Here is a 71,465-nt window from a genome sequence, read left to right on the forward strand (position 1 = left end):
AGGCTCCTATCATATGGAGGGCCAGAGATTTCCCCATTTTTGCTCTTTGACTCTTCCTTCCTCAGTTCTTGACACAGATGTAGAGAATTGGCCCTCTCTGTTGGGATTTTCCTCCTGTAATTTTTACTACTGGCCATGCTGATTAGGGCTGGCTGGAATAATGGGTAATATGAGAGTAGTACTGCCTAAAGTAGGATTACTCACCAACAGAATATTTAGCCTTTGCAAGATGATGATAAGCAACAACCAATCCCATACCCCTCTTTCACACACCCACAGCATCTATTAGAGAAATAAAATACCGGTAGGCCCAGACCTTGAAAAACATATGAAGTAGCTTTACTTATGTATAATAAAAGTTTCATAATATCTCATTCTGAAAGTCTCTATAATATATGCTCTTCAAACATGGAGTGGGGAAGAGAGTGAACTATATGCTACAAAATGGAGGAGGAATAAACTCTGACTGATAGAGAAAAAGAGCATGTGGCTAAGAATACGTAATGGGAAACTGCATGAATATTTGCTATGTAAACGTGCTACCTCTAACAGTGAGTTGGTTTCCAACATATAGAGAACCACAGATTTCCTACCTCTGCCAGGTGATGCCATCTGTATTTTCCTAGAAAGACATATACTGTACTCACCAGCTGCTAAAGATCTTCCTTGAACAATCTCTAGTTGTGTCGTATCTGTAACCAAGCTACCTTTTTCTTAAGCTTCTTCTTCATGAAAACCCTCTCGTCCATTTCAGATGAGGCCTCTCAGGCACACACATCCTGACCCAAGATAGCACAGGAATTAATAACTGACAAGGGAGCTTCCAATGGGCTGCTTGCAAGTGGAGAATAAGTTTGATTGGGCCTGCATGCCTGAGATGTTTCCACTGTACTTTTCAGCTCAATGTATATCACAAACAAAGGAACTGGGGCATCAGCCTGACTCCTGGTAAAGCTGATTTGGAGACTTCAGGACCAAAAAAATAACATTCCTAAGCTATGGTTGAGAGTAATATTGGCATACAAGGTGATTCAAAAATAATGGTGCAAAGTAAAGCTGTTTCTTATTCAATTTTGCACTATTCTTTTTGAATGACCTTGTATATTGGAGAAATTCAGAAAGCTTTGCTGCACTTCAAGCTAGGCCCAGATCCCTCCAAAAGTAAGCTTCATTTTCTAATGCAATTTACATCCCCCCTTCCTCAGTTGGCATGGAAGAGTCTAGATTAATCCTCTGTCATCACCATTTTGGAGCTACTTTTTAAGTGTTCAGTTTCTCTCTTCTACTCCCACTTTCCCCTTTTATCCTTGGCTTACCTCAGATGCTTCAAATTGAGTTCAAACTGCAAAAGTAGTTTGATCTCAATCAATTAAGCAGGGGAGAAAACAGGAATGGGCAAACTGTTGCAGCCTCTCCTATCTAATGTATTCTTACTCATTAATAACTTTTCCAGTGTTGACCACATTTTCTATTCCTTAGAAAAACAAATACAATTCTCTTTAAAATTTCCAAGATGAGCATATCTATCTGGAACTGTAAAAAAAACTTTTTTCTTGAGACAAAAGAAAAAATATCTATCTTGAGACAAAAGTATACAGATAGTGAAATGCTGGAAACTTGATATATATCCATACATCCTTGACTTTATAAATCTTTTATAAATCAGCTTTGACCTCCCCTCTCAGCTTCTTTCTATCTCTTACCTCTATCAGGTTCTCCTTCATCATCTCCACTGTTTTTCCTATTGTCCATGATTTTTCCACTTGCTAATCCTGGTCTAGTAATGGGAGGATGGCCACTTCTTCTTGTCTCACTGTCCCCACCCACCCAGCTTACGTTATGTCACTCTTCTTTCTCTGCCCCCTTTTGTCTTTTTCATCATTTTCTCTATTTTATCTTTTCCCTCTATCATGTGCTTTCTCCACTCTTCTATGTATTCTGTGGTCTTGTGTGATTCCTTCTCTATCTCCATGTATCTGTGTTCCTTCACTCCTTCTGTCTCCCCAGGCCCAGGGGCATCATTAGGGGCATTGGACTGCACCAGGTGACACCTCAGCGGGAGGTGAACACTTGGTGGCAGTGGCATCATTAGGGGAGTGTGAGGGGTATGGACCACACCAGGTGACACCCTAAGATGGGGTGACACCACTGTTCCTCAAACATCTGCCTTTGAGCAGAAATGGGCTGTGGCATTTGCCTGTGTCTGTTTAAAACATGGAGTGGGGAAGAGATTGTGTGAGTGGAGGCTCATTGGGAGGAGAAAGGAAAGGTACCAGGTTTTTTTAAATTAATTTTCTTTAAAAATATCACATTTTACCAAATTTTCACTTTAATCACATGAAGCTGTGTATACGTAAACGCATTTATTCTCTGTGTATGATACTGTAATTTAAAGGCATAATTTTAATTTTGCTAGTTAAGTCAGTTGTTAAGTCATAACTTTAATGATATATGGGAATTATGATTTATGAGTAACTTAGTACAAAAAAAAATATTAGTAAAGATTCTGTATGGTCTGGTATGGGGGGAGATCAATGGGGGGGTTGCCCCATGAGTTACTGCACTGGGTGACACCAACCCTAGTGACACCACTGCTTGGTGGGGCACTCACTCAGTGTCTGCCCCAAGACACCCACCAGTCACCCCCTCCACCAGCTACGACACCTCTGCCCTCTGTGACTGCTTATAATAATGGGATTCTGATGCCACTCAGCAGCCTCTTCTGGATCTGGCAGGGCTGCTGGCCAAGCCAGAAAAGAAAGATGTTGGTGCTGATGGCTAGGGGCATCACTAGGGGGCTGCAGAGGGTCCAGACAACACCAGGTGACACCCTGAGAGGGAGTGACACCACTGCTCTCCAGACATCTGCCTTTGGGCAGAAATGGACTGTGGCATTCACCTGAGTCCATTTAGAACACTGAAAAGATGGGGTAAGCAGGTCAGTCCTCAATGGGAGAAGAAAGGAGAGGCCACACAGTTTTTGTTTTGTTTTAATTATTATTTTTTTATTTTTTAGAAATTATTTGTAAATGGTCTTTAAAAACATCACCTCTTACTAATTTTTCACTTTAACCACATAAAACAATTTTTGTTAGCTACCTTGAGTCCCTGTACTGGGAAAAAGTTGGGATATAAATAAATTAAATAATACTAATAACGTACATGCAAATACTTTTTAGACTGTGTGTACAATATTGTAATTTAAAGGCATACTTTTATTTTTGCTAGTTGTTTATGTTGCAACTATTGCCATTACATTCAGTGAGAGTAGTACAAAATTAGTACAAGTAACATTAGTGCAAAAAGCATTACTGAGGATTCTGTATGGTGTGGTATGGGAGACGGTCAATGTGGAGGGGTGACACTGTGAGTTACTGCACCAGGTGAGGCCAACCCTAGTGATGCAGTAGCATCAGCTGCCACAGGTTCCTCCCCTTCCTGCCTACATTGCCTCCCTTTGCCGCTGGCCAACAGCCCTGTCAGACCCAGAAGGGATGCTGGGTGGTAGCAGCACCTTCCCCAAATGCCTCTGCCCACCTTGCTCTCCCTTCTCTCCCTCTGGCCTGCATCCTCCTGGAGCAGGGAGCACAGGACAGCAAGATGGAAGGGGGGGGCAAGGAAGGCAGCTGTGGCTGCTGGTGGGGTTGGAGTACTGCTGCTGCCCAGCAGTATTTTCTAGCTCTGGCAGGGATGTTGGCTGGCCTTGGAAAGGGATGCAAATGTGTCAGTGACATCACTAGGGGATGGGGTGGGGGTGCAGACCACACTGGATGACACCCCAGAGGGGGATGTCACCTGGTGGGGTGGTACTGGGCAGGTGAGAAAGGGCACTTTCTTGCTTGTCCAGCAGCTACACTGGATCCTAAACAGGCCTTCTGGAGACCACAGAGCCACCCCTCTCAGTAGAGACAGCTTCTGGAGTGGTGGCTGCCTTTAGGGTCTGGTGCAGCTGAGGAGGGAGGCTGCCTTCATAGTTCAGGGCAGTGATTCCCAACCTGTGCTCTGTAGAGCCCTTAGGGCTCCACAAGTCAAAAAGGTTGAGGACCCCTGGTTCAGGGCAATCAGATATCCCCCTTTTCCAGGACATTTGCCACCACAGTTTTGCATAGCATCACACAATTTTTTAACAGAGGGCCAGTGTGGCATAGTGGTTTGAGCACTGGACTGTGACTCTGGAGAACACATTTTGGATCCCAACTAAGTCATGGAAACACACTGAGTGACCTTGGGCAAGTCACACTCTCTCAGGCTCAGAGGATGGCCATGGCAAAATGCCACTGAAGAGACTTGCCAAGAAAACCCCCATGATAGGTTGCCATAAGTTAGAAACAACTTGACAGCACACAACATACACATTCATCCTGTAAGTAAGATTCTGACTGTTTGGAAGTGAAATCTTGCACTATCATCCTCTTCTCTTTTTCTCAACATTGCAGGATTCGAAGAAGGGTTACCAAGATGCTAACAACATGTACTCGCCCAAAGCTTTTAGCTTTAATGGATGTTAAGGGGTTTGACCCGGAAGATATTACAGTGAAAGTGCAAGATGGGAAGGTTAAAGTTTCGGCAGAACATGAAGAAGAATTTAAGACTTGTCGAGGGAAGGAATACAACTACTCCACTGTCACCAAAGAGATCTGCTTGCCGCCAGGAGTGTCTGAGAAAGAAGTAACTTACACCATTGGGCCCACCAGCCTTGTGAGAATAGAATCACCTGGCTCCGTGCCTCCATGCCTCCTTAGTCTGCTGGAATGATCAGCTCTGGTAGCTGCACAGTCTAAGGGTGCAAAACATCCAGGGATCCTCAGGACTACTACTGCACTTTTTTCCAACAGCCCCACCTCCTTTAGCCATTGTTAGCAACTTTGTTAAACTTCTTCCAACAATGACAGTGCCGCACATCTTCTGGTTTTACTGCAATCTATGTACAGTATTTATTTTTTAGGTTTATTGGTTTATTTAGCTAGTTGTTTTTTTTAAGAGTTTCTTGTTAATATGTCGTTGCAGCTATTTAAAAGAAGAGTGGGGGAGGTTAGGGGGTTGTAATAGCAGCCTTGGGGTGCACCTACACTGTAGAAATTATGCAGTTTGACACCATCTTCAGTGCTGCAGCTCCTCCTATGGAATCTTGGGATTTGTAGTTTTACGAGGCTTCTAGCCTTCTCTGCCAAAGCGTGCTGGTGCCCCACACACAACTACAAATCCCAGGATCCAAGTGCATTTTCTTGGGCCATATGGCGGGGGGGAACCCCCCCACACCATTTTGTGCTTGCCAGGGCGCTTTCAGTGCCTAAAAAAATATAATTGGGGGAAAAAATGGGAATCAGGGGGCATAGGAACAGATTTGCCATGTTTTCACGGACCAATTTTTTTTTTAAAGGATATAACCTGGAAATTTAGCATCTGACCACTTGTTGTTGAAAGTTGTCCCCTAGTTGAGGGGTATTTTAAAGCAAAAGTTTGTATGGGAATTTTGTTTTGGGGGCTGGAGTTGTGGAGTGGGTGCAGCCACCTCTGTGGGCACATGTGCACTGTAGAAATAATGCAGTTTGACACCACTTTAACTGCCAATGCTCCATCCTATAGGATCCTGGGATTTGCAGTGGTGTGAGACACCAGCACTCCATGGCAGGCAAGGCTAAAAACCCTGAAAAACTACAAATCCCAAGATTCCATAGGAAGGAGACACAACATGTATGGCCTGCATCTCCTCACTTCTGTTACCTTGAAGTCTTTAGGTCTCATGTTGGGTAGTGTGTTGTTGGCATTGTTGAAGTAAGAGTCAATTGCCTGTCCATCCATCTCCTCATGGTCAAATGGACAAAAAAAAATCACCTTGTTATCATCATCAGAGAGAAGGAAAAGATAGATATTTTCACCTTTATTCGAGTACTGTGGGACCTCCACAGTGGTTAAATGCATGTACTGTAGCCACTGAGTCACAAACCACAAGGTTGTGAGTTCACAAGGTTGTGAGTTCAATACCAGCCAGGGACCCCAAGTCAACTCAAACTGGCATCTTTCCATAGGTCACTAAAATGAGTACCCAGCTTGTTGAGGGCAATTAGCTTAGACTTTGTAAAGCGCTTAGCAATTGGTAAGTGGTATAGAAATGCACTTGCTATTGCTCCACATTTGCTGGGATCAGGGGTGCAGGACCCCTATTATTATTATTATTATTATTATTATTATTATTATTATTAACCTTTATTTATAAAGTGCTGTAAATTTACACAGCGCTGTACATACAATCTTTTTAATTAGACGGTTCCCTGCCCTCAGGCTTACAATCTAAAAAGACACGACACAAAAGGAGAAGGGAGTGGTGGTGGGGAAGGGGAAGCTCACAAATAAAAACCCACTTGTTTTTAACCTAAGAAAGCACCTCTCTAGGAATCTCTAGATCCTCCAGCAAAACATCTGCTGGAAGTTGACCATAGAATTGCACAGGGGGACCTACAAATGCCTAGAGATTTGTTCTCTCTAGGAATTTCTTGGTCCTCCAGCTTTGGCAGACCTTGGTCACAGAGGTGTGATGGAAGACCTAGCGATTCCTAGAGAGAACAAATTAACCAAATCTGTGAATAATCAAATCTGCAAAAGTCAAAACCACAAATGGGGAGGGGTGACTGTGCATTCATTTAACGTGGTTATAGAAGCACAAGAAAGGTGACTGGCATGCCAGCTGGCCTCTCTGAGCCCATATTTTCTGTTGCAAGATAGTGGCATCCCTTCTGAGCTTAAGATGAATCAGGGAAACTGGCTTTCTTCACCACATTCATACTTACCAGCAACTTTATGAAAACTGGGCTCGCCACTTTACCTCAGCAATACAGAAGGATCCTTCACAGGTAGGGTTGCCATAACTGTCAACCTCCAAACCGGGACAGATGGGGGGAAATGTAGGACAATGTAGGGCAAAATTTAGCCCCAAATGTAGGATATATTTTTAAAATGGAGGACACTCAAAAAAAATTAATGATTTTAAAAAATATTAATACAAATGCATGTTTCTTAGGCATGCTCAAAATGGAGGACATTTTGGCATTATTCCTAGACAGATGGCAGAAATGTACTTCCCTTTCTGGCCAACCCCTCCTCCCCCAAATTCCAAAACACACACAACAGCACAAGTCCAGGCATCCTTAGCATTTGAGCCGAGATAGACAGGAAGCCCCTTGAGCCGGCAAACTACATGTTCCAAGCCTTCTTAGCAATTCCCCCCCCTTCCTCCTTCTCCTTGCCCCACTGCAACCCCCCCCCCAACCCTCACCCCCTCTTTTCCCCCAGGTACAATAGTACAAATCCCCCTTACAGCCAGTTGGGTACTGATTTGTGGGTCAGTCTTTTTCTTTTTCTTTTTGCATGGGGGCAATGCCCTGAGAAGCCCTGGATCCCTGAGAAGAAGAGGAGGGGGGCTTAGAGAGGGGGGGGTAAATAGATAGAGGATTAGATAGAAGGGGGTTAAATAAGGGGGTTAGAGAAAGAGGGGCTAGAGAAGGGGGGCTAGAAGCAGGGTTGCCATTAGTCAGAAAGGAGTTGGGCACACAACAACAACAACAACAATAGCAGCAGCAGCAGCAGCCGAGAAGGAAGGGGGGAAGAGGAGAAAAAGGAAAGGGAAGGAGAAAGAAGAAAAGGAGGAGAAAGAAGAATAGGAAAAAATATAAAAAGAAGAGGAGGAGGAGGAAGAGAGGAAGAAAAAACGGGAAGAAAAAGAAGAAGAGGAGGGGGAAGAGAAAGAAGAGAAGGAGGGGAAGAAAACAAAGAGGAGGAGAAGGAGGAGGAGGGGAAAGAGGAAGAAAAAGAAGAAGAAGAGAAGAAAAATAGGGGAAGAAAAAGGAAAGGAAGAGAAATAGCTTGCCGGCAAAGCTCTTTCCTGCCCTCGGCCCGCGCAAGGGACCAAAGAGGAGACACTCCTCCTCTTGAGGCTGGCTGGCCAATGGGGAGAGTAGAGCTGGAACAGCCCGCCTCCTGCTAGCAGTCACAGGCTCCTGCAGCAGGGGCGGGCCGTCCAGCCATTGGCCAGCCAGCCTGAAGGGCAGGAGCTCCTGCTCAGCCCTGCGCGCGGGGCCAGGGCCAGGGCAAAGCGCAGCAGGCAGCAGAAAGGCTGCAGCAGCAGCCGCAGCAGCAATGGCGGTGGCGGCTGCAGAACGGCTGTGGTTGTGGTGGCGGCGGCAGCGGCAACCAGCTCAACCCGGGGCAAAGAGCAAAACCGGGGCGGGACCGTGCCAAGTGGCCAAAAATCGGGTTTGTCACGCCCCCAGGCGGGTTATGGCAACCCTATTCACAGGCCCAGAAAAATAGATGGGACACAGCTCAGCTGAAATGCAGTCTTTCCAAAGGTAGCATCTGAATTATCATGATGACAAACATACTTTGTCAAAACTGAGGAAATACAGCATCCAAAAGGAAGACAGAAGGGAACGCTGATTTGTAAATGCTAACTTAATGGTATAGAAGCAAATTAGGAAATAATTACTATATATGCATCTGAGGATGTAGACTGAAGTCTACGAAAGGTCATGCTGTCAATTTCTTTCTTTCACTTAGTCTCTAAGGTGCTACAAGAGTGATGGTGAACCTATGGCATGCATACCAGAGGTGGCACTCAGAGCCCTCTCTGTGGGCACATGTGCCATTACCCCAGTGCAAAATTTGCCAGAGTTTGTTACTAGAAAGCCAGAGGGACATGGCACTTTCCAATAAATAAGTGGGTTTTGGGTTGCAGTTTGGGCACTTGGCCTCTAAAAGGTTCACCATCACTGTGCTACATGATCTCTCTCCATATAATTTACATAGAAATGCAATGTATCTCACAATAGTGGATGAGACACATGGGCCAATGACACTTGTTTCCCCCCTGCCCTCACCAGGACCTGTCTACACAGTGCAGGACCAAAACCCCTCAGGGCCCTTGTCTCTCCCTTCTTTAGATACAGTATTTCACTTTTAAATTATTATTATTATTATTATTATTATTATTAAACTTTATTTCTATAGCGCTGTAATTATAAGAGACTTAAATTAAAAGAGACTTAATTTGGACAGCTCTTCCATTGTAACTCTTCAGAGGATTTCAGCCTACAACTTCCCTCAACCCCAGCCGCTGTAGCAAATGAGTTACAGTATTATGGGAGCTGAAGTAAAAATAAAACATCCAGAGGCCACAGTTGCCCATCTCTTAATACAGGATGCCTTGAAACTGAACACTGTCCTCTAAAAGGTATTTAAACAGAAGACTAAAAAGTAGGCTACATGGCCAACTATGATTGCATTCTAGCATTTTGTAATTAGGAATAAGTTTACCATTACAAGGTTGCACATTCATACTGAATAGAACCACGATAAACAATTGAACCACCTCAAACAAACAATAGGAACAATATATAAAATTATAGAGAAGTATAAAACATGTAAATCCATGGACTACAAACTTTGATATCTGATCATAACACAGAGAAAGAGTACATCAATTATGAATTTCTGGAATTTTATTCAAGTCTGCATTTTTGTAGTCACTCATCTGTGTTCATTTGATATCTGCATGAGTTACTGGTATATGCCTGGTTTATACCTGTTTGTAATATTATATGTGTTTCTATCATATGCTTGAAATGGTTCAGTTATTTATGATGGTCCTGTTTGGGATATGTTTTTGTGTTTAATACCCTTCCTGCTTGTATTTCAAAGTACTGTGTGACATCCTCACTGTCTAGCATAGCATTAAAAAGGGGTATGACAGAGGCCCCATTTTACAAGGAAGAACCTCTCCAAGGGACATTCTTCTCCTTAAACAAGCATCTCCCTAATCAGGCTGCATCTACACTGTGGAATTAATGCAGTTTGACACCATTTCAACTGCCATGGCTCAATTATAAGGAAATCTGAGATTTATAGTTTTGTGAACTATTCGGCCTTATCTGTCAGAGAGCTCTGGTGCCACAACAAACTACAGCTCTCAGGATTTCATAGGATGGAGCTATGTAGGTTAAAGTGGTGTCAAACTATAAAGTGGACCCATGTTATACCCTGGGGTTTGGTTCCAAGATCCCCCATGGATAACAAAATCTGTGTATGCTCAAGTCCCATTCAATATTATGACATAGCAAAATGGTGTCCCTTATAAAAAATGGAAAATCAAGGTTTGATATTTGAAATTTATACTTTTGTTTAACATTTTCAAACCGTGGATGCTTGAATCTGTGTATAAGAAATCCGTGTATAAGAAGGGCCAACTGTATTAATTCTGCAGTGTGGGAGCAGCCTCAGTGTTGGTTGATCCTGACACCACTAGGTGGCATATATTTGTATAATATTACATTAAGACCCACAGTAGCTATTTATAACTACTGGCAGGTGAAATTTCACAGGCTGAAATAAACATGGCCTGAATTAACCTTTGCTGCCTTCCCGTATCAGGCTAACATTGGCACTGGATATTGATTTTGCCTAGGTGACCCTCAGATAACTCCTGAAACACAAACCCAGTAAAGATGACTGTGTTCAGTTACTTACTTACCCTTGTACTAGATTTACAACAGGAATAATACAATTGCTTCCATACAGCCAGCCCTCCATATTGTCAAATTTTTTATCCATGGATTAAAGCTTCCATGGTTTGAAAATATTTAAAATATATATAAATTCCAAAAACCTTGTTTTTATCATTTTATATGAGGGATACCATTTTACTATGCCACTGTATTTAATGGGACTTGAGTATCCATGGATTTTGGTATCCACACGGGGTTCAGGAACCAAACTCCAATGGATATCAAGGGCCCACTGTATTAATTTACACATATACACAGACACAAGAGTAACATTTTCTTTTTTCCTATATATATATAAAAATAAGTCTGCCAAGCATAAACGAAACAAGAGTTGCCATATTTCCCTTATTATAAGGCATGTCCTTTATTTCAGGGCCAGAAACTTTCCCCTTATACAACTGGCAGATGAAAGTGCAAAGGCAGGATTAATGCTGAACATATATCTAAAATAATGACCACAGAGGAAATACAGCGCACCCGCGCCATACGCGGGCACGCCATACGCGGCTTGAGCATACGCGCTCAAGCTGCAGGGCGCATGCAGGGCGGAAGGGGTGGCGTGTCCCATTCAATTCAATGGGCGTGCGCACCCGTTGTGCCTGCCACGCCGCCGCGGCCGCCGTGCATGAGCCCCATTGGAAACAATGGGGCTTGAGCATAGGCAGAATTTGCCTTACGCAGAGGGATACGGAACGGATCCCCACGTAAGGCGAGGAAGCACTGTAAATAAATTCAATCTAGACAATGAGGAAATTGAAATAATCAAAGAATTCCCATACCTAGGATCAAACATTGACCAGAGTGGTCAGTGCAGTTGAGAAATAAGAAGACTAGGAATGGGTATGGCAGCTATGTAGAAATTAGAAAAGATACTGAAGAGCAAAGATATACAACTGAATACTAAAGTCAGAATCTTTCAGGCCATTGTATTCTCCATCATCAGGTACAGATGCAAGAGCTGGACAGTAAAGGAAACAGACAGAAAGAAAATCTGTGGTGCTAGAGAAGAGTGCTTAAGATACTGTGGACAGACAAAAAGGCAAATAGATGGGTCCTTGAACAGATCAAACTAGAACTCTCCTTGGAAACCAAAACGATCAAACTGGGGCTGCCGTACTTTGGTCACATAATGGGAAGGCATGGATCACTACAGAAAACAATAATGCTAGGAAAGGTAGAGGGAAAAGAAGGAGGGAAGACCACATGCCAGATTGCTGGACTCAGTAGGGAGGCGGGGGTCACACACATGGGTTTGCAGGGCCTGAGCAGAGCAGTGGAGGATAGGGGAGTCTTGGAAATGTCTCATCCAGAGGGTTTCCATGAGTTGGAGTCGGCTCAAGGGCAGCTAATAATAATAACAACAAACCTTATTAGAGAATTTGAACGCTTTTTCTTTTACATAGACTGGATGAGATGTCAATGATCTTGGGGCATGAGCCCTTCATAAAAACAGAAGTGTGTTGTGACAGATCCCCCTCTCCAGGCTGGTCCTGCAGTTCCAAATCATAGAGCTCCTGTCAGTCACCTTGCTCCTTTTCCCCTCAGTGTAAGTACCCCTCAACTAGGTACCTGGGCTTCAAAGAGCTCCCTATATGGACCAAGGGATGTGTTGTTCAGTGGGTTCACTGTGATAATCGGAGGTGTCTCAAGAAACCAGGATGGATGACTAAGGAACTTTCAACCGAGCTAAGTTTGAAACGGAACATGTATAAGAAATGGAAAAAGGGGGAAATCACAAAAAAGGAATTCAAAGAAATGGCAGGCATTTGTAGGGGTAAAGTCAGGAAAGCTAAAGCGCAGAATGAACTCAGGTTTGCTAGAGAGGTTAAAAAGAATAAAAAGGGATTTTTTGGATATGTCCGCAGCAAAAAGAAGAAGAAGGAAATGGTAGGGCCACTGCGTGGAAAAGATGGCAAAATGCTAACAGGGGACAGAGAAAAGGCAGAATTACTCAACACCTTCTTTGCCTTAGTTTTCTCAGAAAAGGCAAAGGGTGCTCAACCTGAGGATAATGGAACAGAGGACAGAATAGGGGAATTTCAGCACAGAATAAGTAAAGAGATAGTAGAGGAATACCTTGTTAATCTAAATGAATTTAAGTCTCCAGGACCAGACGAACTACATCCAAGGGTACTAAAATAACTGGCAAATGTAATATCGGAGCCATTGGCAATAATCTTTGAGAACTCCTGGAAAACAGGAGAGATCCCAGCAGACTGGCGGAGGGCAAACGTTGTCCCCATCTTCAAAAAGGGGAAAAAAGAGGATCCCAACAATTATCGTCCAGTTAGTCTGACATCTATACCAGGAAAGATTCTGGAGCAGATCATTAAACAGAGAGTCTGTGAACATCTAGAAGGCAATGCCATAATCACAAAAAGTCAATACGGGTTTCAGAGAAACAAGTCATACCAGTCAAATCTGATTTCTTTCTTTGATAAAATTACCAGCTTGGTAGATGAAGGGAATGCTGTGGATATAGTATATCTTGATTTCAGTAAGGCCTTTGACAAGGTTTCCCATGACATTCTTGCAAACAAGCTTGTAAAAGGTGGGCTAGACAAAGGAACTGTTACATGGATCTGTAATTGGTTGACCGGCCGAACCCAAAGGGTGCTCAACAATGGCTCCTTTTCATCCTGGAGAGAAGTGACCAGTGGGGTCCCACAGGGCTCTGTCCTGGGCCCAGTGTTATTCAACATCTTTATCAATGACCTGGATGACAGAATTGGGAGCATACTTATCAAATTTTCAGATGACACCAAATTAGGAGGAGTAGCTAATACTCCAGAGGTCAAGATCAACATTCAAAATGATCTGAATAAACTAGAAAGCTGGGCCAAAGCTAACAAAATGAAATTCAACACAGAGAAATGTAAGGTACTGCACTTAGGGCAGAAAAATGAAATGCACAGATATAGGATGGGGGACACCTGGCTGAATGAAACTACATGTGAAAGGGATCTGGGAGTCCAAGTGGACCACAAGTTGAACATGAGTCAACAGTGCGATGCGGCAGCTAAAAAAGCCAATGCAATTTTAGGCTGCATCAATAAAAGTATAGTGCCTAGATCAAGAGAAGTAATAGTGCCACTGTATTCTGCTCTGGTCAGGCCCACCTGGAATATTGTGTCCAGTTCTGGGCACCACAATTCAAAAAGGACATTGAGAAACTGGAGCGTGTCCAAAGGAGGGTGACTAAAATGGTGAAAGGTCTGGAAACCATGCCCTATGAGGAACGACTCAGGGAGCTGGGGATGTTTAGCCTGGAGAAAAGAAGGTTAAGAGGTGATATGATAGCCCTGTTTAAATATTTGAAAGGATGTCATATTGAGGAGGGAGCAAGCTTGTTTTCTGCTGCTCCAGAGAACAGGACCCAGAACAATGGATGCAAGCTACAAGAAAAGAGATTCCACCTCAACATTAGGAAGAACTTCCTGACAGTGAGGGCTGTTCGACAGTGGAACAAACTCCCCCGGAGTGTAGTGGAGTCTCCTTCCTTGGAGGTCTTTAAGCAGAGGCTAGATCGCCATCTATTGGGGATGCTTTGATCTGGATTTCCTGCATGGCAGGGGGTTGGACTGGATGGCCCTTGCAGTCTCTTCCAACTCTATGATTCTATGATTCTAAGTGTGATCACCTCACTAACAAAACTTAACAGGAACAGCTGGACACAGTTGTAAAAAAGAATAAACAAGTAGAAGTTTATTAATGCACAATTAGATCAAACATTAATTGTTCACAGCTCCTCCAAACCCTATTCAGTTCTTCCCTTTGGCTGACCAGCCAATCTCAATTGCAGCTTGTGTCATCTTTTTCCATCTGCCTTCTGCCAGAGACAAGCCTAAGATTTTTATCTTTTCTCCCCCATTGTGTTCCCTGAGCTGTGATTAATAGGCACCAACCAAGATTACCCAGCTCCTCCTTTCACATGCATGCATCATGTAATCTAAGAATGTGGACAATGTGCTAATTTTACACAGAAATGCATGGCTAGGTTAATTGAAAGCAATACTTTCATTTGGTATTTAAGTAGAACATGAATTTATTAATAGCTACTTCCTCATTGTCAACCCTGCATCTCATGAATTTCAACAGTCCCTTGTTGCTATTTGGAAAACGTGGCAACACTAGCATAAACCCAGTTGCAGCCAAAACTAAATCTTAAGGCCACCATGCATCAAATGTTGCTGATACCAGCCTGAAAGGCAGAGGGAATCAATGTGGAAAAGTATTGTCTTTGTATTAATAAATAAATTACAATACAGTGGTACCTCGGGATACGAAATACCCAGGTTACGAATTTTTCGGGATACGAAAAAATCCCATAGGGATTTATTGTTTCGGGTTACGAAAGTTTTTTCGGGTTACGAAAAAACTCCGGCGCTATTTTAAATGGAGCCGCGCTTTTTCCCCATTAGCGCCTATGGGTTTTCGGCTTACGAAGGCTTTTCGGGTTACGAAAGCGGCCGCGGAACGAATTATTTTCGTAACCCGAGGCACCACTGTATATCCAACAGAAGAGTGCCTGAAGCATACCAGGAGCTCTTACAAATATAGCTCAAAGTGCTTGTGACTGAGGTCATCCAAGGATACACACTCAGCAAGTCTCCAGTTTCATTTATGAATCTGTCGGCTAAGGAATTTCCACCGATTGCCATGCCTTTATTGGGATGGCATTGTGAGCAATTTGATGTGTGGGTGTTTCTCTTATAAATGGTTTGCATAGTTTGGAGACCTGAATAATGTTATCGAGCTGTGTGAAGGTGCCACACAGAGTATCTGACAAACACTTTTCTCTGTTTTCATAAAATCAAATGAATTGAGCAAGGAGGATTAGCCAGGCACTCAACAAGGAAACAAGGAAAACTCATTCTAATATTGGACAAAGTGAGGTAGTTACCTCAGGCAGCAGAAGGTGGGAGACAACAGCAAGATATTGGAGGATATTGCTACATGACACACAACTTGCCCTACACTGTTCCTTCCACTGTGACCAAAGATGGTCTCCTATGAGTAGTATGGAAGTAAGATTCAACAGTCAGTCAAGTCTACTTTTGTACCTTAAATAGGAAGAGATGCCATCTTGCCCTTCAGTTCATACAACAAAATGTTTGAGGCTGGGTATGAATGCAGCTGTAGCTACATACATCTAATCATTCTAATGTCAAAACAGGCCCATGTTTTCATACACTTATTACGCCAGAGATGTTGATTATACATCTTTGGCTCTAAGTGGGCACCTCATACAAAATCAGATTTCCTACTTGCACTAGTGATGTTCTGCTGTTGGTGTAAACCACAGGTGGGAACAGTACAGTCGTCCAGATGTTGCTGGACTGCAACTACTAGAAGAAAAGTGGGGTATAAATTCTGTAAGTAAGTGAGTAGATAAGTAATTAAGTAAGTAAAAACCCCTTGCATTCTTCACCTTTTGATATGCTGCCTAGGCCTGCTAGGAGTTTTAGCCCAAAAATATCTTACAACAACATCTCTGTTGTAAGGTTGCCATGAGCAATAACTGGTACATGGTAATGACATACCAATGTGGATTCATGATCAGAGCCTGGAAAGTTACTTTTGGAAATTAGTTACAATCATAATTCTAAAGCTTTAAGAAGTACTTAGCTGCCTTTACTGCAACAATTTGTAAAAAGTAACACTTCATTTTCCAGTTTCTCAAAAGCATCTGAATTAGTTACTCCTGGTTACATTAAATGGTACACAACACTAGCTTGTGACACAAAACACTCCCTTGTTTCTTTTTGCCTCAGCTTCCCCAACAAAGTGCATAGAAGCAGCCCAAACTGTCATATGAATCATGGTGTGCCTCCATAATTTAGTGAGGTCATGTCCTCATATCTTTAAATGTAACTTAAAAGCTACAATTTTTTAATCAAAAGGTGTGAGATTATTCTCTGATTATCTTTTGGTACGTTACAGGCATAATGTAACGTTATAGTTTTGTTATTAGAAATGCAATTATTTACAAGTAGCTAGCAGGGGTAGGCAACCTTTTTGAGCCAGGGGCCGGGTTGCTGTCCCTCAGACAACTGGGGGGCCAAAGCCGGGGGGGAACTTCCACCCTCCGGGGGTGGGGCCATTTGCCGGGGTGGAGCTTCCACCCTCCAGGGGCGGAGCCGCATGCCGGGGGCGGAGCTTCCACCGAAGCCCTGCGGGGGGGAGGAGGAGGCGTGTGCCCGCCCTCTCCTCCTCGGTCTCTTCCTTCAGCTGAATGGGCTACAAGGGGCCATTTCGGCCGAAGGGGAGGGAGGCCGAAGGGAAGGGCTTGGGCACCTGTCCCAGGCCCTGCCCTTCGGCTCTTCCCTTCGACCGAAAGGGCTCCAAGGGGCCCTTTCGGCCGAAGGGAAGGGCTTGGGCAGGCCGCCTCCATGGGCTCCCCCACGGCCCTTGCGGCCCTAGGCCTCTCTATCCGGAGGGAAGCCTGGAGCCGCATGGGCCGAGAAGGAGCCTGCGGAAGCGGCAGCAGCAGGACCGGGCTGGGGTCGGTCCTGCCACCTCGCCGGGCCGGATCCAGGCCGGGGGTTGCCAACCCCTGAGCTAGTTATTTATACAGTATATACAGTTAGACCTCTGTATCCACAAATTCTTTATCGACGGACTGAACCATCCATGGCTTGAAAATATTCAAAACATAAATATAAATTCCAAAAGCAAACCTTGTTTTTGCCATTTTAGATAGTGACACATAAGTGGCTCACTGTAGTTACTCCCAAGCAATGATGTAGTGGTACATTCTGAAGAGCAGGCTTTATCTTGGACAGTTGCTATAGCAAACCTCCATAGAAAGTCTGAAAATACATATGTCTTGCTGATCTAAAACCATTTCTTGTACTGTTTATCTTTACCAGGAACAAACCTTTTGTAAAGCCTTACACCAATATGGCCCATAACAATGCATGATTGCTGGGGAAATTTATTTTCCCTCCATCTACTTTGGGGATTGCAGCTAAACTCAGGCGGGAAGGGAAGAAGGTATGCACATGTGTGCATACATCCGCTCATAACTCCATAGTCTTTGTTATTTAAAACTTCCTGGGTCTTCTCCCATGAGCCCTGGCTCCATTAGACTCTGTTTCCAAGCTCTGTTCTTGATGTCTATATACTTTCAGGATCAATGCACATAAAGGAATTTAGTAGTCATTCTGGGTGTATCTACACTGTAGAAATAATGCAGTTTAACACCATTTTAAATGCCACAGCTCCATCCATTTGTGAAGCACCACCACTCTTTGACAGAGAAGGCTAAAGACCTTGTAAAACTACAAATCCCAGGATTCCGTAGGATGGAGCTACAGCACTTAATGTGGTGTCAAACTGCACTATTTCTACAGTATAGATCCACCCTCTGTCTCCACAGGAATGCACTATACATCTGAAGTGCAGATTTTACTTAAATTGTTTGTCCTCCTATTATTTGCTAGCTGTTGGAATACAGGAAGATGAACCACTGCAGAAATACAGCTGGAGTTTCCTCTGCTCTATTCTTAGTCCTCACAGCAGCCACCAGACTTCCTGCTCCAACTCCTAGAAAGTAGGATATTCCATACTGAGAAATACTGCCTTCCATTTGGAGATGTAAATCAGGCAGCAGACTCCTCAGATATCTTTTCTTGTCCTTCTCCTCTCAGTTTCCTTTCAGGAAAGCCTATAAATCATATTATTATTATTATTATTATTATTATTATTATTATTAACCTTTATTTATAAAGCGCTGTAAGTTTACATATACATTTATACATATCTAATATATGAATGGGCAAAGATCCAAAAGAATTATGATATGCTCAGGTTTCATAACTGACATTATCACTTGGAACTCTTGTACATTACTGTTCATTTTAGGCATCTTCCTCCCTGCCCAAAGGGGGAGACAGCATCAACCAATGAGTATGGCCAAAAGCACTATTATCAAACTGTTATGGAGGTTTAAAAGTCACATGTGACTATGGAGCTAATCGCACACACTTTTGCCCCCAATCTAGGCATGGGCAGGGGACACGGGTGGCTGAGTAAAAATGCATTTTATTGCATGTCATACTGTCCTCAAAGCATCCCCATGCTATCATCTGGTGCTAAATCATCCCTGATCAGGGCTCAGGCACGTGAATTTTGAAAGATGGAAGGTTTCTGGCTGAGCAAAATCACACAGCTGAGCCTTGACTGGGGACAGCTTAGGGGCAGGTCATGGCATGGAGATGCCTTGAGGACAGTATGACATGCAATAAAATGCATTTTCACTTAGTCACACGTGTCCCCTGCCTGTGCCCAGATCGGGGGCAAATGTGTGCGTGATAAGCTCCAAAGTCCTCACTGGAAAGAAGACATTTCTAGCATAAACTTTCATGGATAGTTGCATCTGATGAAGTTGATGGTGTTCATAAAACCTTATGCTAGAAAAAGAGAGAGAAAACAACCAACTCCAATCAAAACCCTGGAGTCTGCAGAGAAATCCCCACTTAGTAACACTTGTAGAAAGTCTTCCATCCATCTGTGTTTATTTCATCTTTCCAATTAGTCCCAAAGAATCTTGGGAGCTGCAATTTAGTAATGGTGCTGAGGGTTCTTCAGCAATCCTTAGCCCTCCTTATAAAAGGACAGGTCCCAGAGGACTGGGGCTTTGTCCTAAAATTTTCCACAAGGTTCAGAACTTTGGTAGGTACTTCCAAATTGTCTGGCCTCTCTTCCTAAGCCTACACTGCTATCTTTAGACTCAATAAATAGTAGCTTATATTTTAAGTGCAAGCTGCCTTTGAGATCTCACAAATCAACAAGTTGTGTTTGTGCAATGTTTGGAATCAGGCTTTGGCCTTAATGGGCAACTATTCTCTCTGGATATGCAAGGCAAATGTATCTCTCTGAACAAATCTGGCAATATGGTGATTCAATAGGAAGTCAGGGCATTCTGGTCCTTGAGATGTGGGATATGTTATACATACATATATATACATACATACAGTTATAGAAATATCTTAATGTATGTTTAGAAACTGGCCACTCATTTACCCTCTGTAGGCCAAGCTACAGATTGGGTGGGAGATGCCGCGAACTTACTGATATTTTCAAAATTTTGAATCCCATGGCTCTTCAAGATGTTGATCTTTTACTTAAAACCTGCTCCCACTGTTTTGCATTTAACCAGAACAACAACACTGGAAGACATGAGGTTTCAATCCTTTCCTCTAATGCTGTTTTCCTTATGTAAATGCCCACATGCAAGTTGGTTTGCATTTGCTCTAGAGCCAGTGACACCATCTGGTGTCCAGAGGCATTTTTAATGCTTTGTATTGTTTTAACTTGGACTGTTTAAAAATTTTGTTAGTCACCTTGAGGAAGGCACATTATTATTATTATTATTATTATTATTATTATTATTATTATTATTATTAGGCAGCTGCTACTATAGCCCTAGGGCCCTGATAGGGCCAACACCTGGCTGCCCCTTAAAAAATGATGGCCTAGTATATTGAACAAGCCCAAATGGTGGAGTCATCTATCCGTCTATTTAATTCCCACAATGTGCCTGACCCAACAGTGTTCTGTGGCATTGTGTGCAATTATAAGAGTTGTCCAGCACTGCTTGCAGCATTACCATTTCACCCAGAGAAGCCTGCTAGGGCCTAAGTACAAGCCTAGGGCTCATACTTAGAGCACTCCTGCTAAGTCCCATGATAGAAACCCTCATTGCAGTTGGGAAGTGGATGGATGGGAAATATTATAATCAACCACTTAATGTGTACTTTGACCAGCAGACTGTGCAAGATGGCCACCCCTAGCCATTTGTTGTTGTTGTTGTGTACCTTCAAGTCATGTGTGACTTATGGCGAAGTTCTCATGGGTTTTCTTGGCAAGATTTGTCTGTGGAGATTTTAAGAGTTGATTTCCAGAAATATAAATTTTCTGCAGAACTCTTATCTGGGTTACTTTTGATACGTACTAGTTCACTCTGACCTACAAAGATCATAATCACTCTAAAATTTGGAGTCTAAATCCAGGGGCTACAAGATCCCTTTGCATACTAAATCCAGAACAGTCACTGTTAAGATATTTACACTTGTTAATATTGTACATCAATATGTCTGTGCTGGTTAAAATTAGCCCTAAGGACTGACTGACCCATTTGGTTTCTGAACTTGTTTGGCAATGCTCTCATATTTTAGATATTTCAAACATGTAGTACTTGATTTAGAAGCGGGGCAATGGCCTGGTTGTAGAACCTGTGACTTCTGGACTGAATAGTTATCTAATGTTAATTCATGAAGATTAGAAATGCAGAGAGAGCAATGTCTGGCAATGTTACTTTTCTGTATCCTCATTTGACAAGTGCTAATGTTGAAACCATGTCTCAACAGTTCTGTACTGTTATCAGATATTTAACATACCTGACATAACCTTATAATGGAGTTTTCTTGGCCAGATTTGTTCAGATGTGATTTACCATTGCCTTCCTCTGAGGCTGAGAGAGTGTGACTTGCCCAAGGTCACCCAGTGGGTTTCCATGGCTGAGTGCGGATTCGAACCCTGGTTTCCTATCATATGTTCAAATCACTACAACATGCTGACCAAGAGGAAAAATTGAAATTCAGCCAGAACAAATCAAATAAAAAATAGGAGTAGGAGACAAGACAAAAAGGAGACAAGACCAAAGAGAATAACAAAAAGCAAAACAAAACCCTACCAGTTTAATGTGCCCCATATATTGTTAAGAAAGCAAATGGTAAATATTGTTAGTTACAACTAAGATTTTCCATGTTGGGATCCATATTATATACCCAAATACATAGTTCAGGATACAATTTGTCATAGTCAGAGTTCATGAATAAAGTGTTAAAAATATTTACTTAAGGAAGCAAACATGAAGAAATGTTGATGTATAGTACTACCTAATTAGGACAATTGAAATTTTATGTTCATTTCCTTCAGTCAGCTCTTCACTTATTTTAAAGAGTAGTGTTGCACTGGCTTTTAAGGTAATTTTCCTTGCAAACTGTAACAAATAAAGAAAAGAGAATACATTCTTCATATTGAAGAAAATTGATTTTTATTATAAACAAGGTATAAAGTACTTTATAAGAAACATTGTGCAAATTTTTAAAGTAGTCACAAAATAGTTATTACACCACTCTCCAGCAGCTCACCTTTCTCCAATACAGCAGAAGGAAGGGGAAAATGACAGGGAAATCATGGTGTACAGTCATTTAGGGTTGACATTACAACTTTCTTTGTTTCTTACACAACTCCTCTTTTTTATTTTTATTTTAGTACAGTTTAAACTATACCTTCAAAATATAAAGGCCACTTATGCTTCTATTCTAAGCTATCTTTCCAGAGTAATATTTTAGAAAGTAGCATAGCATACAACTCTTGTCTGTCCTTCCCTCCTTCAAAAATAGAAAAGCTGCAAAGTTTCCTTTTACAATTATATTTTAAACAAAGTGCAGTTTCAAGGTTTGAAAATTCAGTGGCATAGAATCTGGAAAGTATAAATGAAACTAGTATAAGCAACTTAAAAGCAGATACAGTGGTACCTCGGGATACGAAATACCCAGGTTACGAAATTTCCGGGATACGAAAAAATCCCATTGGAAATAATTGTTCCGGGTTACGAATGTTTTTTCGGGTTACGAAGAAAATTTTTGGTGCTTTTCGGCGCTTTTTCGCACGAAACGCGGCTTTTCCCCATTAGCGCCTATGGCATTTCGGCTTACGAAGGCTTTTCGGGTTACGAAAGCGGCCGCGGAACGAATTAATTTCGTAACCCGAGGGAGCAGTGTACATCAAAAGATGGTGAAGTACTGTACTGCTAATGATACTAATTTGATGTTTTCAAAACAAATAGTGAAAATACTATCGGACTTCCATGTTACCATAATCCAACCATATATCTTAAATATATGTTTGATAACTGGTCAGAATGCTGTAGTTAACTATACTTGATATATTAAGGTGTGGAGATAAACAGGTCTAATCTCAAGCTTCTAGGTAACTTAATTTCCACTATCAATCACAATTAGATCTCAAAGAGAATAAAACCAAATCTCTCTGCTTCCAAGGAATTTATAGCACTTTTGTATAAACTGAACATTATCCCCGATTCTGTACCAGAAACTGACATTCCTTCCTGATCTTTGTTCACAATCTCTTTAAAAAGATTGTTAAACACCTGCATCCGTCTCCAGTTTATACCTAGCTGATCTATAGTGTGTATGAAGTTTCTACAAGTTTCTTGTGCTAGCATTGACACTTTCATTTCTCCTTCCTCCAAGTACAAGAAAAACCTCCTGTCTCTTAGGTCACTGGTACTCAGAAGACACACAACCAGTTCCTCTGTTTGAGCCTCTATCACAGGCTGACACGAGAACCAGACTTGCAAGCCGTTTGCCATCACTGTTGCTTCTCCAATCACAGTGACAATACTTAGTTAACAGTGTCTTCAGATGGTTTTACCTCACTGTGCAGGTGCAGAACTAGGTGGTACAACAATATCATTTAGCTTGCTCACTTCCATCTGCCAGTTTGGCAACTTCTTGACTGACAAGTGGCGCCGTGCGTGTTTGGTTAAGTGGTCGCTTCTCATGAATCTTCGATTACACATTGGGCAAGCAAATTTTTTCTCCCCGGTGTGTGTTCTACGGTGGCGAGACAGTTCATCAGAACGTGCAAACCTCCTCTCACAGCCTTTCCAATTACAACTGAATGGCTTCTCTCCTAAAATACAAAATGTAGCACAAGTGATTTTTTTTATCAATAGCAGATCAAATAGATTCTTCCTGCAACCATTGACAAATAAATAAAGGAAAAAGAAACCATTATCTGCAATGTTAATGTCATTATGCTGTGTCTATAATTTCACATAGTCCAAGAAGAAATATGGCCATATTTCAGAAGACAGAATTCAAATTATTCTCAGTCTCAAGATCACACTGACTAACTAAATTGCTAGAGAATAAATTGGATTATCTCAGAACAGTGATTAGATGACTGCTTTTAAAATCAGAAAGATTTAATTCACCTCCAATTTTTATGTTATGAAACCAAACAAGTTTATATAAGATAGTAGACTAAAGCAGCTGAGCTTTCCCCATGCAGGAGTGGGTTTGACTAAATGTTATATGTCTTCTTGTGGCAAGTAGCCAGCTCTGAATCTTTACAGGTCCAAATGCATTCTTCCTTTAGTTATCCCTACAGACAAGGAAAGCTGTAATGACTTGGTGTGTTGACATATTAATCATAAGCAGATATGGGCATGCACACATATTTGTGACAAGCCTTTTCAACTTCAAACTGCACATCTTTCCAGTTCCAGTCCTTTCTAGGATGGGTAAGTCAGTTCTACATTAAATCACTCTTCCCTTCTTAGTCTACTACAACTCTTTCTCACACAAGCATACAGGCACAGTCCAAGATGTGACTAAAATATTTTGGTCAAATGTATGTCAGAATAGTTGTAGAAACTTCTTTCTCCATGTATCTAAACTGGGGTGGGTTGGGCCAAGTGGGGAGGGTTCAGTAAATCTTTGGGGCCATTCAGGCTACCTTTTACCCTGGATCAGGAACCAAATTATGCATGTGAAATTCATTTGTGCGGGTCATTTGGAAGCGGAGTAAAAGCTGTATCTTTTTTAAAAAACGGGTCCGGCGAATATGAACTTGTCCCCAATCATGATCGGGGAAAGTTCAGGGGAGGGATTTAGGTCAGAGGGAGGGCAGAGGGTGGAACTGGAGAAAGGGTGCCATGCCAAGAGAATTGGGGTGATGGAGAAGGAAGGAGCCTTGAAAGGATGCTAAGGGAAATCGGGGTAACAGAGCAGGAGCAGGAGGAGAAGGAAAGAGCCTTGGAGAAAGGGTGCCAAGAGAGTCAGGGTGACGGAGAAGGATGAAGCCGGAGGAAAGAAGGGTACCATGGAGGGCAGCATCAGAAGGAGGAGGAGGCAGAGAAGGCAGGAGCCGGGGAAAAGAAGTGGGCCATGGAGGGCAGCATCGGGTGATGAAGGAGGAGAAGGAGAAGGAAGGAGCTGGAGGATGAGTGCCAAGAGCAATCGGGGTGGCAGATGGAGCCAGGAGTGCCAAGGGCAGAATCGGGGTAACAGGGGAGCAGGAGGCAGAGAAGGAAGGAGCCGGAGAAAGGGTCAATTCAGGGTAGGTCAAAGGGAGGGCAGGGAACGGAGCAAGCCTCTGCTCTCGGAGGCAGCTTTCTCTCTCTTTTTTTATTTTTTTATTTTTGACAGACTATGCACATGCTTTTTGCTACAGGTAGATACATATATAGATAGAATGTGTGTCTGCTTGTGTGCTACTTTCTGTTACATTAGCTTGCTCTCAGCACGGCACTTTGCAAGAGGCTTCTTTTCTAAATTATTTTTTATATGCAAATGCTACAATGCGAATGTTACAAATGTTTCTCTTTCAATTTGGCAAATTGAGGCAGAATGCTTTTGCTACTGTATGTGTCTGTAAGGAATTCTGGGGTGGCTGAGGGAAAGTAAAAGATATAGAGATGGCATCCCGAGGTGAGGTATTTATTATTATTTTTATTTTTGTTGTTGTTGTTGTATGTGTATGAGGCATTCTGGGGTTGCAAGGAGGGAGGATGCAGAGATTGCATTAGATTGCATTTTGGGGTTAAAAACGAAGGCAGGGGAAGATCCATAATCTGTAGTGACCCAAATAAACACAATGCACACACACACACCTGAAGGTTTTTAAATTTGACAGCATCTGCGCATACTGGCACCTGTTTTTTAAAAAAAAAGAAGGGGGGAAAGCACACATCTGATTGCTCAATGGCTGCAGGAAACATCACTTTGACGACAGAGGAACTGAATTTGATTGACAGCAAAGGTGACTTCATTTTAAACTGGTCCTGCAAATGTGAACTCTCTGGAAATAGCTGCACTGGCATTTAGGGGTAAATAACCCCGAATAAGGTATTTCAAAGTGGGCACTTGCTTCCGGAGGGATTTGGGAGGAGGGGGCCCAAATCTGCCCAGTTCCATCCAGCGCAAATAGGTGAGTCTGAATGGGGCCTTTATAACTCATCAAGATTATGGGAGCTTCACCAGGCTTTTTGGGTTTTGGCTGATTGTGAGGGAGCCTTGGGGCAAAACTAGCATGTTTGGCAGAGGCTTTGAATTGTTTTCAGCCAAAAAAAAAATTGTTTGAAAAAACATTGGTGCCTGAGGCTTTATGGAGATCAGAGGTTGCAAAATAGGCCTTCACTGAATATATATGGCCTGAGGGCTAAACTTTTCTTGCCCCAATCTAAATATATAATTGTTAGATTCATTAGCTATTTTGCAAGAGCAAAATAATGATTGAAAAACAAATAGATATTAGAATTTCTGCAAGTCAAAAAATGTCACAATCCTATACAGATTTACCTTGGAATAATCCCCTCTGAATTCAATGGGGCTTACTTCTCAGTACACTGGTACCCCGGGATACGAACGCGCCGCGATACGAAATTTCCGGGTTACGAAAAAAAAATATTAATTAATTATTTCCGGGTTACGAAGGTTTACCCGGGTTACGAAAAAATGCTGGCGCTTTTTAAAATGGAGCCGCGGCAGAGCCGCGGCTTTTCCCCATTAGCGCCTATGGGGATTCGGCTAACGAAAAACTTCCGGGTTACGAAAATGGCGCCGGAACGAATTAATTTCGTAACCCGGGGGACGAGTGTAAATATGTACAGGATTTCACTGTTGGTAAATTTTTCCCACACTGATGATATAAGGGATGCTGAAAGAAACAAACATATTAGTTCTGGACTTCCTGAAACATTTTCTACAGTTCTAAATGTAGTTAAGTAAAGGGGAAATCTCACCACATGAATCACAATGCAGGCACACAAACATCCACACCCTCCTGAATTTCAAAATTCTCATACTTAATGATTTCAGAATAATTTACCTGTGTGTGTTCTAACATGAGCTTTCAAGTGGGAACTCTTGAAGTACGTCTTTCCACACCCTGGATAGTTACAAACATGACTCCTTACTCTTAAAGAGTCAACAGATGGAGTGACCTTTGTTGCAGCAGGGATTAAACCTGGAGCAGGAGCAATAGGTGAGAGTCTGGTGCCATTAGGACTGATTACAGGTGCCTTTGGATTCTGAAGAACAGTCTGTGGTACAACAAACATAACAGCTCCTTTGGGAACCTGGGTTCCCATGAACACCATAGGCTGACACAGGTTTGATGTCAATTGACTGCAAGGAGTGTTGGGCACTACTGTTGTCATAACAGAGTTGTTAGCAGAGAGCGGAACCATCTGGCACACCAGTGGCACAGAAGGGACTGTCCCTGAATGCATAGGAGGTGGGGAAACTACCACTGAAGATTGCTGTGCTGACCCAAGGACAGGTACGGAGGTAACAGGTGCAGTCTGTGTGAAAGGCACTGAAGCATTTGCCAACACTGAACATCTTTTCTCTTCCATCCCTGGCACCTTGTGTTCAGAAACTGCAGCACTCAATGATACATTTTCACCAGCTGAATGTAGTTCTGGTTTGGTATTGCCTTGTTGATTGTCTTTGCTCTTGTTATCATCCTGAGAATTCAAAAAACTGGAGCTTCTTGCTGGACAAGTTCTATGATTACAAAGATGAGCATCAGCAGTGTGGCGAATGACACTTGTTGCTTGAGCTTTCACCATTCTTGGTGCTGGAACTTTTTCGGTCTCTTTAAAAGCTGTTGCTGTAAAGGCTTGTGCAGAAGTCTCAGTAGGTGACTTGTTCTGCACAGTAGATGGTGCTGGTGTTGCTGGATGGACTGCCTGAGACATTTCAAGGTCAGAAGGACTGTAGGGTGGAGTCAAACACTAGAAAGAACAAAAGCACAGTGTTTTGAGCAAGCTATTCAGTGGGCCCTTGGTATCTGCTGGGGTTTGATTCCTGGACATCCCATGTATACCAAAATTCATTGATGCTCAAGTCCCATTAAATACAGTGGCACAGTAAAATGGTGCCCCTTATATAAAATGGCAAAATCAACTTTTTGGAATACATAACTATTCAAGCCATGAATGGTTGAATCTATGGATAAAGAATCTGTGACTACAGAGCACTGACTGTACAACATAACTATTTGGACTTCAGACTGCAATCTTGTACGTGCTTATTCAGAGTAAGTGGCCATGAATTTAGTGGGATTTCCTTCTCAACAAACATAGGGCTGAGCTGTAAATCATATACAGAATAAAACTTACAAAGGTTGATATTGTAGGAAAGTCAGCAGGAGGTAGCAGGTTGTCCTCAAGTTCTTCAGATGTATCCGAAGCTGGTGTTATTGGTCTCAGTTCAACATACTTCTTGAAGTCTGACTTCCAGCTACAGCTCATGGACATCAGAGCTTCTACTGCTTCAAAATCACTGTTTTCAGGAGTATTATCCCGAGAACACTTCCTATTACACTGCTTTTTGGTAATCATCTCCATTCCTTCATCCTATAAAAAAGGAGATATTTCTTCAACATAAAGTAACAAATATATTTGAAAAATATTTACACTTATAAAAAAAATTGCAGTGTGATTGGAAAAAAGCAGACCATATGGAGCAACGCCAGTGCTTAAGAGGTTCCCCCTTTTCTCTGTTCCCTTATTCGATAGGATTTTTCCTTGTGTAGGTATCATCAAACAGCATTTGTGCTAAAGATGTACAACAGTAATCTGTCTCACTATGACTATAATCAACGAAACTTGTGGCTAGGTTAATATGCACAGACTGAGGCCTCAAATGTTCATTTTTTATTTCTACTGTGTGATAAACTTGGGAGCAGAGCTTCAAAAAGTTACAGTGGCTGTTCTGCTGGGGGATTTGGGGAGTGATAATAATACAAAATAATAATAATTTTCCCAAGCCCTCCTAGGAACAGGCTGCTGTTTTAAGCATAGATCTTTTTCCTAACTAATTCAGTTACTGAGCTAACATGAGGTTGTAACATTTCTCCTAGATTTTTAATCTACATAACATAGACTGCATCTTCACTGCAGAAACAATGCAGTTTGACATAGTTTTAGCTGCTGAAGCTCAAAGTTAGGGAATTCTGGCATTTGTCGTTTTGTGAGATATTTAGCCTTCTCTGGTGCCACAACAAACTACAAATCCCAGGATTCCATAGCACTGAGCCATGACAGCAAAAAGCTATGTCAAACTGCATTATTTCTGCAATACTGATGCAGCCATAAAAATGAAAATTGGATCCTTATTTTGCATGCTTTCCAGTTTTACTGTCTTGAGTAGCCCCACTAAAAAAAAGGATCCAGGGTCAATTAGTGGGTTTTCACAAGTGTAGGTTTTCCAAACAGAGGTCCACCCCAACCAAGGTTTCCAACTTACAAACTTTAGGTCCCAACCAGATTGCAAAAATAATCCAGTTTGAGACCACTTTAACTGCCCTGGCTCAGTGCTAGGGAATTCTTGGAATTGTAGTTTATTGTGGCACCAGAGCTCTCTGACAGAGAAGGCCAAATGTCTCGTAATACTACAGTTCCCAGAATTCCCTAGCACTGAGCAAGGCAGTTAAAGCTGTCACAAACTGGATTGTTTCTGCAGTCTGTTTTGGACCTTGATCTCTGACAGGGAAGGCTGAATATCTCATAGAATAATAGAGCTGGAAGAAACCGCAAGGGCTATCCAGTCCAACCCCTGCCATGCAGGAACTCTCAGTCAAAGCATCCCCGACAGATGGCCATCCAGCCTCTGCTTAAAGACCTCCAAAACAGGAGACTCCACTACACTCCGAGGAAGGAGTGCGTTCCACTGTCGGACAGCCCTTACTGTCAGGAGGCTCCTCCTAACGTTGAGGAGGAATCTCTTTTTCTGTAGCTTGCATCCATTGTTCCAGGTCCTGTTCTCTGGAGCAGCAGAAAACAAGCTTGCTCCCTCCTCAATATGACATCCTTTCAAATATTTAAACAGGGCGATCATATCACCTCTTAACCTTCTCTTCTCCAGGCTAAACATCCCCAGCTCCCTGAGTCTTTCCTCATAGGGCATGGTTTCCAGACCTTTCACCATTTTAGTTGCCCTCCTTTGGACACACTCCAATTTCTCAATGTCCTTTTTAAATTGTGGTGCCCAGAACTGGACACAATATTCCAGGTGGGGCCTGACCAAAGCAGAAAACAGTGGCACTATTACTTCTCTTGATCTAGACACTATACTTTTATTGATGTAGCCTAAAATTGCATTGGCCTTGTTAGCTGCCACATTACACTGTTGACTCATGTTCAACTTGTGGTCTATTTGGACTCCCAGATCCCTTTCACATGTACTTTCATTCAGCCAGGTGTCACCCATCCTATATCCATGCATTTCATTTTTCCGCCCTAAGTGCAGTACCTTACATTTCTCCCTATTGAAGTTCATTTTGTTAGCTGTGGCCCAGCTTTCTAGTCTATTCAGGTCATTTTGAATGTTGATCCTGTCCTCTGGAGTATTAGCTACTCCTCCTAATTTGGTGTCATCTGCAAATTTAATAAGGATGCCCCCAATTCTGTCATCTAAGTCATTGATAAAGATGTTGAATAGCACTGGGTCCAGGACACAGACCTGTGGGACCCCACTGGTCACTTCTCTCCAGGATGAAACTATAAATCCCACAGCATTGAGCCATGGCAGCTAAAGCAGTATCAATCTGCATTAACTCTGCAGTGCAGATGCTGCTCAATTTGCCTGTACACTTAGGGCAGTCATTCCCAAACTTCGGTCTCCTTAGTGTTATGGACTTCAGCTCTCAGAAGCCCCAGCCAGCCTGACCAGTAGCAGTTTGGAATTCTGGGATCTGAAATCTAAAACATCCAGAGAATTAAAGTTTGGGAACCCCTGACATAGGGCAACCCTATTATTATTATTATTATTATTATTATTATTATTATGGTTTTCTTAGGCACAAGGAATACTCAAAGAGGTGGTTTTGCCAGTCCCTTCCTCTGAAATACACACACAAACACAGTGTTACATTGGTATCCCAATGGGGTTTGGTTCCAGAATCTGTGGATGCTCAAGTCCCATTAAATGCAATCACATGTAAATTGTAAACGTGAATTTTATATTTAATTATCGTTCTATGTATTGTGATATAAATATTGCGTAGATCTCTTAATATGTGTATTTTATGCACCTTAATATATGCATTGTACAGTATGTCATGATTGCGTTTTAACTATGTTGTAACCTGCCTCAGCCGTGAGGAGAGTCGGGTAAGAAATAAAATAATAATAATAATAACAATGTCCCATATATAAAATGGCAAAATCATTTCAGGAGTTCATATTTATTTTGAATACTTTGAATCCATGGATAGTTGAATTCGTGGATAAAGAAGGCTGATTGTATATCATCGTCTCCAGCACCTTGTCTTGGTTGTCGGTCTCCCATCCAAGTACTGCCCAGGGCTGACCCTGCTTAGCATCCAAGATCAGAGGCGGTTCTAGCGCTCCACTCAGAACGGCGGAAAGGGAGGATTCTGTAGGAGGAACTAGGTTGCGAGGGAGAGGCAGCGCGGAAGGCAACCGGCGCTCAGCCAATGGGAGCTTCGCGAAGGAGCGCCTCAGCAACAGCAGCCGGATATTGGCTCCGCGCCCCCTTCACCTCAGAAGCCCTCTGAGGTGACTCACTCCGCGCCTCCTCGCAAACAGCACGCACTGGCTTCCTCCAGCACCGCCCACGCCCCTCGCCCATTGGCCACCAAGGTCAGGCAGGGCGGGAGCTGATTGGCTGAAGCCCGTTGAAAGTAGGTTGAAGAGGGAGGGAGGGGCGAGGGCATGTGAAAGAAGCGTGATCAGCGGCTGCTTCTTGGCGCTGAGGAAACGTGAAACAGAGGACGGCGGCGGAGGCTCCCGCAACCTTTCACCTAGTTTTCCGAAAAAGGCTCGCGCCCTCTCTTCACCCTGCCCCGCCCTCCTCTCACGCCCCGCCCACCTTTTCACTCCCATGCCCGAAGGCCAAGCTGCGCATGCGCGCAGTCAAGGAGTCAACTATGCCATGCAGGGACACAGGCGGCATCCACAAAGGAGAAATAACTCAGCTTGGCATCACTTTAACTCTTTCTGGCTGCAAGGCCATGGAATTCTGGGAGCTGGAGTTTGTTGCGGGGCCCAGAGTGGAGCTTTGCTCCGCTCTAGGAGCACAACAAACTCCAACTTCTAGAATTCCATAGCCTTGCAGCCAGACAAGTTAAAGCAGTGCCAAATTGGGTTACAGTATTTCTCCAGTGTGGATGCAGCCTCTGACTTAACAAGACAACATGGGAAAGGGATCTATGTGTCCCTATAGAGACCACAAGTTGAACGTGAGCCAACAGCGTGATGCAGCAGATAAAAAGGCCATTGCAATTCTAGGCTGCATCTATAGTAGTGTCTAGGTTCCCATGTTCAGGCAGGAAGAGGTGGTTCCTCATAGAATCCTAGAGTTTGGAGAGACACCCAAGGGCCATCCAGTCCAACCCCATTCTGCCATGCAGGAAATCTCAATCAAAGCATCACTGACAGATGGCCATCCAGCCTCTGTTTAAAGACCTCCAAGGAGGGAGAGTCTACCACTCTCCAAGGGAGTGTGTTCCACTGTCAAACAGCCCTAACTGTCAGGAAGTTCCACCTAGTGTTGAGGTGGAATCTCTCTTCCTGGAGCTTGCATCCATTGCTCTGTGTCCTAATCTCTAGAGCAGCAGAAAACAAGCTAGCTCCCTCCTCAATATGACATCCTTTCAAATATTTAAACAGGGCTATCATATCACCTCTTAACCTTCTCTTCTCCAGGCTAAAGATACCCAGCTCCCTAAGTCTCTCCTTATAGGACATGGTTTCTAGACCCTTCACCATTTCAGTCACCCTCTTTTGGACATGCTTCGGCTTCTCCACATCCTTTTTGAATTGTGGTGCCCAGAACTAGACACAGCATTCCAGATGAGACCTGACCAGAGCAGAATAGAGTGGCACTATTACTTCCCTTGATCTAGATACTATACTTCTATTGATGCAGCCTAGAATCACATTGGCCTTTTTAGCTGCTGCACCAGACTGTTCAACTTGCAGTCTACTTGGACTCCTAGATCCCTTTCATATTTACTGTTATCAAGCAAGGTGTCCCCCATCCTATCTCTGTGCATTTCCTCTGCTCTGGCATGTGGGTTAAATCTAGCTGATGGTGTAAACTGGAATAACTGGGAATCTAATAACTAACACATATGCATGTCCATTGATTCAGTTGCCATGCTCTTATTAGAATGGAGACTGCAGTCAAGAAATAAGAAGCAGACTAGGAATAGGAAGGGCAGCCATGAAAGAACTAATCAAGATCCTAAAGAGTAAAGATACACAACTGAGAACTAAAGTCAGAATCGATGTGAAATCGAAGGCTTTCGCAGCCAGCATCCATTGTTTTTTGTGGGTTTTTTGCTTTGCAGCTATTTAATTAGTGATCCGTTTAATTAGTCAGAATCGTCCAAGCCATTGTATTCTCCATCACTATGTGTGGATGTGAGAGCTGGGCAATGAAGGAAGCAGATAGGAAGAAAATAAATTCTTGTGAGGTGGGCTGGAGAAGAGTGCTGAGGATGGATACTGTGGAAGACAAACAAATCGGTCTTGGAACAAATAGCCCAAACTCTCCCTGGAAGCCAAGATGACGAAACTGAAGCCAGATCATGAGAAGGGATGACCCACTGGAAAAGGCAGTAATGCTGGGAAAGGTAGAGGGTAGTAGAAAGAGAGGAAGACCTCATGCCAGATGGATGGACTCAACCCTGAATCTGCAGGACCTGAGCAGAGCAGTGGAGGATAAGGGAGTACTGGAGGTGGCTAACCCCAGGATTGCTGTGAGTTGGGGTCTAGCGTTTGTACTTTGTTGTGGAACCAGAGCTCTCTGACAAAGACAGAAAAATAGCTCACTAAACTACAAATTTCAGAACTCCACAGCATGGAGACGTGGCAGATAAAATGGTGTCAAACTGCATTATTTCTGCAGTGCAGATTAGACCAAGGATTCTGGAGATCAGGGTTCAAATCCCCACTCAGCTATAGGAACCACTGGGCAAATCACACTCTCTCAGCCGCAGAGGGAGGCAAAGGCAAATCCACTCTGTGAACAAGTCTTGCCAAGAAAACCCCCACAATAGGGTTAGCTTTAGCACATGACAAGAGGTTGGCCCTTAATTTAAGAACCTGAGAATGGTGGATGAGACCACAGTCCTATCTAGTCCTTTATTCTTCTCAACGTGTTTCCCAGAGGAGGTCCAGACGCAGGGCAGGAATGCAGCTGCATCCTCCTAATTGGTGCCAAGGCCCAGGCAAACTCTGTACAACCCACTAATGAGTCAAGATGCAGAAACCACAGGACACGCGGCACAAATAACACAGAAAAAAGGATGCTGAAAAGTTAAGTCTCTCTCTCGCCTACAAGCCTCAGTATCCCAGGGGAAAAACGCTGCCTTTGAAGCCCTATGAATGTGTGAAAACTGTGCTCAAGCACAGAAATGGATTTCTCCTCCCAATAATTTTGTGTGACCAAGGCCTCATCTGCACTGTAGAAGTAATGCAGTTTGACACTGCTTTAGCTGCTGTGGTTCAATAATATGGGATTCTGAGATTGGTAGCTTCTTGTGGCACCAGAGCTCGCTCTCTGATAGAGAAAGCTAAATATCTTACAAACGTATAAATCCTAATATTCCCTGGAACTGAGCCATGGCAGAGTGGTGTCAGCCGGCGTTATCTCTGCAGTGCGGATGAGACCAGTCTATGAGGTCTGCTAAAGTGAAGCTAACAATGGCTCTTGGGTGGCATCTTAAAAGTTGACCAGCACTTTATTTGGCCCAAGGTTTATGCAAAATTAAGAGGAGCCAGTGTAGTGTTGTGGTTTGAGAACTGTATTATGATTCAGGAAACTTGAGTTCGAATCCTGACTCAGCCCTATGACTCCATTGGGTTGCCTTGGGCAAGTCTGACTCTCTGCCTCAGAGGAGGGCCATGGCAAAACCCCGGCTCTGAAGAAACATGCCACATGTTAGGTTGGCCTTAGTTGGAAGCAACTTGAAAGCACAAACCAAGGAAGTGTGGTGTCATGCTTTTGAGTGCTGGGATATGACTTTGGAGAGCAGGGCTGGAATGCCTTCTCTGCCATAAGAACTCTCCGCCTCAGAGGATGGCATGGAAACCCCTCTGGAGAAAACTGGGAGGAAAAGAGGGTCGCCAGGAAGGCACACAACAACCACAAACTGCTTCTGGGCCTTTTAAACGGTGTCACAAGAAACCTTTTACATAGATTAGTCTGCCCACCTCCCTTCTCCCGCAACAGAGGGCCTTATGTGTGGGGAATCCCCGCCAAAGGCTCCCTCACAGAACCAGGGGAAACCACAAGCGCCCATTCTGAGGCCGGAGCCCGGGAGGCGCGACGACGACCCTTTAGTCCCAACCCCGACCCCCCGCCATTCAAAAAGGCCTCAGTCGTTCCCTCTAATCCTCTCGGCCTTTCAATGGGAGCCAGGCACCTCAGTTCCCCCAAAACACACAGCAGAAAAATAACCCAGTTTGAGACTGCTTTAACTGCCCTGGCTCCTCGGTGCAAGGGAACCCTGGGAAATGTAGTGCGTTGTGGCACCAGAGCTCTGACGGAGAAGGCTAAATGCCTCACAAAACTACACTTCCCAGAGTTCCCTAGCACTGAGCCAAGGCAGTTAAAGCGGTCTCAAAGTGGACTATTTCTGCAGTGTGGTTTGGGCCAGCGTCAATGTTTAGACCCATGCCACTCTCTCTCGCCCCAACCCCGATGGACCTTCTTCTCCTCGGCAGCCTGGAGCCCTGCCTGCCGGGCTTCCCCTCCTTCTCTTCCCTCCTCTCTCTGCCTCCTCATCCCTGACTCTGAGTCGCAGCCGCCAGCGGGCCTCGCCCACGCTTCCCTTCACTGCTCCCTTCCCGCCTTCCTTGCTCTATATTCCCCAAAGGTCATACCAGAAGCCATGCGGGAAGGTGGGCGGTGGAAAGCCCACCCTATTCCCCCAAAGCCCCCCACATCAGTCCCTCCCTGTTCCGCCAACCCCGCCAGCTGCTTCCCCGCAGGCATCCCGACCGCAAAGGAGGACCAGGCGCCACACACACAAATGGAGGACATGATGACTAAAACCAAAAGCTTAGCAACGCTCATGGAAATGTCCCTTCATCATGCCTCTCAGTCAGGCTCCAAAAGTGGAGGACATGATGACTAAGCCAAAAAGCTTAACAACGCTCATAGAAATGCCCAGTTCACGCCTCTCAGGCTCCAAAAATGGAGGACGTTTTGGAAAATGCCATGCTGAAAAGTAGGGCGCGTCCTGGAAAAGGAGGACCTGTGTGTGAGCCAACACACACACACACATATGGATGAGGGTCTTTTGTGGGGTATCTTGCGAGTTGTCGATGAGTCCCCAAGGGGGGGGGATATTGTGTGTGTGTGTATATGCACACCCATACATACATGTATGGAAGGGGGTCTGGTTGTGAGGTAAACTCTTAAGTTGCGGATGAGTCCCAAAGAGGGAGGAATATGGTGTGTGTGTGTATGTGTGCATATACACACATACATATATACACATACAATATATGTACACACATGCATACATGTGTGTACTGTATAGAAAAGGGTCTTTTGTGGAGTAGCTTTCCAAATTGTCCATGACTCCCAAAGTGCAGGAGATGGGGGAACGTGTGTGTGTGTGTGTGTGTGTGTGTGTGTACAAATGCACACATATACATGGATCGTTTTATTGCATAAAAGCGAGATAAAACCTAGAGTTTGATTTATTTCATTTCACACGGATCTTGTGTGGGGTAACCTTAAGAACTGTGCAGGAGTCCCAAAGGGCTGGGGAGGGGGGAAGGAGCATTAATGTGTGTGTGTGTGTGTTTGTTTTTGTGTACATTCATACACAGAAGAAGGTCTTTTATGGAGCAACCTTCCAAGTTGTTGATGGGGGATATAATGGGGACACACACACCTCAAACCTCCCCCCTGCCCTTTGGGACTCAGAAAGCTAACCCACAAAATATCCTCTTCCCTATTTGCATGCACACACACATGCACTCCTCCCAAATTTTGGAAAGTTACCCCATAGGAGACCCTCTTCCATACCTGTGTATATGTGCACCGCTTTAACTCTTTGTCTGGCTCAAGGCTATGGAATTCTGGGAGTCCCTCTGGGCCCCACAACAAACTCCAACTCCCAGAATTCCATAGCCTTGAGCCAGACAAAGAGTTAAAGCGGTGCCAAACCGGGTTATTTCTCCAGTGTGGATGCAACCACAGTCTCTAGTCCCCTCCCCTACAAAAATTCATCTTGCAAGGAACCCAGGAACCCTCTGCACTGACCGTGAACTGGAAAGGAGGGGCTCCAAAGTTCAGCATGGCCCCTGCAAGCAACGCTCTCCCAGCCTCTGTGGTTGTTGACAAGCGCCTGGCCTTCTCTGCCTCTCTAGTCCCTTCTTTATTTTCCTCTTTCTCTGGCGGGCAGCTGCCCATTCAGCCCAGCGCAAGAGGAGGAGGAGGAGGAGGAGGCGGGCGCAGCCCCAGCCAGTCGCCTGCAAAGGTGTGCGAGGCTTCGGCCAATGGGGAGAGGCTTCCACGCGTGATCAGCGCCTGCCCGGAAGCGTGGAGCGGGAGCCATGGCGGCGTGTTCCCAGGGCAGCCCTTGGGTAAGTCCCTCTCTCTCTCTTTCAGGCTGAGTCAGTGTCACGTCTCTTCCTCCTCCTCCTCCTCCTCAGGGAGAGGCAAAGGAGGAGGAGGAGGAGGAGGAGGAGGGTGGTTTGCAGTAGGGAAAAGGACAGCTAGGCTGCAGAAACAACCCAGTGTCCAGACCTGCCCCCTTCATTTGGCTCAGTGCTGGGACCTGTTTCCCTCTGGGGCAAGCAATCTCCAGCGATTCCCCTATGGGCAAGTGTTCTCCATGGTTCTCTATGGGCAAGTACTGTCCTTTGTTTTAGTACCTACCCTCAATACGAAGTGTAGTTTTGTGAGACGATGATTCTTCTCTGTCAAAGAGCTCACACAACAAACCACAGTTCCCAGGATTCCCTAGCACTGAGCCAGGGCAATTAAAGCAGTCCCAGACTGGATTATTTCTGCAGTGTGTTTAGGGACCCTTTCCCCTTCCCTCTTGCAGGGATTCCCAAACTATAAGTCTTGTAAGTGATGTGGGACTTCAACTCCCAGAAGCCCCAGCCGGCTTGGTCAGCAGAGAGGAATTCTGGGAGCTGAAGTGGAATACATATGGAGGAGCAATCTGTAATGGTTCCCAAAGTTTGCCCCTCAGGTTGTTTTGGACTTCCTTTCCCAGAATTCCTGGCTCATGGCCAAGCTGGCTAGGGCTTCTGGGAGCTGAAGTCCAAAACACCTGGAGGACCAAAGTTTGGAGAATTGCACTTGTAGAGATATCATATATGGATAATCCAATAACATAAAAAACCCCAACATAAACCTTTTTTGGCCAACCCAAAATGTACATATACATGTTAGAAGCTTTCGAAGCTCCACTGGCTTCTTATTAGAAGAGTAAAAACACACCACTGGCTTCTTATTCTTATCATCCAATAACATCCAAAATCCACCAAACATTGATACCTTTATGGGGGACAACCAAAATTCACAATATACTTGTTGCAAGCTTTCAAAGCTCCACTGGCTTTTTCATCAAGCAAGGTGTTAAAAACCATTACCCCCCACCCCAAAATGAAGACATTAGTCATAGGCCTGCATTTTGCTGTTTTTGTTCTTAGTTCTGATGGCATGGAGGGGTATTTCTTGCAGACTGGCATCTCCTCCTCCTGGCCATGTGGCAACTGGGAGATTCTCAAAGTCCAGGAAACTCAACATCCATTTGCAACACAAAAAGATACTTCCTTTGCAATCCAGTATGTCTTCACCCTTTTGAGGCCACAAGGCCCTTTCTACAGTTATTGTTGTTGTGGGCCTTCAAGTCCTTTCTGTCTTATGGCCACCCTAAAGCAAACCTATCATGGGGTTTTCTTGACAAGATTTCTTCAAAGGAGGTTTGCCATGGCCTTCCCCTGAGGCTGAGAGCATATACCTTGCCCAAGGTCAATCCAGTGGGTTTTGTGCTTAAGCTGGGGAACAGACCATGATCTCCAGAGCTGTAGTCCAAGAGTCATACCACTAAGCCACACTGGCTCTCATATATGTATAGTATACAAGTGCTGTGAAAGAGCTAGACTAAGGTTGCATCCACACTGCAGGAATAAACCAGTTTGACAGCACTGGCACAGGGCTGTGGAATTCTGGGAACTGTAGTTAATTGTGACACCAGAGCTCTCTGATAGAGAAAGCGAAGGCGCGTTACAGACCGCCAAAAAGCGGCGGCCTGCACCCACCCCTTTCCCCGCCAGATCGGGGTCTCAGTGGTCAGAGCGGCAGCCGCTGAGGCCCCAATCCGCCGCTTTCCAGGCCGCAGGGAAGCGGCAAAAGGCCCCTTCCCTGAGGCGTGGAAAGGGGTGTCCTTGGGGCTTCAAGCCCCAGGACACCCCGCGGCGGCAGGGAGGAGGAGAAAGGGGCAGCTTGGCCCCTTTCTTCCTTGCGGGTTGTCATGAGTCGAAGTTGACTCGAGCAGTTAACAACAACAACAACAATATACAACTACGCCCATCTTTCTCAGAGGAAATACTATACTTTGTCCCTAGGAAAATAACAACAAAGACTTGTGGCACCTTAACTCATTATAAATTTAAGATAGCATAAGATTTCATACTCTGCAATTAATGTCATAGGCCTGTTACAGACTGCCAAAATAAAGCTGCTTCGGGTCTCTTTGGAGGTATGCTGTTTAAATGATGCATGCATCCTAAGAATCTGGAAGCTGCACCAAAGCTGCACTCCAGTGCTTAGGAATGGAGTGTGGCTTTGGCGCGACCTCCGGACTCTTAGGACCCATGTGCATCATTTAAATAGCATACCTCCAAAGAGACCCGAAGCAGCTTTATTTTGGCAGTCTGTAACAGGCCATAGTCATCCAGATACCACAAGCCACTATTTTCGTTTTGTGATAAGCTCACATTACTATGTCTCTGCTGTCTTGTTAGGTGTGGCAATATTCAATGCTCCTTATTTACTTAAGGAATGTGGCACCAGGATTTTGGAATTTGTAGATATTAGAAGAACGACAGGAACTGAGTTCTAAACCAGCTGCTTCCTGTGGTAGAAGCACTAGCTCTGGTGTAAGAATGCCAACCTTAGGGCGGAGGCTACAGGAAAAGGCCCATTTCAGCTGACCTGGGATGGTCACACTGCCAAGACTGACTGACCTCAAGATGATAGCATCTATAACAAGGAATGCTGTAATGCTTTTAATAGCACATTGGTCTTCTGCTGTGTTTTGTGGATAGAGTTGTGGATTGTTAAATTTGAGATATTGAAATATGGTGGCTGCCTTTCTGTTTCACATGCGTGCACATGTGCCTTCAAGTCACTTGTTGATTTATGGCAACTCCATGAATTTCATAGGGTATTCTGAGGGAAGGAGTTCTCAGAGGGTTTTTTGCCACTTCCTTCCCCCGAAATATAGCCTACAGCACCTGGTATTTGTTGGTTGTCTCCCATCCAAGTACTAACCAGAGCTGATGCTGCTTAGCTTATGAGATTAGACAGGGTGTGATGCCTTCAGAGTATTTAGGCAGTATACACTTCCTGTTATATGTGGTACCTAGAATTATGGACTGAATTTCTGGCTTTAATTGTTAGTCTAAGGCGCTATACAGACCGCCCAAAAAGGGTGGTCTGCCCACGCCTTGTTTTGCGAACAAACCGTGTGGCTCCCTCGTGCAGCAAAAAGAACCTGCAAAAAGTGGGTTCTTTCTGCGGTGCCATAAGGACATCGCAGTGCACCAATGGCACACTCGTGGCGTCCTTATGGGGGAGTGACATGCGGACACTAAGCGTCTGTTGCGTCAAAATGGCAGCGCCTGTGTGTATAGGGCACCGTCATTTTGACATCCTCGTCACGTGCTAGGGGTGAGGCCAGTATGGGTGCTGTGCCCTCCGCCAACCCCTAGCACATGATGGGGGCGCCGCAAAGGCCCATCTGGATTGGGCCTAAATTACTTTTCTTGACTCTTAAGGCTTTGTTTCTCTCTGATTTTAACTCTATCTCCTGTTCTCTGCAAAGTCACAAATAATGAATCTGTCTGAGTTAGAGAGTCCTAGCCCAATACTCAAAGCTCAAAAAAAACACTACATGCTGACTATTAAATCTGTCATATCCTCCTCTATTTTCATGCTTCTACCACCCTCAACTAGATGCTTTGTTGTAAGGTGTAGCCTAAGCCCATTGACAGCTGAATAATTAGGTGCACTAACTCTGTAGATGTTATGGTCAGCATGGCTACCCCTGTATTTGTATACACTGATGTTCCTCAAATACAGATGCAATGTAAGATGTGATAATTTTGCACAAGCATTATTCCTCCAGACACAAATTGTACTCCCTGTGTTGCTCTTGTGTTTACCCCCTCTTTGAATGCAATGTAAATGGATGCGCAAGAAGAACTTACACTGAATGTATATGTGGTGTCTCAGAGATGGTATATATAGGTTAACTACATGTTTAAGTAACATGCTTTTAGCCAATAAATGGGCCCATGTGTAACAACTTGAAGGCACATATACACACAAGCAGTGTTACTTTTGAATGTGGGTGAATTTTGTTAGCATCATAGCACAGCGTAAAACATATTAAGTGGCCTTGTACCAATCAGTCCCTCAGCTGGGAGTGTGACTTATCCAAGGCCATCTAGATAAAGTTAGTCCGAATAAGAATCTTAACCTTTATTTCCCACATTTGATTAGCACCTTTCTTTGCAAGGGCTCTTTATTGAAACTGCCATCTGTATAAAAAGCGACCTCTTATAAATTCATGCCTAGTTTTAATGGGAATTTTTTTTGTAGTATTCAAGTGCTTGCAAAATTGATGAGATATTATCACACCATATGATGATACCTAATCATCTAATGACAATAGATTGGAAATGTATAATTATTAAGTGTGAACAGGGATCATTTCTTGGGCTTTTTATATGTTCTTTTTATATGAAGTTTATATGTTGAGAAGACAGGGAATGTGTTCAGCCTTTTAGATGAACATATGCGAATTTTCATGGTCTTTCTGAATCACATGGTTTTTCTGCATAGGGCTTTATTTTGGACAGTTGCTGCTTTCAAGATTCCATTCATGAGAATTGTCTCTGTCTCCTGAAGATTCTACTAGAAAGTAGGAAATTAGAAGTGGCATTTATGAATTTAACATGCATGTTTTTTAAGCATGTGGATAGTGTTTCCTTGTGGTGTGAGGAGGTGACTATAGAAGGTGGGGAACAGTAGTTGAATCCAATCATCTCCTGTTGTCATTGGGAGATTCCTTATGTATATAAATGGCAGCTACAAAGAATTATTTCTCTCTCAGACTACGGCAGAATAATTATCATTCCCCCCCTTTCCCAATCATCGCTGTTTTCATTTTTAAAATGTGCACATTAAATCTAGAGGCACATTACATCACAGATAATTTGGCCCTCAACTGTATTGTTGCTACAGGATGAACTAGAAGGCTTCTTTTCCCTTGCCCGTGTGCTCTGCAGTATCAGAATTAGCAGCACACTAGAGGGGAGGAAGCAGTATGTGTCTGCATGCAGAACATCTTTCTCTGCCATGTGGATTTTCTAGTTTGCATGGATACTGGAAGAGAAAGGTTCAGTAAAAATTAAATAGGATCCAGAAACAGAAATTTCATTTTAAATCCTTTTCTGTACAGATGTTTGAAACCAGAACAAAAAACATCACATGTGCAATGCCAGTTGAGACCACAGTTACCAAACAGAACAAAACAACAACCCCCCTCCCAATGAAACCCAACCTCCACCTGCTAGTCTTCTCTTCTAAATAGTTTAGGCATGTTGAAAGTGGGTTTTTTTGTGCATTCTCTCTTTCCCTCCTTAGATAGATTTTCATGCATGCAAATTCTGCTGTCTCCCCTCTTGCAAACATCCCATTTTGCTCCTACTGAATCACGAAGCAATAACTTTGCAAACTGGAAAACAAACCATGTGATTCAGATTTCTCCAGGTTTTGGGAAGTATTCACTAACACATTCAAAGATTTTTCTCCTGAACTGTTGTTTCTCCATCTTCCTCTTTCCTCAACTTTCTTTGGAAAGATGGTGAGATAAAGAATTCTTCTTTACCTTTTGCTAGGTTAGGATATAGCTTCTACATATATGTAGATAAAGCCATTAGTAAACTTTTGTTTAAACAGCAAGCTACTTGTGTTTGTTATTTTTGAGTCAGTCTCAGCTTTTAGAGAAGCATAGTTAGACAAGGACACATTTTCTGCTATTCCGTTACTACTCCACTAATTTAAATCTAGAGCCTAACAGGCTTGGCTTTGATATTTTTGATATTTAAATATTTTTGTTTCCTTAACAAAGGCTAAAGCCTTAGGAAACTTGAATTGCCCTACAAGACATACCATCCAACTTTGTGGCCAATCCATGCACTTATTTCAAATGGTGTCCACTCTTACTGGGTCCATCTTGCCCATTTCCCCTCCACCATGACTTTCAATGCTCACCTCTTCCTTTACCATGCCTAAGGTATCTACTTAGTCTCCAAGAAAGAGGAAATGCTTGCATGATTAAAAAAAGAGAACATAAAATGTGCATATGTTAATTTAAATGCATGCCAGCAAATTTAAGAAGCATTACAACAGTCTTATTATAGTGGGGAAGACTGTGACTAGATGACTTCTGGCTATGCCAATTGGTGATAGACAACTTTAAACCCTTGCTCTTCCTTCTTGTAGTTATCTTTAAACAAGACTTGGATGAAATAACATTTTAGACAGGGAACTGTATTCAGTAAAGTAGGACACATGGGCACCATGACTGCCAAATCTCAGCATTCTTCTAATGTACTTTTTTCTGCCCTTACAATATTATTCCTAGCCTGTCTCTTCTTTTCCCCCATCTTGACCCTTCCTCTCTTCAGTCTCTCTGTTTTTCCATTTTGCAGTTTAAAAACCTTGAATTGTACCCCTCTCATGGCATGTGTGTGTGTGTGTGTGTATTTTAGTGACTGATATATCTGTTCACACCCGATGCAGGATAGTTGTGAAGTTTTTGTGCAGTGCCAATGGGCTGCCTGGTGAGAGATGTTATTTGTATCTGTTACCTATTTTGCATGTTGTTGAGGTTTAATGGAGGTTGTTGGAGGTCTTTAAACAGAGGCTTGATGGCCATCTGTCAGGGATGCTTCCTGCATGGTCTCTTCCAGCTCTATGATTCTATAATAATTTGAGGAAGAATCTGTCTGATTTTTTAGCCAGCAGCTTATAGCAAAGTGTCACTTGCTTTTTATCAAATCAGCTGCATTTTCTTATAGCATTTCTTCCTATGTCAGTGCTGCTGTGAGTCAGACAAGTGCAGCTGACCACATTTATTCTACCACTGACTTTTGTCTGCAATTTCTCTAGATTCTTCTCTGAGCAGCATTTGAAAACTAGGCTGACCACAGCAGTCCTATTAAAATAATGAAGATGTGATAAACATGTGGTTGTTGCTTGTTGTGCCACACAAGAAAATCATTCTCAAAACTGTGTGTGTCAGAAAGATTTCATAATTTGAATCTTAACACAGATTAATAGTTGAAATCTGATGCCGTCTGTTTCCCTTGTTAGGCAAATACATTTAGTTCATGGACAAATGTGAACTCAGCGTGCTTTGCCAAAATCATCACATGCCCAGAAATAGGGACTGTTGTGAAAAAGAGAAAATAAATGGAAATATTTACACAGCGTTATGTGGGTGAAAGGCCAAGAGTTCTGTTTACATCCTCTTTGATTCCTATCCAGTGTAACAGTATTATATTTCCTCAGCAGTTCCCTACCTCGTTTTCTAAATGAAAGTGACAGTAGTGGTGCCTTTGTTATGAGGAATTAAGGCTGATTTTCTAAAATGGCAGGAAGTTAATCTATGATTGATCCGTACCTGAACCAAGGGACATGACACCTGAGCAGGATTCTCTTCACTGGAATGTATGGAGGTTATTTTAAAGCAGTGTCAGTTCCTAATCTTTGTTGCCAGCTACTTTGTCTGACCCTGTTCAGCAGAGGATAATCAGTGGCAATTCTTGTATTAGGCTAGTAAATTGGTGTTTAAAGTTAAGGGATTTCTTGGTAGTTTGGGGGCACACTGCTCTGAAAGAAATGTAAAAGGTAGTTTATGTGTAACATTAAGATTCTTTGTATCCACATCCAAATTATGGATGACAAACTCTCCTTTTAGGAATGAGGGAGATCAATTGCTAGCATAATCTTCACAGATTAGCAGAGGTTTTGATACCTTGCTAACATCATTTTCAGTGATACCAAGTAAGATTTAAATTGTATGTGGTTGTCATAGGAAGTCTACTGTTTTTGGTAGGAGCTGAAACATTTAAGGGAGCATTATCTTTCCTTTCCCCATGCACCATAAACTCTTGCTCTGCCAGTTTTCTCTGGTACATTACTTGGTGGTGATCAAAGCACAAAAAAATAAAAATAGGATAAGAAGGAATCTACATATCTAGTCCAATTCTTAGCACTAAGCATGGACCCCCCCCAGTCATTTCCCATGTTCAAGAAAAAATGCTCCATGTCAGAAGTACTTGCAGATGGTTTGGTCAACTGGGCCAAAACATACTTCATGGAAAAGCATACTAGCTTGGTAAAAGATACTCAAAGAATTTACATTTTGAGGGGTAGGCAAGTAACTACTTAACCTTTATAAAGTTATCACAATAGATGGTGATAAAAATTTAAGTCTTAGAGTTCCCCACCTGATGATCCCAGCAAGCAGTGTCACCATCTAAATCAGCAAGGTAGAGCAATATACATAAACTGAAACATACACTACACATACACACACACATAGGGTTGCCATTTCACGGTGGTGGGTGGGACTTTCCCGCCCCCTGGGGGGCGTGCCCGGTCCCACCCCCGCCCCCATTCTCGGGTGGCTGCCCAACTCTGGGCTCCCAGGGCTGCTGCCTGCCTTCTATAGAGTGCTGCCTATGCAGCTTGTCTGGAGCAGCAGCAGCAGGAGGACTGAAACCAGCAGGGGCGGGGTCTGCTGCACTGCCCTGCCTCTATTGGCCAGCCCTCTGCTTCCTTATTTGGGCAACATCCAAGCAGGGAGGAATTTGCATTCAGGCAAGCTGCTTCCCCCGTTTTCTCTTTCCCCTCCTTCTCTTCTTTTTGTTATTCCATTTTTTTCTCCTCCTCCTCTTCCCCTCATCTTCCTCCTCTCCTTTTTCTTCCTTTCTTCCCCCTCCTCATCTTCTTTTTCTCTTTCTTCCTCTCTCTAAGCCCCCCCTCCTCTTCTTCTCAGGGGTCCAGGGCTTCTCAAGGCTTTGCCCCCATTAGAAAAGAAAAAAGGCTTTGGATCTGTCCCATAAATCCCTCCTAAGTTGAGACATACCTGGGAAAAAGAGGGGGTGAGGGGTTTGGGAGGGTTGGAGGGGGCAAGGAAAAGGAGGAAGGGGGGAATTCCTAAGAAGGCTTGGGAGTGAGAAATGTAGTTTGCAGTGGCACAAGGGACTGCCTGTGATCTTGCAAATGCTATGCCTGCTTGGAAGTGGGAAATGTAGTTTTCAGTGGCACAAGGGACTGCCTGTGATCTTGCAAATGCTATGCCTGCTTGGGAGTGGGAAATGTTCTTGTAGAATTGCGGGGGGGGGAGTGTTTGGCCAGAAAGAGAAGTACATTTCAGCCTTCTATCTAGGAATAATGCCAAAATGTCTTCCATTTTGAGCATGCCTAAGAAACATGCATTTATATTAACATTTTTAAAAAATTATCATTTTTTTCATGTGTCCTCCATTTTAAAAAAGTGTCCTACATTTGAAAATGTGGCCCTACATTTGTCCTACATTTGTCCCGGTTTGGAGGTCCTGCCTTATGGCAACCCTACACACACAGTCTAACAAAATGTTCCTTTCCAGGAGATAGGTGGTGTATAAATGAAATAAATAAATTAAATTAAATAGCATGAAAAAATTCCAGCGCGTTGTTTAGATGGCATGGGCCTTGTATACTCAGTCTTCAGAAGCCTGTTGAAAGGCCTTCATCTCTGCAGAACAAGAATAGGGAGAGTGCCAGTCTAAAGTCTCTAGGAGAAGAGTTCCAGAGCCTTGGGGCAGCCACTGAGAAGGCCTTTTCCTGCATTCCCCCCAGATGTACCTGTGAAGGTAGTGGGACAGAGAGAAGGCCTCCCCAGCAGATCTCAAAATGTGAGTAGCTTTGTTAAGGAGAATATGGTCCTTCAGATAACCTGGACCTCTATAGATCAAAATCAGCACTTTGAATTGCACCTGGAAATAATTGGCAACCAGTGAAGGTGTTGCAACATGGGAATGTTGTCTTTTCTGTAGCCACCCCTAGTTAGCAGGCTGGCTGCATTTGTTTCGGCCAGGTGAAGTTTCCAAATACTCTTCAAAGGTAGAATATAGTAATCCAACTAGAATGTAACTACATTATGTGTCATCAGATCTCACTTTTCTAGGAATGGGCACAGCTGGCACACAAGCTTTCACTATCCAAATGCACTCCTGACCACTAAAAGGTGATATGATAGCCCTGTTTAAGTATTTGAAGGGGTGTCATATTGAGGATGGTTGCAAGCTTGTTTTCTGCTGCTCCAGAGAATAGGACCCGGAACAATGGATACAAGCTACAGGAAAAGAGATTCTACCTAAACATTAGGAGGAACTTCCTAACAGTGAGAAACTCTCCAGGAGCCATCAAAAATCCACCCAGATCCATAAGTCTCTTAGAGTGGACTATCTTAATAGGTCCTCCACCTCTGCAGAGGAACTGAGTTCTAAAGCCCACCAAGTAGTAAGGAGACTTGATGGCACAGTGATTAAATGCTGGTACTGCAGCCAAAGTGTTATAGGTTCGATCCTAGAGGAGGGTTCCAAGGTCCACTCAACCTTCCATCCTTTTGTAGGTCAGTAAAATGAGTACCCAGCTTGTTGGGGGCAATTGGCTTACACAGTGTAAACCACTTAAGGAGTGTTCATTCACTGATAAGCGGTATAGAAAGGCACTTGCTATCGCTATTGCTACCTGTTCAAGACAATAAATAGTTCCTCCACCTCCAAATTACCATCACCCTATCCAGTTCAGAAAATAAGGTCCAGAGTGTGTCCAGCAGCATGAGTTGTCCAGATACCACTTGGGACAGGCCCTTGGTTGTCATGGCAGACTTGAAGTCCTGAGCCACTTCCAGCAGGGCAGTCTCAGCATAGATGTTGAAATTTCCAAGCACTATAAGCTGAGGAAACACCAACACCAACCCTAAGACCACCCTGGCTAGCTCAAGAAGGGAGACTGTTAAGCAGCATGGTGGGTGGTAAACCAACAGGATCCAGCCACCCAGCTTCAGATGTGCACACTGGAACCCAAAACCTGACCAGGTGGGTGGAATCTTGCCAGACCGCTGTAACTCCACTTTTCTGCCTCCTAGGTCTTGCCTGCTGCTGCACAGATGACCCAGGTGGATAAAGTTGAGAAAGATTGCCCATCCCAACTCCAGCCTCATCCAACTAGGTCTCTGTGATACATGCCAGGTCACCATACTCTTCCAGGACCAGGTCCTGACTGACAGCAGTTTTACTGTTCATTGACCTAGCATTCACCAGCAACATTTTCAACCCAGGTGGACAGTTTCCAAGGATATCCAGGTTGTTTTGGAAGAGGGTCATAAAATATACTATTATTATTATTAAATATCTTGGAGGTGGAAGTGACCATGTTCTCCTGGAGTTTGTTATACAATGGAAAGGAGACGCCAGGCACAGTCAGACACACATTCTACACTTTAGGAGAGCTGATTACAGTAAACTTAGAGAAATACTGGGGGCGATCCCATCGTCAGGAATACTAAAAGAGAAGGGAGTTCAAGATGGATGGGAGTTTCTCAAAAGAGAGATACTGAAGGCACAATTTTAAACCGTTCCAGTGAGGAAGAAAAATGTGCGGTGTCTCAAGAAACCAGGATGGATGACTAAGGAACTTTCAACGGAGCTAAGTTTTAAATGGAACATATATAAGAAATGGACAAATGGGGAAATAACCAAAGGGGAATTCAAATAGCTAGCCTGTGTAGAGGTAAAGTCAGAAAAGCTAAAGTGCAGAATGAACTCAGGCTTGCTAGAGAGGTTAAGAACAATAAAAAAGGACTTTTTTGGATATGTCCACAGCAAAAGGAAGAAGAAGGAAATGGTAGGGCCACTGCATGGAGAAGATGGCAAAATGCTAACAGGGGACAGAGAAAATCAGAATTACTCAACACCTTCTTTGTCTCAGTCTTCTCAGAAAAGGCAAAGGGTGCTCAACCTGAGGACAATGGAGCAGAGGACAGAACAGGGGGGATTTCAGCACAGACTAAGCAAAGAGATAGTACAGGAATATCTTGTTAATCTAAATAAATGTAAGTCTCCAGGACCAGATGAACTACATCCAAGAGTATTAAACGAACTGGCAAATGTAATTTGGCAATAATCTTTAAGAACTGCTGGCGAACAGAAGTCCCAGCAGACTGGAGGAGGGCAAATGTTGTCCCCCATATTCAAAAAGGGAAAAAAAGAGGATCCCAACCATTATCGACCAGTTAGTCTGACATCAATACCAGGAAAGATTCTAGAGCAGATCATTAAACAGAGTCTGTGAACATCTAGAAGGCAATGCCATAATCACAAAAAGACAACATGGGTTTCAGAGAAACAAAGTCATGCCAGACAAATCTTACCGCTTTCTTTGATAAAATTACCAGCTTGATAGATGAAGGGAATGCTGTGGATTTAATATATCTTGATTTCAGTAAGGCCTTTGACAAGGTTTCCCATGACATTCTTGCAAACAAGCTTGTAAAATGTGGGCTAGACAAAGTAACTGTTACTTGGGCACTTTACAGAGCGCCCAAAAAGGGCGCTCTGCCAGCACCCGTGATTGCTGTGCAAAGGAGCTGCAGCAGACAAACCACGTGGCTCCTTTGTGCAGCAAAAAGAAGCTGCAAAAAGCGGCTTCTTTGTGCGGCGCGAAATGGCATTGTGATGTGCGGATGCTAGGCGTCCACGACGTCAAAATGGTGGTGCCCATGTGTATAGGCCACCGCCATTTTGTACGTACTAGGTAGGTACTAGAGTTAGGGCGTCCGGAAAGGATGCCCTTTTGTAACCCTAGTACGTAATTTACGCGCGTGCAGAACGTGCCCTGGATTTGTAATTGGTTGACTGGCTGAACCCAAAAGGTGCTCAACAATGGCTCCTTTTTGTACTGGAGAGAAGTGACCAGTGAGGTCCCACAGGGCGCTGTCATGGGTCCAGTGCTATTCAACATCTTTATCCAATGACTTGGATGACAGAATTGAGAGCATCCTTATTAAATTTGCAGATGATACCAAATTAGGAGGACTAGCTAATACTCCAGAGGACAGGATCAACATTCAGAATGACCTGAATAGACTAGAAAGCTGGGCCAAAGCTAACAAAATGAAATTCAACATGGAGATATGTAAGGTACTGCACTTAGGGCGGAAAAATGAAATGCACAGATATAGGATGGGTGACACCTGGCTGAACGAGACTACATGTGAAAGGGAGTCCAAATAGACCACAAATTGAACATGAGTCAGCAGTGAGATGCGGCAGCTGACAAGGCCAATGCAATTTTAGGCTGCATCAATAAAAGTATAGTGTTTAGATCAAGAGAAGTAATAGTACCACTCTATTCTGCTTTGATCAAGCCCCACCTAGAATACTGTGTCCAGTTCTGGGCACCACAATTAAAAAAGAACATTGAGAAACTGGAGCGTATCCAAAGGAGGGCGACTAAAATAGTGAAGAGTGTGGAAACCATGCCCTGTGAGGAATGACTTAGGGAGCTGAGTATGTTTAGCCTGGAGAAGAGAAGGTTAAGAGGTGATATGATAGCCCTATTTAAATATTTGAAGGGATGTCATGTTGAGGAGGAAGCAAGCTTGTTTTCTGCTGCTCCAGAGAATAGGACCCGGAACAATGGATGCAAGCTACAAGAAAAGAGATTCCACCTCAACATTAGGAAGAACTTCCTGACAGGACTGTTTGACAGTGGAACAAACTCCCTCGGAGAGTGGAGGAGTCTCCTTCCTTGGAGGTCTTTAAACAGAGTCTGGATGTCCATCTGTCGGGGATGCTTTGATGGAGGGTTCCTGTATGGCAGGGGGTTGAACTGGATGACCCTTGTGGTGTCTTCCAACTCTATGATTCTATGATATGGGTGTGACTAACTATGTGATGTGGGGGGGGGGACTGATTGAATTACTGTTGTCTGAGGTTAAGAAATAATAGTGTAGCAACCCATTTAAAAAGATGGACATTATGAAAGTTTGTATTATGTACACACTATATTGATATATATTGATGTAATGCAATAATGCTGTAATATGGTTGATGTTATAATCAGGTTAAATATTAAATATAATTTTTTAAAAATGATATAATGTTACAGTTCTTCAGCAAAAATTGATAGAAACAGCATGAGGAAAAAAAAAGACTTTCCAAAGGGAAATAGTTTTTAAAAACAAGAAAGAATTCCTAAAGTGGCAGAGCAGGAATGAGAAAGAGTATATTTTTATGTGGTATTATAATCAAAACAATCCAATAGGCCACCTAAAAGTTATAACAAATGTACATGTTATAGGCAAAAAATAAAAATTAAGTATCAGATTAAACTCCTTCTCTTCCTCAAATTTTTCTGTTCTGGGGGGAAAGAGAAAGGTGAGGAGAATGTTCAACTTCTGTCTGAAGGAGGAGGGAGAGAGTTGGGATGCTTACTGGATTGTGGCCTGGGGGGCATCCAGAGCCGCCACTGCTTCTTCTTTCCCCATCTGTCCTGTCACTGCCCCAGTTATCAGGAAGAGATGTTGCTGCCGCCTCAACACATTCTTTCACACATCCTTGGTACCTCTCTTGGTGTGTGAGTGACTTTCTGTCACACACTAATTCTCACACACACCTAGTAATGCTCTTTTTCCGATTCTCTTCCTCAGACCTCACATCGTAAATTGACCACTCTACTGGATGCTCCTTTGGACTGATGTCTTGGCTTACTTGCTGTACCCTTCTGGCTTGGACTACTTGACCCTGAGAACTGTAACTGGCTGGAAAGCATCTGTACATGTCTAGGTCTGTTACTGCCACGTCTCTAATGGACTTTGCTTAGTACTTTGCCTCTGGCTGGCCTCCAAGACAGGACAGTATTCCTGCATAGTAGGGGGTTGTACTAGATGGCCTACTACTATTACTACTGCTGCTGCTACTATTACTACTACTATTAGTACTAAAAAATGCTGGCTTAGTGTGCTGTGCTAAAGTGTCCTAGCTTTGATGGTCAGATAACACTTTTAGGTTACTTATACACCAAGTTGCATTTTCCTCTCTCTCTACATCCCAAGTGATGTGATGTATGAATGCTTTGTTTTCGTAAGCAAAAGCCATTAAGAACTGACCTTTATTGCCAACATAAAACCTTGGAATCAGTTGAGGAACAATTTGCACTACCCTGACATGGTATGATTGCTTGTTAGCCTTCTAGTGTGTTCTACTAGCATGTTCAAGGCAAATCAGAACTGAATTATGTTAGCTTTTAATCTTTTTGGCCTACCTCCCCCCATTGCTTCCTCTGATCATCATGTCCATACATCATTCCCCACTTCCTTGCTTGTTGTACCCTCCCCATTGTATGATGTCTTTTAATCAGGGTAAAAGTCAGGGTCCATTCCATTAACATTTTATGAGATTAATTTAGATAGTTTGAAAATGAAAAGAGGGCAACACAACAATACTTTGTCTTGCTACTTAAAGCTGCTACTATCTAACTTGGGAGGTGTTTCTGTCTGTGTATTTATTTTTGTTTGGAGTAATAGAGATTGGGTGGTTTGGAAGAAGTATTGCAAGGAATTTAAATATTACATCAAAAACAGTACCAGCTTCATGGCAAAGTAATCACCCAAAAAGCAAAAAAACAAAAAACAAAAACAAAAACAAAACAAACAAACAAACAAAAAAACCCAAAAAACCGGTTGGCCATCGGAGAAAATCCAAAATGAATGTAATATCTTCATTACAGCAACTTGAAGGTCACAAAAAATACAAGTTTTCAGGATCTCCAGATGTCCTTATCAGGAAAGAAGAAAGGACTGGGGAGCGCATAGGAGTGTATCTGTGTGTCTGTGCAGGCAAGGAAAACTGTCATGACATCTGCATAGTCAGAGTCTACCACATGATGTGGTAGCTTCAGGATGCAGTTGGGACTGCCAGGAACAAGAAAGAAATGATTGATTTCCTCATTTTTTAAAAAAAATATATAAAACACAACGGTTATTTAGAACTGTCTCTATCATTGAGTGAAACACACAGGATCCTTGATCAGAGGGAAATAGAAGTCTTTATATAAATAAAACTGGATATAATAATAATGACAATAATAATTTGTTTTATTTATATACCACTATTCCAAAGATCATAGTGGTGAACAGCAAGTAAGCTAATTTGCCCCCAACAGTCTGGGTACTCATTTTAGCGACCTCGGAAGGATGCAAGCCTGAGTCGAGCTTGCATCCTTCTGAGGTCTTGCGTTAATTTTAGATATTGTACTAGATTACAAAAAAGAAGCCAGTAAAAAGCTGACTTGGGTAGCCTTGTCTAACTAACAGTGCAAGAAGAACCATAGCAATGTTTTAGATTACTTACCTACTCCTAGCAACTTATGTAAGTACCTCAATGAATACCTACCAGCCTATCAGGACTCACTTTCTGTACTTGTTTGGTATGTGTAATATACATTTTCTCACTGTGTTAGTTTACTGTTGTTGTGTGCCTTCAAGTTATTATGTGTCTTCCAAGTCAAACCTATGGTGACCCTAAGGCAAAACTATTAACAAGTTTTTCTTGGTAAGAATTGTTAAGAGTAGGTTTGCCTTTGCCTTCCTCAGAGGTTGAGAGAATGTAATTTGCCCAAGGTCACCCAGTGAGTTTCCATGGCTGAATGGGGATTCAAACCCTGGTTTCCAGAGTTGTAGTTTAACACTCAAACCACTATACTGGCTCTCCTGTGTACTGTATACTCCTACATACTGACACAACATTTGATAGCTAGAAAACTGGCAAAGTGCCATTACTTAGCCTGTGTCCCTGAATGCTCTCGCTCAAATTGCCATCATTATGGATCATGTGAGGCATAAATGGGGCACAGGTGTTTCTGCCTTTAGAACTTAGCACAGCGCCCTTCAATTTGTTGAAATTTTGTTCAACTTAGATATTTTTACTGGAGAAGTGATGCTTGTAAAAGTATTAGAAGACAAACTTTAATATTAATATTTTATTTTTTTAATGAAACAGGATACAGTGAGTTCCTGTGCTCATGCATTTTGCTAAGGGCCTGAACAGACAGGCCAAAATAAAGCTGCTTTGGGTCACTTTGGAGGTATGTTGTTTAAATGCTGCATGCGGCCTAAGAGGCCAGAAGCTGCACCAAAGCCATGCTTTGGCACAACCTCTGGCATCTTAAGATGCATGTGTCATTGAAACAGCATACCTCCAAAGTGAACTGAAGCAGCTTTTTTTTGGCATGTTTGTTTGGGCCCTTAGTAATAATAATAATAAATAATATTTTTTTATTCTATCCTGCTTTTTGTTACCACAATCAAAGCGGCATACAACCTTTAAAAATTATACACCCCAAGTCCCCCCAAAAAAAGATTAAACAATTCTATCCATTAAAAATACAAACGATAAAATCTAAAAAATAAAATAACGGTGGGCAGAATCTTATCGTTCTTGCATATATAGGTGGGTTACAGACTGCCGAAAACGGCGGCCTGCACCGCCCTTTCCCCGCGGATCGGGCCTCAGTGGTGAGAGCGGCACCGCTGAGGCCCCGATCCGCCCACTTTCCAGGCTGCGGGGAAGCGGCAAAAGGCCCTCCCCGCAGCCTGGAAAGGGTGGTCCTTGGGGCTTCAAGCCCCAAGGACACCCCGCGGTGGCGGGGAGAGGAGAAAGGGGCCGCTCCCTTTCGCCTCTGCTGCGTCGCTGGGCGCAGCCGTCTGAAGGCTGCGCCCAGCGACGCAAACGGCAAAAGGAGCTCCATTTCAGAGCTCCTTTTGCAGCCAGGGCAGGGGTGCACTATGTGCCCTGGCATGGCGTGATGACGTCACGTCCGCCCCGTATAGAGGTCGTGACGTCGTAATGGTGGCGGCCGTGTGGAACGGCCGCCACCATTTTGTGTGCACTCCGCGCATGCTAAGGTTGGGAGCGTCCAGAAAGGATGCCCCTTTCTAATCCTAGCACGCGCGGAGTGCGCACTTTTAGGCCCATTTGTAACGGGCCATAGTTAACTACAGTAATATGTTCTAGGAGTGCTGTAATTCAAATGGGATCTCTACAAGACAGGGCTCTCCCCTTGTCCTTTTTTTTTTTTTTACAAAGTGTGTTTGTTCACTTTGTTCATTGCAAGAAGCAACAAGACGTCCTTTTCTAAAGCAAGCAGAGGCAGAAGCAGTTTATTTTTGCCTGAGCCTATTGGGAAGGGCAAGCCCTTGCCCCCTTCTTTCCCTCCTGCTGAGATTATTGCGCACAGACTACTCTTGCATGTTTAGTTCAGTTTGCGGCAGATGAAATAAGCTGTGGTTGAGGGAAACAGAGTAATTTTAAAAGCAGTTGAGTAAGTGAAATGACACAGGATACACTGGTGGCATCTCTGCCAAACTGGGACAGTTGGATCATATGCCGATTGTTGCCTACCACTTTTATATAGTGTTAGGCCACTATTACAATGATTTATAAATAGGAAATTCAAGATGAAAGATCACTTAACAATGCCCACCTAGCGTGATCCACACAGAAGTCACATATACTACAGAAAAACACTCTTAAGAATATTCCAAACAAAATGCAAAGCAAGAAGTCATCTGAAGTACAGTGGGCCTTTGTTATTCATTAGGGTTTGGTCCCAGGATCACTGTGGATAACAAAATTCATGGATACTCAAGTCCCATTCAATCAAATGGCATACACAAAATGGTGTCTCTTATATAAAATGGAAAATCAAGGTTTGCTATTTGGAATTCATGCTTTTTCTGAATATTTTGAAGCTTGAAGCCGTGGATAAGGAGGGCTGACTGTAGTATATCCACAAGCTACTATTTTATTTTATATAGGGTCACAATAAAGATTGTAAATTACTTGGAAAATTTAAGGTGTTGCACAGTTAGTAAAAGTGGTAATGTGTGACCTTGCTTCATTTTGGCAATAGTACATGAGCCTTGCCTTGTCCTTCTTTTCTGAGTTTGCCTATTGGGCATTTAGCTTCCTATATCTGCAGATAATTTTTGTCTGAGTAATGGGATTGTCCCTTGTAATGTAGCAGAGAAGCTCTTGACTCCATATCCATAGACAATATTTTGCAAAATTCTATATTGGTTGTACCAGTATGTATGTGTGTAATACCAAGCAGCACATTTGTATTGTGCAGGATAGATTTTTTTAAGCCACGGGGGATATAAGGATAATATCACATGTCTTCTCATGTGATAAGCATAAGAGAGGGTTCTCAGAGTGAAGGCAAAACTTGGGTACAGAGCTGCATGTATTTGACCCCACCCCCACTAGAAATTGAAGCAATGTGACAGTATGCCTTCGCTCTGGCAAAGTAAATTCAATTTCCTAAAGGTTACACTGCGTCTTGAACCCAGATTCCATGTATGAGTTACACAGAGACCAGTAGGATATTCACTAAATTCTCCTTAATTTATATCAAGTGCCCTTTGGTTGCATCCGTACTGCAGAAATAATTAGGTTTGACACCACTTAACTGCTGTGGCTCAATGCTATGGAATTCTGGAATTTGTAGTTTGTTGTGGCATCAGGGCTCTCGTGAAAGTAACTGGAGCTAGGCTTTTGCTCAAAGGAAGGAGCAAATTATTGAGGTAGGCAATATTTAATGTCTAAGGAATGTACGGTCAGCCCTCTGTATCCATGGATTCTGCATCCAGGGGTTCAACTAACCATGACTTGAAAGTTTTTGGGGAGGAAAATTCCAAAAAGCAAACCTTATTATTCACCATTTTATATAAGGAATGCCATTTTACTAGTGACTAGTCCATTGTATATAATGGGACATGAACATTGATGGATTTTGGTATCCACAGGGAGGCCTGGAACCAAACCCCAGCAGATACCATGGGGCCAGTGTATATCTTAGTTCACACAGTTTTGTAGCACATAACAATTTCAAAGGCCCCATTCCCACTGGGCATATAAAGTGACGTATTTCGCTGCGAGTCTGGATCAGATCAAGTTTCTGAATCATATTCAAATCAGGTCCAAAGTTCCCATTAGAAAAGGGAGCAAATGGACTCGGATTTTCTTGACCCATGTTCTTGTTCCCATTGACATTTCACCGTTGTATTTTGATGCGGGTTTTTTTGTTCCCCGTTCCTATTGCCTTTATGGAACTGTTTTTTTTAAAGCTGTCAATCAAACGCTTAGGCGATTAGATGTCACAGTGACATCTAATCCCTCCTTCTTCTTCTTATCCTCTCTTCTTCAAACCACCCCAGTATGCAGCAGCCAGCCACCCCTTTTCTGTCTCAAAAAAGGAAACAAGGCTGGATGCAGGAGCCACATTCGGGGTTTTGGGTTTTCTCTCTCTCTCTCTCTCTCTCTTTCCTTTCCGCTCGCAAAAAGTTTTCACCAGCCTCCCTTTCTCCATATCCCTTCTCCTCTTTCCTTTCTTTTCCCCTCCCTCTCCAAAAAAACAAATTTAACTTTCTTCTTCTTTTTTAAAAAAAAGTTTTACACACTCGAATATTTTTATTATTATTATTATTATTATTATTATTTGCAAAGAGAGTTGTCTTGTACCTTTGAGACTAAGAGAAAGAAGTTGGTAGCATCAGCTTTCTTGGGGGGTGAAACAGGCAGGCCAATTGGAGTAGCTTCTGGCTGCTTTGAAGGCATAACGATTAGATGCATGCTGCCAAAGCAGCTGGAAGCAGCTCCGAAGCTGTGCTCCAGTGTTTAGGACCAGATCAAAAAAGAGCCAGGATAAACTGACTCCTGGCAGCGCTGGTCAGCCCCTACATGTACAGCCAGCCTTGGGAGTGGGCCATGCAGACAGCAGGGTTCCAACCCACTTATGGCCAGAGCAGCTGGGCCATTCTTTCATGCCTGTCTGCCCTTAGATTTAAGTCTGCTTCATCGGATGTATGGAGTGAAATGCCTGAGAAGAGACCTTTATAAGCAAGTTGTGTGTGTGAATAGCAATAGCAAAGCTTCTGGGTATGGTGATGAAGTGAAAGGGTCAGTTTTAACAATGGTTGCTGGGGGACAATGGCAGGAAGAAAGATGTTGCCTAAAGCCAAGATAATTATGTGAATAGTGGAGGGAGTTATAGGAATGTAGTGTGATGCTTTGTGGGAACCAGAAAAGAGATGTGATAAACTGGCCATTCGAGCCCTTATGAGGCTGTGGTGCTGACTAGTGTTGTTATATGTGTTGTGTGCCAGGAAACCATTGTCTCTGTTCAGCCTGTTGATGGACTGACGTTTGTGAGTACAGTATATTCCAATTATGCTGTTTCTAATCCTTCTTAGTTTTTGTATTCAAGAATTGCTGTTCTGAGGTCCAAGATGGAAAGACCAGGAATACTGACATGTTCTGCAACTGGTTTTTGTATATTCCCATTGCTAAAACCTGTTTATGTCCATTTATCCTCTGGCACAGAGACTGGCTGGTTTGCCCAATGCAAAGTGCTGAAAAGCATTGTTGACAGAGGATGAGCAAGTGGGAGTACCTCTAAAATTGTGAGTAACGTGATTAGGTCTGTGATGAAATTTCCCAAGGTAGATGTATGGGGAGAGTTAGCAAGATCTTGTGCCCATCTTACCATCTCTTTTTGAGGGTCCTCCTGTAGGTAAGTAATCATTTGAGGTTGGGAGGCTGTCTGTAGTAAAGATCTGCCATGAAAAATCCTTGCAAGAGCAAGATTATTTTCCAGAATAGCTTGTAGTTCATTGATGAGACATCTAAATGGTCTCAACTTGGAGCTGTATGTGACCACTCATGGGGTTATGTCATTTACTTTCTTTAGTCCTGGGTACAAATCTTTGCCATTTTTTAAAAACTGTACCCATAGCCTGAAGAATGCTTGTTACAATTCCATGGGTTTGGCATCTTATGTATCTGAGCAGATGCAATTGTACCAAAGGGCTTGGCTGTAAACTATGTATTTGATGGTGTATTTAGGATGAAACTGGAAGCATGTAAGTATGTGTAGTGGTCAGTGAGTCTGTGATATAATGTGGTGTTTAGATGTCTATTGTGTAATTATACAGTGCTGTCCAGAAAGTGAACCTGTTCTGTTGCTAATTCCAGGCTGAGATTGATGGTAGGGTGGAGGTGGTTGAACTTTTCTGGAATGTCATCAGTGAGTCCTCGGCATCCGAGTCTGTTTATTACAAAAGTGGAATACAAGCATGGCAAGAGACTGGAAAAAGCTTGGAATGGGAAGATGAATGGGAGAGCTCAGCCATATTAACATTGGTTATGTAAGCCCTCTGTTGTTTATATTACAACAGATTATCCTTTCCCCCCCAAGATGCCATCAAATAAATGAGAAGTCTGCAATCGTATAACTATTCCTAATACTTTTTCCTCTTGAACTCAGCTGGATTTACTTCTGAGTAGACAGTTATAGACTTGCACAGTTAATACTGAGGCTTGAAAAACTACTCACCTACCACTTGCTTTCTTCCTTTCAGCAGCTTATTGGGGTTTTTTTAAGGGTATTAGAAATGTTTGGTAATTTACTGCATGTCACCTAGCAAAAGATCTTGATCTATCTGCTGTCAAACTCTGGTTTAGAAGTCTTCTATACCACTATCACGCTTTGGTTCTAAAATTCTTGTACCTTTTGTGTTGTCCTGCCTGCTGCATACAATTTGTTGTTTCATTCGTATTTTTCTTTCTTTTCACAGCATACAGTGGAATTATATGTGAATTTGATTGAGAAGGGATTAAGCACCTTTCCTATCCCACTGTTTTAAACAAATTAGCAATGTGTGATCCACATAAGTAAAAATGACCTTATATCAGTTCTAGATCTCCTAGCTTAACCAATATAGTATGGTATAAAGTTTAATGCAGTATTTCTCAGGCTATGACGCTGGAGAAGAGTCATGATTTTCTGATGTGCCAGGGAATGGTAACACATTTCTGCCTGTTGGCAAGAACTGTTTCTTTCTCTGTGGAAACTCTGTGGACAGGCAGTGGATGCCTCCCAGAATTACATGTCTAAGGACCACCACTTTGAGTAGCACTGGTTTAATGGACTGCACTTTTTGAGTTGAATTAGACTGGTAAAATGTGCCCCCTAGTGGATATTTCTTGGCAGTAATTTTAATAATATGTCAAGTCATGAAATAGGAATGAATAGGAAATTGAAATAAAGATTTCCCCTATCTTGAATCAAACATTGATCAGAATGGTAATTGCAGTCAGGGCAACTATGCAAGAACTAGATAAAATCCTAACGTGTAAAGATGTACAGCTGAACACTAAAGTTAGAATTGTCCAAGCCATTGTATCCCGTTACTACGGATAGCGATGAGAGCTGGCTAGTGAAGAAAGCAAGATAGGAAGAAAATAAATCCATTTGAGATGTGGTGCTGGAGAAAAGTGCTTAGGATACCATGGACAGCTAAAAAGACAGACAAATGGGTCCTAGAAAAGATCAAGCCTGAAACCTCCCTGGAAGCCAAGATAACTAAATACTGTCATACTTTGGCCACATAATGAAAATGTATGGCTCATTAGAAAAGACAATGATGCTAGGGAAGGTAGAGGGCAGTAGAAAGAGAGGAAGACCACATGCCAGATGGATAGACTCAATCAAGGAGACCAGGTAGAGAATAAGAGGATTAGAGATGTCTCATTCACAGGTTCACCGTGAGTCAAGATCAACTTGAAAGCAGCTGACAACAACAGCGAAGTCATGAAAAGTTGTGCAGGCTTTACACACAATATTTAATGTGAGTTTTGTTATACCCAATCAGGGCATCAGTCCACTCATCTACACTGAGTGGCAGCAGCTCTCCAGAATTTCAGAAAGTGTCTTTCCCATATATATTGGAGATGGCAATTGAATCTGGAACCTTTGGGCTCAAAGCATGTCTTCTGCCACTGTGCAAGAGCCTCTTCTCTCAGCATTTGGTACTTGATGATACCAAAGTATCGAGTTGGTAAGACAAAAAGGGATACCAAAGCATGTTAAATGGATTTCTCAACTGGAGGAATGGCAAATAGGGTTCAGTATAATGAAAATGAAAAGTCATGCACATTAAAACAAGAAATCCCAATGTTATAAATGTGAAGTGATGGGCTCTGAAGTGGCAACAACTGTTGTGTTACAATCTGGAATTAAAATGGTTTAACAGGCATTGTTTGAACTTCATGTGCACAAGATATTCAGCACTATAAGAATTAAAATACGAAGTTTAAAAAAATTCCCAAAACAGCCACTTATTTGTTATAAACATTTACCCCCTTTTCCTATGATATCCCCAATTAAGTTGCAAACCACTGCCTACAAAAGTCACACAGGTAAATTAAGAGTGTATGTAGAGAGATCTTGTAGCACCTTTGAGACTAACTGAAAGAAAGAAGTTGGCAGCATGAGCTTTTGTAGACTCAACATTAGGAGGAACTTCCTGACAGTAAGAGCTGTTTGACAGTGGAACACACTCCCTCGGAGTGTAATGGAGTCTCCTTCCCTGGAGGTCTTTAAACAGAGGCTAGATGGCCATCTGTCAGGTATGCTTTGATTCTGATTTCCTGCATGGCACCTGAGAACACACAACCTTTTCAGTGGCTGTCCTCAGGCTCTGGAACTCCCTTAGACTGGCACCCTCCCTACTTTCTTTTTGCAGACAAGCGAAGACTTTTCTACTGAGAAGGCATTTGATGAGTAACGATAGAAGGCCTATCTTACACAATACACTGGGTATAGCTGATTGCTGTGCTGGTGTGCATGTTTTAATTTATATTTTATTCTGGTTTTAATCTTTTCAGATTCTTTACTTTTTTAATGTTTGTATTTTGTGGATTTTTAGCTATGTTTTTTAATTGTTGTAAGCCACATTGAGTCCCAATCTAGGGAAAAGGTGGGACAAAAACAAATATAAAAAGTAGTAATTGTGCAAAGCAACAATCAAGGCTTAAATAACTCAAGCCATTAACTTTTCTCAGAATGCCATTAAATCCTTTAATATAAAATGGAAAACAGTATGCCTCTTCTGCAATTATGCCTAGAGAAGGCTGTTCATTTAAACTCAGAGGCTAAGTGAAGCAAAATGACTTTAGTCAGAGAAGCAAAAGGCCAGTGGTAAGGCACAAGAAGCTGGAGTGAACCATATGCTTGGACAGGAGCAGCACTCCAGGAGCAGAACTCGGCCTTTCCCCCGGCAGCGGTGGCTGCGGAGAGGAGGAGGAGGAGCACCTGGAGCCTCTTCAGCCTCCTCTCCGCCGCTGGCTCCAGTACCTCGTTGCAGGGGCCAAGTGGCGGACTGGAGGCCAAGAGGCCTCCAGCCCGCCACCCGGCCCTTGCACAGAGGTGCTGGCAGCGGTGGCGGCAGAGAGGAGGCCAAAGAGGCCTCTGGCGTTCATCCTCTGCTGCCGCCGCCACCGCCACAGAAGGACCGGCTTCTTTGCCTCCAAAACCCCCACCCGGCCTTCCCCCTGCTACGGCCGAGGCGGTGGTGGTGGCAGCAGCAGTGCGGCACCGAGGAGGAAAAGGTAAGTAAGGAGGGAGGGAAGGAAGGAGTGGGGGGGAGGAGAGGGGAGGGAGGGAAGTTGTCCCCAATGGCGGCATGCATGCACGCGCGCCACCATTGAGGACAACTTCCGGATTTGCCATGCGCGTATGCTGAAATCCGTGCATGGCAAATCCGCGTATAAGGAGGGCCGACTGTATACCGCTTATCAGTGCACTTAAGCACTCCCTAAGTGGTTTACAAAGTGTAAGCTAATTGCCCCCAATAATCTGGGTACTCATTTTAGTGATCTCGGTTAGTGATCTCGGAAGGATGCAAGCCTGTCTCGAGCTTGAGCCCTTTTGCTGGTATTGAACTCTCAACCTCATGATTTGTGAGTGAGTGGCTGCAGTACAGGCATTTAACCACTGCACCACCAGCTGAGGCAAAGGTTCTTACCCTTTCGTTGTCCAGCAGCTTTGGACTTCAGTTCCCAGAAATACCAACCAGCATGACTTCATGAGAAGGATTTTGGAAGTTGGTCAAAAACATCTGAAGAACTAAAGGATGAGAACCCTTCAACAGAGACTTGCTCCAAAAGACCTGCAGCTGTAATTGCTATGAAAGGTGTTTTTACTGAGGATGTGTTAATACTTATGCAAGAAACAATTGCCAATTTGGTATTGTTTGCTTAACTTTTTTGCCACAATAAAAATATTTTGTACCCTCATTGTAGAATATTCTGTATACATCAAGGGGCAACAATATTACATCCATTTCAATTCCAAGTTGCAAGAAGATGTGGAAAAAATAGCAGGGTGAAATGCAATGGAATTTGCTAACATGAGATGCAGTGATGACCAGCAGGTTGGATAGCTTTAAAAGGGAAGTGATAAATTCTGGACACTAAGGTCATCAGTTAGTCATTACTGGTTGTATTTTACCTCCAGTCTGTGTTAGCCTTGCTGGGAGCATGAGTGGGTGGGTGGTGTAACACTCCTGTCCTGCTGGAGGATTTCCCATAGGCAAATGGTTAACCATTGTGGGAATAGAAGGCTGAACCAGACTGTATTGGATGGGCCTTGCTCTGGTCTAGCAGGGCTCTTCCTTTCTTTTGTACTGTTGTACGTTGACAAACAGTGCTTCTGTAGTATTTCAGATGGGACTCTTTCCCATCTAGGAGATGCCAGGGAGCACAAAGCTATGCCATCTTCCTAAGGTGTTCCCCGACAATCTACTTCCATTTTGAACTTTATGGGCAGCTTTAACAGACTGGAGAAGCCACCAGAGACAGTGTACAAACATTAGGCAGTTGCTAGCAGGCAAGTTATGTCAGGACAGTCATTTTCCAGCTATATCCCAGGAACTGCTAAGCATAATTGTGTCTTGCACACTCAGTCACTGAATTTTGGATAACAGCTGAAACAGGGATACTGTACTAACAATAAAGAGGGAGATAACTGAAGTACCAAAAGGGGGAGAGAATAAAGATCCCAAGAGAATAAAAAAAAAAGCCCAAACAAAGCCCTCCAAACCCCATCCACTGCAGTGTGTGCTTAAAAGCCTCAAAATGTTGACTGCTATTTTTAAAAAAATGGAAATTGGAGAAAAATATCTTGCTTGAACACCATACAGTGGAGTATCTTAGAGGAGGCCTTGCTTGTGACTAGTACCCAGAATAGAGGAACTCCTGCAACATTTTGTTGTGGTTCTACAACTTGGAATCCTATATTAAATGAGTTGCAGACAATTGATATATGGTAGAATCTGCCCCCTCTACATATCAACATTTAAAACATCACAATCCAGGAAAGAGAATGTATGCCTGTACAATGAGGACCATGCAATTTGCTTGAAATTTCCCTTGAACTGTAAAGTTGTCTTCTGAGGCTCAGCATCAATTTCTACTAGTTGACTGAAATAAAGTTTATGTCTGGCTATATCAGGGAAGGAGATTTATAACCTGTTACAAATGTATCTGGGGCCCGTTACAGACGGGCATATAGTATGCACAGAGTGCGTACTGGGGTAGGAGGGGTGCAGAGCGCCCCTAACCCTAATACGCACTCTGCACATACAAAATGGCGGCACCCTATATAGACGGGGGGCCGCCTTGTTGAAGTATCGGACGCATAGTGTCCGCACGTCATGCACCTTGCGGCGCCTCTTCCGCAAGCCAGGAAGAAGCGCCATTTTGGCGCTTATTTGTTGCTGCACCCGGGAACTGCGCGGTTTGGCTGCTGTGGTTCCTGGAAGCAGCAACCAGCAGCGGCGAAAGACCGCCCTTTTTGGGCGGTCTGTAACGCGCCTAAGATTCAATCCCACAATAAATAACACTTAAATGTGGGTACTATGTGGTTTCAGCATTAAATTCATAACTGCCTATAGGATTTCCAGATGAAGGGGCGATCCAGTTTTCAATGGTAGACCATATATTTTGGATATAGAGTATCTTAAGTTCAGTCTTGACAACTTGTTAAAAGAACTAGGTAGTGGAACCAAGTGATGAAATTGCCTTGTCTGAAACTTCTATTTTCTAGAGTAGGCCCCACAGATCTGGAACAGCCTTCCAGAAGAGCTCCATCTCATGACTTCTTTGGAAACATTTAAAAAGAGATTGAAAACCGTACTCTTTTGCCAAGCGTTTCCCCCCCGAGGAGTGATGTCTATATGACCAATATGCCTGCTGATAATGATATTCTGTCTTACCCCTGGATGTTAGATGCTGTTGGATTGTTGTATTTTACTGATGTTTGTATAGATGTACCATTTTGGGTTTTTATAGTGTATTGTATTGCATTGTATGTATTGATTTTAGTAGTCTGTAACCCCGCTTCGATCCTTTGGGAGAGGCGGGGAAACACAAATAAATTGTTGTTGTTGTTGTTGTTGTTGTTAACGTGGACAATCAAGAAGCAAGCATCATACTGCTAATACTGAAACATATCAATTAAATCCATTGTTAAATGGTGATTCATTAATGTAAATCCCATTCAGTGGGTGTGCTCAGATATAAATCAAATAAATGCTCAAGTTGAGACTACAACAGGAGTAAGACCAGAAAGTCTGATCTGTTGTAAGAATACTTCCTAGATTCCTATAAACAACTCGTAGTGCACTTTTCCCAACATGATATGCTATGGCAAGGCCATTGTGTGGTTCTCTGGACTAGAAGCAAATTCTATCCCCAGTCTCTCAGTGGCTATACCCTTGTTGTTTTCTTCAAGATGCTGTGGGAGGTAAATATTGTGGCATTATGAGTACTTCCATGCTGAAGTCATATTGGAACTGACTGTTTAAATCTATGGAATTACCTCATTAATACAAGAGACTCTCCCAATGAAATACTTGCAACAGCTCCCTCTCCTTAGACCTGCTAACTGGTTCTTCGTTAATCGGTCTGACAGCAGTGATTATGTGCATCTTATTATTTTTCACAATACTTCCTCCATTAAGCATGACCATAGAATTTCTATGATCCATAAGCTCTAGAATCAACAGTCTCCAAAAGCATCTAGTTATATATACATAAGACAAAAGTTCCACTAGTTAATCTGCTATATAGAAATCATTCAGTTTTATATTTTGAATTATTCCAAAACTGATATTACAATATTGTAAACAGAAGATAGGTTTTAGCATATAAATTCAAATACATACCAAGTTCATATCAGTTTTTTATGGCAAACTGTCAAATACAATACAGACTGTACCATTTACAACAGAGTTGGTAAAACTCACAACAGTTCTAAAAACCTTATAGCAGACTCCTGGGCTTGAGGCTTGATATGATAGTCACTCCTCATTTTCTTGCCTGATAGAACCCTGGCAGATACTGGATCAAGATGCTAGAAATTGATTTTTTTTTCTTTAATTGGAAAACTGAAATAGTTTGATTTTTCATCTGTGCTTTAATGCTCACAGCTGTATTTTATGCTCAGGGTTACTGGATTCAGCAATAGACACCTTTCACACAAGTGAAAAGCATTTCAAATATAGTACCTGTTATTTTATGGTGATCAGGGTGAAGGGAATGCTCCCAAAGCCATTCTTCTAGCAACAATGCATTTTTGCTCCACTGAACTGAAGAAAAGTAACTTCTTGTGGATCAGCACTAGTATAAAATGCATTTATGCTTGGCAGCCCATTTCACAACATGAAATTAGTAAGGAATATTAACCTCCATTTTCAAATTAATTCTGCATTTAAAAATATCTTCCAAAGCTACAAGGTTAGCAAAATAAATTAAAATGCGTTATCAGGAGTGAAAGGGTCTAACAGAGTAACATCAGTGTTCTCCTTGTTAAATCTAGCTGATGCACTTTGAGTGTAGTTCAAGTGAACTTTCCCACTGTATATTCCAAACAGCAAGGCTCAGATACAGCCACTAAGTTAAAGGCTGAATGCCATCACAAGTACCTCTCTAGAAAGTTAGGGACGTGCAGCACAATGCTATACATCTTTATGGGGAAGCCATGTCCCTTTCAATTCAACAGGTCTTACTCTTAAGCATATGTAAAATTAGCCTTACTGTCAATAGCCAAAAGAGCAGAGCAGTAGTTTAGCTTAAGTACTATATGGTTACTTCATATGGACTGTCTAATGATTCACAAATTGAGTATTTGAATATTAGAATAATTAAATCAGATGCTTAAAGAAATCCACACAATGCACTTCAGTTTTGAATACAGTGCTCATGATCTAATGCTTTGCCAACATAATTGTCAAAATCTATGAATAAATTACATCACACCTTTCTGCACTTAAATTCTCATTGCTGCTTAGACATCTTCCCTATGTTAGCAGGAATTGGGGGCAGGACAGCAAATTCTACACAATTTTTATTGCAATCATACAAGGGTTGGTACGCCAAGGGTGAAATACAACAAATACTATGATGCAATTTTACATTTATTAAACTACAGTTCAAAGCACAAATTTACACATTCTAAATACACTAAACATAGCTAATGAAGTCACACTTGTTTCCCACTGACATTTCATATATCTGGGGGAAAGACAACTTTACAAGACTTTCTAACAGAAATCCTTAGTATAAAAACTGTACTTGTATGTAAACTGTTTAACAGAGAACCCAAGTGATGGGTTTCCATCTCAACTAAGTCATCCATTTTGTTGCATATTTTATTTAAATGCTGAGGGATTGAAATATTTGACATGTTTAAATCTGTATATTATTTAACCCTTACTCCCCCAGAGAAATGTAGTTGTAAGCTGGTTTTGCCTGGTCCCAAATGATTTCAAGTTTAAATAATTCATTCAAGATTGTTCCATTTTTCTTCCAAACTGGAATGTTGTGACCAGACAAGACTACAGATGTGCAACTGCAAGGCTAAATGAATCACTAATGCCTGTTTAAGCTGCAATAGAAAATCTGTCTTCAGAGCTCAGCTGAATGCATGAAGGCACAAAGAAGAAATTCTTCATCAGTGTCTCAGAGGTGAATCCAGCATCTTGCATCTCACACCTGGAAAACACACAGATAGATGCTCAGGTAAAATAGTGGAAGAAATCAGAAGAAATGTAATTATCCCAAGTAATTTTGGCTTGTCAAACGACTGCAGTTATTTATACTTCCTGTTTCTACTTTTTAGACTATTCTGATTTCTACAAACCAATATTTCCAATTAGGAAAATTATGCTGCCTGATTTTAATTCTGTTCTAATCTTTGTGCTTTCAATATTAAGAGGAAAAACTAGAGTAAAAGATTTATGTATTCAAGAATTTGAGGGAAAACGGAATTTTGATTATTGAACTTTATTTAAAAATTCATCACTCTACAAAGACTGTGATAAAAATGAACCCACTGATACAAGTCAATCCATTTCTTTCACACTTGCCCTTTCTCACTTACTATCAGACCACTGCCTCACAAACAGCAACTCTCTTAAAGCCAACAGCAAACAATTATGCTACTGCTTTCAATAGGTAGTCATGGGTATGAATTGGTGTGTGATTTAAAAAGACGTTGTAAAAGCTACTCAAAAGTCTGTTGAGAAGTCAGCCAATTTATGCAAAATAATACCTAAACATACAGCTTCTACAAGACATGTGTTTAAACATGTGCATCCTGTGAAATAAGTCAAGATGGGAAATATTTACATGTTCAGGATGAACTAGTGAGATTCAGACTAAATGGCAAATGTACAGTAGTTTACCCATATCAAAATCTAGCATTCTAACTACTGAAACAACTTATGTATAGATATGTACATACACACATACAAACATTTTATCTTTTGTCTATATCCATGGTGGCGAACCTGTGGCACGTGTGTCCTCTGTAGCATGTGAAGCCATTTTGGAGAGCACCCAGACATATGGGAGGTGTGGGGAAGAGGAACAGGTGCATGTCTGCTCCTCTTCTTCCCCCCGCCCTGCCAGGCCTTCAGCTGTCTCTCCAGAGACAGCTAAAGGCGGGGGGGGGGGGGGGGAGGAGAGAGAGGGGGGAAGAGGAACAAGACCCCCCCCCCCGAAGGCAAAAGTCCCCCTCCCAAGAAGTCCTGCCCCCCTTGGAAGTTCAGCCCTGGCACCAGGTAATACCTGGTGCTGGAACACCTTTGAGTTTGGGCACTTGGTCCCTAAAAGGTTTGCCATCACTGGTCTATATCCTTACTTAGATGTAAGTTACATTATTATTCAAAGCAATAAATGCAAGATCTCATCCACAATCTAGGCTAATTGTGGAAATATAATAAAATACAAACTTACCAGTTGCCAATTGACATTATGTAGTAAACAGGTGGCCTTTGGAAGTCATTAAAAGCAGATCGTTCACCCAAAGTACCAGAACCCATATTGTCAAAGAGTAGCCAGTCTCCAACATTCAGCTCAGGGAGAAGACAGCTTTCCACAATTTGATCAAGCTCATCACAGGATGGACCCAAAAGGCTGCTTGCAAATAAAGGCTCATCTTCCTTGTATTTCTACACAAAAACAATTGTTACACTTAAATTTCAGTGTGTATATTTTTCATTCATCACAGACAAGCATTATTAACTTAACTGGCAACTCTTGGACCACTTGAAAGAGCCCAAACACTATTAAAAAGTAATACAAATAAATTGTTAGAGGATTTTGTGCTACAGCATATAAGGGCGGTCTCACCTTGTGAACCTCTGGAACAGTAGTCAAATTGTCAGACAATTTGCTTGCAAAAGAACCATAAACACCATCATTCACATAGTACATGAAGACTTGGTCATCACTTTCGGCTTGTTCTGCTATTTTAAAAAAAATACATTTTAATAGCAGTTTCACAGTAAATTTCAATGTATAGTTTTCTCTTTGAAAGTTTAGAAAGTTTATTAGGAAATCATGGACTTAAAGAGAAAACATTGTAAAGAACTATAGGAGACACAACTTGAACCAAATATATGAAGGATCATTTAAACCTGATCACTTGGCAATACTTTAAATAAAAAGTAAAATATCCTGTCAGTCTGACATGCATGTCAGCATTGCTATTCTTAGCAAATCTGCTCAGATTACATTTTAAAATTATAATCGTACAACAAGAGAGGGAACATGTGGCTTTCCAGATGTTGGTACTGCAACTCCTAAAAAACCACTAGTGCTGAATGACAGGGACTATATATCTGGACAATCATACTCTGCTCATTCCTGTCCTACAGGCAAGATACTGTAATCTAAATCAGCCTGTTTCTATGGGAATAGAGGTACAACCTAATGCAGAGAAATATTCCAAAAGAGGGCAGACTAAATATATACATATATACATACAACTGATCGGTGGCATCCCTAGGTTTGGTATCATCTGGTGCGGTCACTCACGGGGAGACAATTTATGGGGCTGGAGAAGCCCCATGTGCCCCCAGCCACGGGGAGCCCCGTAAACCAGACCTGCAGCTGCGGGGGACCAGCCAGAGGTCACCCCCTTTTCTGGGGTGTCACCTAACACAGTCCGCACCTCCCGAGTGACGCTACTGCAACTGATCTTGGTAGTAGCTGCCAAATAACAAGCTCTCAGCTTCCTAACCAAAACAAACTCTCTTCCCACCCGCCACAGTGAATTAGCTTTGCAAAAATTATCTCTATAGTTTGCCTTTACCCTTCTTAAAATCTTACTTGTTTTAGTATTTTAATGCAAACTGCTTTGTGAGGGTCACCTCGACAGGGCTAGTTATTTAAATGCTAAACTTAAACATTTTTGAGCCACATAAAATAGGAAACAAACTATTTAATGAGGGACTTAATTTCAGGCAAGGATCTTCAGCAAAAATTGGATCTGAAACCTGTGCTGACATAACATGCAGATGGTTTTGCTTACTTTTGAAAAGAGGCTCAGCAGATTGAACAGCTTTCTTTGCAATGATGTTAACTGCAAGAGTAAATGCAGATGAAACATAATAGCATCCAGCCTCTGCGATCACATTTACACCAGATTCTTCAGGAAAGTATGTATCAAGCAAAGGGCTGACAACATGATTAACCTAGAAGATAAAAAGGAGACATTTAAATATTTCCTGAAGAGTATGGCACCTATAATTTATAAATTTCTCTTCAAATTTTAAGTTTGTTCTTAGATTAATTCTTGGCGGCTAAAAAATAAGAAAAGACACCACCACCTTTATGGAAAATAAGAATATCAAGAGATGATTAGACAAAATGGCTGTATATTGTCTTCAGTTTGAAATGCAGTATACCTTTAAATATCAGCTGATAGGGAGCATAAGCAAGAGAGTGTGATTTGTGTCTTTTCCGCTGGCAGCCTTCCAGTAAATCACTGGTTGGCCACTGTGGGACGAGAATGTTATGCTAGATAGGCATTTAGTGTGATGCAGCATGTTCCTAGCAATAATATAAGCTTCCCTACCTAGTTCATCTCCCTGTTTACTGTGGCTTACGTTACTCTGTCCACCAATTCTTTTCTTAAATTTAATGAGAATAATTAAATTAAAAATAATTAAAATTAAATTCTTCTTTCAAGAAGAAGAGCCCTCCCTCTATGCCAACTGTCATCATCAGGCCTGGGAGGGAGTGAAAAAGACAGGCCT

At 42.7% G+C, this 71,465-nt stretch overlaps 3 protein-coding genes and 2 long non-coding RNA genes across 7 annotated transcripts in view; 3 read left to right on the top strand and 2 right to left on the bottom strand.

The window, feature by feature from the left end:
* Positions 1–5,181, top strand: part of ODF1 (outer dense fiber of sperm tails 1) — a 6,342-nt gene extending 1,161 nt beyond the window's left edge. The window contains exon 2 of the mRNA XM_042465193.1: positions 4,437–5,181. Within this exon, the coding sequence (XP_042321127.1) occupies positions 4,437–4,755 (319 nt within the window). The 3' untranslated portion in view covers positions 4,756–5,181. The remainder of the gene's footprint in view (positions 1–4,436) is intronic.
* A 16,071-nt stretch (positions 5,182–21,252) lies between these two features.
* KLF10 (Kruppel like factor 10) lies at positions 21,253–37,084 on the bottom strand. 2 transcript variants are annotated; one of them, XM_042465385.1, is made up of 5 exons: positions 36,914–37,084; positions 27,784–28,020; positions 26,487–27,396; positions 23,025–23,285; positions 21,253–21,564 (listed from the first exon to the last, which is right to left on the bottom strand). In XM_042465385.1, exons 1-4 carry the CDS (start codon positions 37,061–37,063, stop codon positions 23,026–23,028), a joined length of 1,557 nt encoding a protein of 518 aa, XP_042321319.1. In that variant the 5' UTR covers positions 37,064–37,084; the 3' UTR covers positions 21,253–21,564; position 23,025. The 2 variants fall into 2 exon arrangements, with proteins under 2 accessions (XP_042321319.1, XP_042321318.1); XM_042465384.1 differs by lacking the exon at positions 21,253–21,564 and having other exon boundaries at positions 22,232–23,285; positions 36,914–37,083.
* A 20-nt stretch (positions 37,085–37,104) lies between these two features.
* On the top strand, positions 37,105–60,429 carry LOC121929627. The gene is made up of 3 exons (XR_006103703.1): positions 37,105–37,236; positions 51,669–51,804; positions 58,402–60,429. It is a non-coding gene; the product is annotated as an uncharacterized LOC121929627 (long non-coding RNA).
* Positions 60,430–66,083: 5,654 nt separating this feature from the next.
* Positions 66,084–71,465, bottom strand: part of AZIN1 (antizyme inhibitor 1) — a 54,371-nt gene continuing 48,989 nt past the window's right edge. Inside the window, exons 9-12 of one of the 2 annotated variants that reach the window (XM_042465387.1) lie at positions 70,739–70,901; positions 69,556–69,668; positions 69,160–69,374; positions 66,084–67,914 (exon numbers count right to left, since the gene is read on the bottom strand). In XM_042465387.1, the coding sequence (XP_042321321.1) occupies positions 67,803–67,914; positions 69,160–69,374; positions 69,556–69,668; positions 70,739–70,901 (603 nt within the window). In that variant the 3' untranslated portion in view covers positions 66,084–67,802. Of the gene's footprint in view, positions 67,915–69,159; positions 69,375–69,555; positions 69,672–70,738; positions 70,902–71,465 lie in introns of both variants that reach the window. The other variant, XM_042465386.1, reaches the window with a different exon arrangement.
* The window catches only part of LOC121929628, a 27,583-nt gene continuing 23,968 nt past the window's right edge, over positions 67,851–71,465 (top strand). Inside the window, exon 1 of the long non-coding RNA XR_006103704.1 lies at positions 67,851–67,941. This is a non-coding gene — a long non-coding RNA (uncharacterized LOC121929628). The remainder of the gene's footprint in view (positions 67,942–71,465) is intronic.

This window comes from Sceloporus undulatus, chromosome 4, assembly GCF_019175285.1.
Source record: "Sceloporus undulatus isolate JIND9_A2432 ecotype Alabama chromosome 4, SceUnd_v1.1, whole genome shotgun sequence".
Classification (NCBI taxonomy): Eukaryota; Metazoa; Chordata; class Lepidosauria; order Squamata; family Phrynosomatidae; genus Sceloporus; species Sceloporus undulatus.

Bases quoted from the DNA above. Each gene is read 5' to 3' on its own strand.
- KLF10 (XM_042465385.1), bottom strand. From the start codon at position 37,063: ATGGGCAGCTGCCCGCCAGAGAAAGAGGAAAATAAAGAAGGGACTAGA. The intron at 27,397-27,783 runs GTAAGTTTTATT...TGTTCTTTCTAG, and splicing joins TTCCTACAATATCAACCTTT to TGTTTGACTCCACCCTACAG. The intron at 23,286-26,486 runs GTAAATTATTCT...TTTGTATTTTAG, and splicing joins TCATGTTAGAACACACACAG to GAGAGAAGCCATTCAGTTGT.